General features: G+C 39.4%; 6 protein-coding genes across 8 annotated transcripts in view; 2 read left to right on the top strand and 4 right to left on the bottom strand.

Annotated features, from left to right (window-relative positions):
- Nucleotides 1-217: 217 nt before the first annotated feature.
- On the bottom strand, nucleotides 218-4,993 carry LOC121327370 (E3 ubiquitin-protein ligase RNF170-like). Its single transcript, XM_041271351.1, has 6 exons — nucleotides 4,898-4,993; nucleotides 3,840-3,939; nucleotides 2,997-3,105; nucleotides 1,643-1,716; nucleotides 1,394-1,504; nucleotides 218-837 (listed from the first exon to the last, which is right to left on the bottom strand). Exons 1-6 carry the CDS (start codon nucleotides 4,927-4,929, stop codon nucleotides 529-531), a joined length of 735 nt encoding a protein of 244 aa, XP_041127285.1. The 5' UTR covers nucleotides 4,930-4,993; the 3' UTR covers nucleotides 218-528.
- A 2,656-nt stretch (nucleotides 4,994-7,649) lies between these two features.
- On the top strand, nucleotides 7,650-22,453 carry LOC121327059 (protein Hook homolog 1-like). The gene is made up of 22 exons (XM_041270852.1): nucleotides 7,650-7,812; nucleotides 9,880-9,965; nucleotides 10,372-10,444; nucleotides 10,939-10,989; nucleotides 11,152-11,225; nucleotides 11,341-11,540; nucleotides 11,927-12,066; nucleotides 12,337-12,399; nucleotides 12,874-12,968; nucleotides 14,034-14,174; nucleotides 14,706-14,907; nucleotides 15,000-15,110; nucleotides 15,235-15,322; nucleotides 15,523-15,589; nucleotides 15,893-16,033; nucleotides 16,456-16,543; nucleotides 16,846-16,877; nucleotides 17,664-17,746; nucleotides 18,076-18,176; nucleotides 18,422-18,523; nucleotides 18,886-18,954; nucleotides 19,345-22,453. The coding sequence occupies exons 1-22, from the start codon at nucleotides 7,768-7,770 to the stop codon at nucleotides 19,510-19,512; spliced, it is 2,220 nt and encodes a 739-aa protein (XP_041126786.1). The 5' UTR covers nucleotides 7,650-7,767; the 3' UTR covers nucleotides 19,513-22,453.
- A 1,277-nt stretch (nucleotides 22,454-23,730) lies between these two features.
- LOC121327058 (cytochrome P450 2J2-like) lies at nucleotides 23,731-28,886 on the bottom strand. The gene is made up of 8 exons (XM_041270851.1): nucleotides 28,494-28,886; nucleotides 27,212-27,374; nucleotides 26,562-26,780; nucleotides 25,972-26,257; nucleotides 25,481-25,565; nucleotides 24,681-24,855; nucleotides 24,156-24,299; nucleotides 23,731-24,053 (listed from the first exon to the last, which is right to left on the bottom strand). The coding sequence occupies exons 1-8, from the start codon at nucleotides 28,683-28,685 to the stop codon at nucleotides 23,878-23,880; spliced, it is 1,440 nt and encodes a 479-aa protein (XP_041126785.1). The 5' UTR covers nucleotides 28,686-28,886; the 3' UTR covers nucleotides 23,731-23,877.
- LOC121326991 (cytochrome P450 2J2-like) lies at nucleotides 24,780-25,754 on the bottom strand. The gene is made up of 3 exons (XM_041270705.1): nucleotides 25,481-25,754; nucleotides 24,964-25,105; nucleotides 24,780-24,855 (listed from the first exon to the last, which is right to left on the bottom strand). Exons 1-3 carry the CDS (start codon nucleotides 25,631-25,633, stop codon nucleotides 24,851-24,853), a joined length of 300 nt encoding a protein of 99 aa, XP_041126639.1. The 5' UTR covers nucleotides 25,634-25,754; the 3' UTR covers nucleotides 24,780-24,850.
- A 2,253-nt stretch (nucleotides 28,887-31,139) lies between the features above and the next one.
- Nucleotides 31,140-38,241, bottom strand: LOC121326561 (uncharacterized protein C1orf87). 3 transcript variants are annotated; one of them, XM_041269899.1, is made up of 9 exons: nucleotides 38,106-38,241; nucleotides 36,542-36,688; nucleotides 34,966-35,143; nucleotides 34,373-34,510; nucleotides 33,814-34,086; nucleotides 32,838-32,977; nucleotides 32,578-32,662; nucleotides 32,089-32,251; nucleotides 31,141-31,886 (listed from the first exon to the last, which is right to left on the bottom strand). In XM_041269899.1, the coding sequence occupies exons 2-9, from the start codon at nucleotides 36,640-36,642 to the stop codon at nucleotides 31,726-31,728; spliced, it is 1,239 nt and encodes a 412-aa protein (XP_041125833.1). In that variant the 5' UTR covers nucleotides 36,643-36,688; nucleotides 38,106-38,241; the 3' UTR covers nucleotides 31,141-31,725. The 3 variants fall into 3 exon arrangements, with proteins under 3 accessions (XP_041125834.1, XP_041125833.1, XP_041125835.1); XM_041269900.1 differs by lacking the exon at nucleotides 38,106-38,241 and having other exon boundaries at nucleotides 31,140-31,886; nucleotides 34,966-35,067; nucleotides 36,542-36,629; XM_041269901.1 differs by lacking the exon at nucleotides 33,814-34,086 and having other exon boundaries at nucleotides 38,106-38,240.
- Nucleotides 38,242-60,581: 22,340 nt separating this feature from the next.
- The window catches only part of LOC121326372, a 7,052-nt gene continuing 6,685 nt past the window's right edge, over nucleotides 60,582-60,948 (top strand). The window contains exon 1 of the mRNA XM_041269627.1: nucleotides 60,582-60,948. This exon is cut by the window's right edge and continues 738 nt beyond it. The gene's annotated coding sequence lies outside the window, so the exon portion shown is untranslated.

The raw sequence follows: 60,948 nt of genomic DNA, 5'->3' as shown, positions 1-60,948 counted from the left end.
TTTTTCTGACTTATGTGAACGAAAAGACACGCATTTGCCCGTTTTCCCATTGGAAATAGTGATATTTTGAAATATCACTGTCCTGGTCACAAAAGCAAAGTTTGTGGGGAATAATAGCCATTTTCTATACTTTTGAGGCATAAGCAATTAGGAAATAACACTTACTACCCAGGAACAAAAAAATAATAATAATAATTGTTACACGGTGTAATAATAATAATAATAATAATAATAGTAAAACTTTATTGACATACAGTATCTACATCAATATGACATAAAGCATGAGCCACACTGCTCAGAACAAACATTAATACAAAGTTTATACAATACAGTTACATATATAGGAAACAAAAAACATGTACATACTTACAGCTTTAATGGTACAACAATATCCCATGACAGACACACCAAGCCAGGCCTGTCTCAATAACAGCTATAACATACTGCTTCCATTAGGTCCCTAGTCCAGGTTTGGTCCCGTGACCCTGTCTCTCCCGTCCACAAACACAGTGTCCACAGCTCCGCTCCCTACAGCGAGTCTGACAGCACTCCTTGCGTGGTGCTGTTGGCAATGTTGGCTCTCTCTGGCCCCATCTGCTGGTTGATATTGATCATGCAGATGAGCAGGAGGAACACCACCATCAGATGATCCACGGCCCCCAGGACCCCGCACAGCGGCTCTGGAAAGACGCCGAGCAGGGAGGAGAGTGACACGACGGCCCCGCAGCAGCACACAGCAATCCTCAGGCAGAAGATCCACACCACCCCACCCATGGTGAACAGCCCCCTCAGGGCGAGGCTGAGGAACAGGGGCATGTCGTAGAGGTAATCCGCAACCTGCACAGAACCAGAGGGCAGCGCAGTGAGCCCTGGTGGGCCTGGAGACTGATCCCCGCACGACTCCGCGCTATTTCACAGTCTCAAGCACTGCAGACCTGTGGATAGGTCTAGGGAAGATTACTCCACTGAAATCTGCAGAGTAGTATAGAGACAACTTCCCACAAATCAGCAGACCAGCGTGCTGATATCATAGATTAATATATATATATAGTGCTCCCCTTTTTATTTTACTGTCTGTCTCTGTCTCAAGAAATCATTAAGTTTTGAAAACACTGAACTGGTGAAGGGCCGTTATACAGGACTTACCATGAAGTAACCGAATTTGTTTCTTAATGAACTGTGAAAGGGAACACTCTATATATACAAGCTGAAATCAATCCCACACATGGGTGGGGTGAATATCAGCTTGTATTTTACAGCAGCCTACAATAAAAAAAAAAAAACGTATGTGTGTGTGTGTATGTGTGTGTGTGGGGGGGGGGGGGTGTAGGTGTATGTGGGTGTGTATGTGCGTGTGTGTACGTGTGTGTGTGTGCAGGTAGGCTGTACTTACGGGGCGGGGCTCTCCAGAGAAGCGTTTATTGTAATCCCTGATGTCTAGCAAGACCTGTCTCTGCTGTTGATCTCTCTGGTTTTCATGAAAGAGGTTGCACAGAATACTCACCTGAATAAAGGAAACAGGGTTATGATGCACTGTATCCTTTAGCACTGGACCAACACTATCGGAACTCCATATGTACTCTATGAATATATCTCACGTGTGAGCTCAGAGCAATTCCAGGTTTCGTTTTAATTAACTTACTTGTTGTCTGCAGAGAGGGCAGCTGATCGCTCCAAGCCACGAGCCATGCCTCCAGTATTCAATTAAACAGGGAGCTGAAAGGAGAATCGCTCTTTGAATATGATGTTGCTTTATCTAATATTCAGGATTGTTTTACGCCAATTGAGGAGCCACTGTCAGGTTAGACCTCATAGTCACCAAGCCCTTAAGACGGGGTGGTGTAGCTGCTCCCCGAAAGCAAGGGAACACATTACAGGTTAGGGTTTCTGACAGTCATCTAAACCTATAAAAGGATCAGTGCCACTGCTACTGATGTCATGTGTTCCTCTCTCTTTCTGTAGAACAACCAATTCAACCAAATTAATCTGGGCAGAGGAAAATTTCTCAAATGTGGGAGCTAACTGATTTTTCTTCCAATGCTATTGCCTTCTCGACCCACACCATGTGTTCACCTAAAAAGTCTTTCCCATGACAGAATCTGAAACGAGGTTGAAGAGGATGCTATTAATGCACAAATATCTACTAATGCACAAATGTTGTTGGGAAGTTAACACTGCAGTTGTCTCTTTGAAGTAGTGCTGCCTGCCGGTTAGGTACCTTGCACTGTATATTGTAAATTACATCATCCTTATTTCCTTATTTCTGCATGATGAAATACTGCCGCACTACCTAATGTGAACAGAACTGCACAACAATGTAAACATCCATTGCAAGTAAGAGCTGTAAGGACTGGCTGACACCTCCCCATTGACCTGCATTATCTTGCTCCAGAGCCTTTATCTCTTTGTGGCTAATTAGCACTCGTCTCTGTGTCCTGGTAACCTGCACACCCTTACAGCATGGATCTGTATTGACGTCAGCCAATGTTCAGTCCTGCTAACCTGCACACCCTTACAGCGTGGATCTGCATTGACGTCAGCCAACGTGCAGTCCTGGAAATCCACATGTCACACAGAGAGGTTTGTTGCTTTAAAAACGGGCCACACACAGTAAAAGAATAACCACGGCTTTCACCCAGTGCATCAGGAAGTAGGTCATAAGAGCAGTTAATCATTCATTCACCATCACACGAGAAAGCAGCAGGAGAGGGGTGTGTGTGTGTGTTATCAAACAGTGCTGGTCACAGAGAAGCAGTTATAATGCAGGGATCTCTTCACTATGGCCAGGATATTTACAGTTATTTTTTACAGATATTTACAGTTTACAGTTGCTATTCAAAAACAGACAACAAACAACTTGTATTTGCGTGACCATAACTGAAATGTCTGCGTAGTTTAGTTTCATTGAAAATGGTTTTAGTCCTTTTGTGATAACACTGTGCTAATGCTGATTTGGGGTAAAGGGCTTTGTGAATCTAGGTAATAGATGAGCCTACCACAGAAGAGGTGTCCGCAGTTCGTTTCCACAGGGAAGGTGGCTGTCTGGAGGCACACGGGGCAGTGGGAGTCATTGTGGAAACACAGCCTGCTGTGTGCGTGTGATTCCTAACCAAAGGAAAAAAAGAATGAAAGTGCATGTCAATGCATTGAATCCACTCCCCTATGCATTTGATTTTCAATGACAGTATAAATTCACAGCCACCAAGGGTTCTATTGTAATGATCTAAACCACAGCGATGTAAATACCGAACTATATTAACCCCGCAGAAGTGAATTATTGACCCCCTTATTAAGATCTGCCACTCTTTCAATTCACTTAAACAGACACCTTCCAGAGTTATAGTAGTGAGTTGGTATGCGTGTGTTCTAGCCCCCATTCTTTGCATCATCTCTTTACTGTTGAAGTAAAATGATATCTAGAGTATACTGTCATTGTACAGCTGATTTAAAAGGTTTAATCATTATGGAGCTGATTTTACAGTACCTTAAAAAGAGTAAACCTCACACTACAAGCTATTATCATTAACCTGCTCACCAAAAACTCTGATCATATACCCTACAACTACTCTGTAAAAACTGATTTTGCAAGGTTGGCAACACTGATAATGGTTTCAGTACCAAAGGAGACGAAACCTTTGGGACAACTTAACTTCACCCAATGAACTACAGAGCTGGAAACCTACTGTAATACTGAACTGTACAACCTGTCAAAGTCTTGTGATTCTTAAACACACAGCAGACAGGCTCCTCCCCCCTCCTGAGAAGGTTTTATTAGTGTGGTTTACCTTTCTCTTTATTAATCTGTCATTGTCATGACCGGAGGCAAAGGCTCTACTCACTTTGTAATTAACAGGCAAATAACAGCAGACGTCTCTCGGAAGGACCATGCTCAGGGTGGTTAGACTTTGTGCTCCTGTGGGGTCTTTAATTAGGTCAGATCTGAAGATAAATAAACACAAATCATCATAAACAAATGCAATTCCAGTAAGCTGGTTGCTGACATATCATATCAGAGCACTGACACCTTGCAGGTATTTGAGTGTTCTGTGGGCATCGGGTGGAGCAAGAGTTTTGAGTACTTAATTTTGTATTTGAAAAATTCATTTAAACACATTAAAAATCTAAAAGTTGCTTTTATCTCAGGAATTCTTGTACACAGAAGCATGATTGAAAGGTGTTCAGATCTGAGCTATTCAATGGTTTGGTGGCATTGACCTAAGGTCAAAGGTCACATGGCAAAGCGTACATAGGTAACAAGAGCTATCCTGAATTGACACATTGTCCTAGGTCTAGGGTACCTCCACGATTCTAGCACTGCAGCTGACCACTGAGACGATGATCAGTGTAGCAGCAGTGCCATCATGTGTGTGAGATTCAGTGTTTATTCTCTCATTCTTGGTCCTGTTCACTGTTAATATACTAGCCTAAGTCAATACACTAGCCTTTCATCCCTGGACATGAGAGAAAAGGCAGCTTTACAAATGGTGTCAACTCTGCATCACAAAATGTGGGTACTGCATGCAACCTCCACAAGAGGGGCCAAGTGGATGAGCTGATGAGATGGGAGAAAATCACATTGCACTGCTTGCTGTGCTACCCCTGCTCTCGGCATGGACAAGGGGATGGGGGGACATACAGGACTTCAGTCTCCAGAGGGACTGAAGTGTCTTCTACCAGCTATTGTGACAAATGAACCACAAAAAAATCATAGAAGTAATAATAATAAAATGGTACAGTATTGGATATAAACAGGTCATTATCAAAAGCATTGCATGTTACAATTGCATAATAAAACTACTGTGCTACAGCCAACTTTAAACACACTGCAAGTGGTATTCAACATAATATGAATAAAAGAACCACACTGTGCTGAAGGAAGAGTTTAATCAACGCTTACCTTGTGCTAGGACCTGAGCAGTGAGTACCCATGAGGTGAAGAGTCTGTGTGAAGGGAAAGAAACTGAGCGGACGCTCTTTCTGGAAAATGCTGCAAGGCAACGTCACTATACATAATGCATTGGACAAACCCAGCAATCATTAACCACACTCCTGACTGCCAGAGGCTACTGCTAATGAGGAAACACATCACGATGAAACGTTGGCTACTCCCATTACAAACTACCCACCAACCAGACTGTTTTCTAAACTGTAACTTACAGTAAGTAAATAAATAATTATATGTATTTATTTCTTTTGGTTAATGACTGACAGGCATGCCAGCTCAAACACTAACCTTGGCCTTGAAAGCTGTATTATGATGACATGACCTAGGAGAGGCCACGGTGAGGTCATGAAATGTTTTTGATGAAGCAATCATGTAATTACAGTTACACAATGAAATGTAATGTGGGGTAAATGAGTGAGCCGCTTCCTGAAATGGAGGTCACTATAACGGCACTGTGGCCGGTAACCCAGAGGTGTAGCTATAAGAACAGAAACATGTTAAAGAGAAGTACTTTTCAATGTCATTTATTTCCCTTTTTATCATGTTTGCAACCATTGGGAACAGTTTCGGGTTCTGAAGCGCCAATATATTATTCACTTTATTCTCTATATTGGTCTTTATCTGGCTTTGAGTTTGCCTAGCACTGATCCGCCCTTCCTCATTCTACCCAAACCATGTGACATTTACCTCTTTTCCGCTGTATAACCAAGCTGGGCGGCTTAGGAGGAGCCTGGTTGTTTTTGCACTGCAGAACCCAATCCGTGCATGACATCATGAGCGATGAGTGCGTGGGGTCACGTGCAGATTAAGCTGTATTAAGAGGCACTGTGTTTGAGTTGAGAATGGTGGATCCAGATATGCTTGTTTTTTTATTCATTTTCGTTCTTCATATATTACCGAATACAACTGAAACGCAACGATGGTCTGATTACACAAAGAGAAGAATGCTTTTCGGAGAGAGCAGTGATTTGGATCTGACGAGCAAGATACTCTGCCTTCAATGTCCCAACGTAATGACGAAAATCATGAACCCCACCCCTGGCCATGACTCCGAGTAGATTCAGGTGTGTAGCGAGGCCAGAGTTTCAGGGTTTGTCTTCACTCGGCTCGACAAATAGCCAGTGGAAAACCACCCCTACTGTGGGAGCCCTAGGCCCTCGAAGGTGCCAGTGGAAAAGTGGGTAAATGTGACTTTTGACCCAACTTACATAGGGAGTTGGGACCAGCAAAGTTGAAAGGCCATTTTGTCACCTGGTTTGACTGGAATCCAGAGGTCAGTTCAGTCCTAGGCAGTTAGAATTATCCAGACAAGCTCACAGCAAGTTCAGCGCAGAGCACAGAGCAGGTGTGATATGCTTCCCCCTCCGCAGATCCTCACAATCAGCCATGAGGAGTCGTTCTGTTTTAAAAGCACATTTTAGTAAACTAAACCAAAGAACCATGAGGTTGTGTAACCAGCAAATACAAATCTGGATTGAAATGATGCAATATCCACTTTTATTTCTTCTGTTTACCTTAGATTTTTTTTAAATAGAAAGCACTCAAGGCCGCATTGCCTCTAGGTTATGTACACAGAATTTCTTTGTGGAAGAGAGGTCACAAAACTTTATCTTTCTACCTTTCCCTTGTCCTGAGCTGCTCTGCCAAGTGTTAGAAACTTTTCACTTGAAAACTCAGTTCACTTAGTTAGTATTTACAGGGATCCTTCAATTGAATAAAATTGAAATTTACCTTTAAACCGTTAAGTAGCAAATGTATTTTTCTTTGGAAAAAATCACAACACAAGCTGCATTTATGTCCTTGGATAGATTATAAATCAATATTTATTCACAGAACAAAATGGAAATCCTTCTTCTTGGCTACAAACTGCAGCATCCTATTTTGAGGGCAGGCAAGTTAGATGTGCCTATAAACAGACCAGTTAAATGTTTTCTATAACTGCAGAATTAACAGGTACATTTACACTTAACCTTTGCGGTTGACAAAATTAGAGTAAGTTATCATAATAGTTAAAGAGCACATTGATATATCATCATCATCTTTCTAGAGCGCCTTTCATAGTGGACCACCATCACAAAGTGCTTTACAAGATACAAAACTAGGGTGTGTGAACTATGCATCAGCTGCAGAGTCACTTACAACAACGTCTCATCTAAAAGACAGAGCACAAAGAGGGTCACACAATGAGTCAATAGCTGAGCTGGGATTTGAACTGGGGACCACCTAGTTATAAGGCCTTTTTCTTTAACCACTGGACCACACAGCCTCCCATCAATAAAACACACAGATGCCAGTTAAAAAATGCTCCAAAAAATTACAAAGTAGCCAATCCTCAGTGAGGACAATGGCACTTAATGAGTGAAACCATTAATGACAATTTATAACTTAAATAAGAAGTCAACTGCATGCTGACCTGTGTGGCACTTCAACGGTTAAATGCGTGAGCCCCACCTCCTATACACGTAGCACAACAGTCACCTGGGCTACTTCTACCTATCGCCATATAAAAGCAATATACCGGCCCCAGCACTACCTTATTGGTTAAAAATTAGGAATGCTCGCGTCAATCTATACTAATGTTTATGCATTAGTACAGGGCAGCCAAGTCACAATACACACGCACACATTTGCCCCTAACCAATCCGATTTCACTGGGTAGTCAACGCTAGTTGCGTACACCGTTCATTCACGGTAGGACAAAACATAGGAGGTTACGTAATTTTACAAAAAAAAAAAACACTCTCAGGTGAGGTCAGCAGCGGTGTTGGGGGGTTAAAATTACTGTTGACAGGTGTAGAGGAGAGAACATAAAACAAGAAATAATGGAAGTAAACAAAACGGTGCTATGCGAGAGCCTTATTATTTGGGTAAGTGTACTAAGGTTATGAATTAGAATCGCTGTAAACGCGTATCTATGTGCAAACGGACGTCGATGGTTTGCAGTTTGCTTCGGTTTGTCAAGAATTCTCCTTCCGCAGGTGTTAGCGGTTACACTAGATTACAGTTCCGCTACAGGTAAAGAATACAACCAAAATGCATTGCCTAGAAACTATTATCGTCAATTAATCATTTGAATTGTTAATAAAACGTAGGATATGTTCTCTTTGCGTGTTTTGAACGATGTCACGATCTGGATGGTAAAGATCCAGATTAATAGTAATAAAAATAATTAAAAAAAAATGTGTGTTACCTTAGCAACTGAATACTAAAAAAAAAAAAATCTTTTTTTATGATTAGCGCTGCGTTGTTGCTGTGTGTAGATCGTATTTATTTATTTTTTATTTTATTTTATTTTATTTTTTCCACTTTGACTCTGTAAAACTCGCCTTTCTCCAAACCACCACACTACAGTCACTTCCTGTGCAGAAGGTACGACTCAGAGCTTCCCAGCCGCATTATTGCTGGAGTCCGCAAGGGGATCAGATACGATATACATCATATATTATATTAGTTTAATGGTCTTCGGTTCTGAGTGTACCTGTATGTGCTTTGCAGTGCTGAAACAGTAAAGGGTTACGCGAAATTAGTTAGGGCAGGGGGTGAAATACAGTATCGCAGCCCAAAAAAAAGTAGCCTATTTAAAATGAATTGAAAAATCCATGGCCAGTTCAACAATTCCCAGACTATCTGAACTCCCCAGTTTATAATTTCTAGGTGGTTTATAATTTCTAGGTCAGAAAGCACAAAGACCTTGACGTGCTGTCACTGTTAACTGCTCCAGTCCTGTTAGTACTGGATTCAAGGACACTGTGTTAACAGTTCTTCATTTGATCTACAGGCTGATTGACCTGCAGCTCATATGTATCAATACTATTTTTTTGGGTTGCTACACCTAGTTCAGCATCTGAAGATAACTTGATGGCCATTTAAAATAGGTCAAGTGATCTAGGTTTTATTTAAAATGCTATGGGTTTGTTTTTCAGATTACTTTCTTGTTTGCAGAAAGAGAGGTCAGGTTTCAAGCTCATGTAGGACAATGCGCTGTTACTGTTAGCGTACATAAAGAGAATATCCTGTGCATACTTCCAGATTGTGTGTCAGCTTTGCACCTCCTCAGTTTCCAGATGCAGCAGCAAGCTTATTCTTATCCACAGCAGGAACCCCCATGACCTAGACAACTTGTACCGTGGGCTAAGCTGTCACTAGTCAGTCTTCATTCAGTTAGCCTCTATGCATCTTGCTGTATTCAGATATTAAATAGGTGCAGCCTCTAGCATTCAAGCTGCCGTGGCAAAACGTTTTTTTTTTTTTGCTGAGCTGTAATGTTGGTGTCTAAAAAGAGTTTCAAATGTGTAAGCAAGTAAACAATACAAAGAAGCAAAAAAAAAAACTTGAAAGGAAAATGCATGTATGAACCTGTATATCAGCATGTCAGATGTCATCGCTTGTGTTTACTTTCAGTTTAAGGACGGTCCTTTTTCAGGAGGTTAACACTGTGTATCCCAGTCTCAGGTTTCTGGTTGCCAGGCTGTCTCCTTTTTTTTCTTAAGAATGGTAGTATCAAATGTGATCACAGTAAGCTTTTAATATGGTAATCTGAACCATGCACAACTCAACTGTTTGGTAATATTGGATAATAACAGTAGGACTGGAGGAAGTACATGTGTAAACAGTTTGCACCATCTCTATACTCCAGTGGACAGCCGGATGGGCATTGTGATTCCAGTTTGCTTTTGACAAACTCTGATGCCAACAGTAGGCTGGGTGATATATTGCTATAGCCTACAAGGAGTGTTTGAAAAGTGCAGCTCGTGGATGGAAGTTAGACGCTTATTGCATAGTCGTTAATAGGCATTCCTGGCTATTTCTGTGAACTGACTTGGGCTCCCCTGAGCTTTCCCTGTTTGTGGTTTACCAAATTCAGCTCTTCTGTAACCAATTTTACATTTTTACAAGGGTGAACTTTTGTAACTGCTTCTCGTTCCTTTTTCTAGTTAGAGACCTTCAACACCCCTTCACCATGTAAGACTGTACATGATCTCACCAGTGGAGTGGCAATGGCACAGGCTCTTCATCAAATGTAAGCTCCCTCCATATCTTTTGTGTACAGTATTAGTGCAGGGATGGAAATAAGACTCTTGTTGCATAGCACTCACCATTCCAGTTTTTACTGTGAGCTTGATTAGCCACAGTGTGCAGTATATGTAACCAGCGCAGCTGTGTCCTATTAAGCTCACAGTAAGACCAGAAATGGATCAAACAGCTGTGCAGTGGGTCTTATTTCCAACCTTGGAGTGAGTTCTATATACAGATGATGTGGTAAGCTTAGTTTCTGATCACCCTGTGTGTGTGTGTGTGTGTATGTCTATATATATATATATATATATATATATATATATATATATATATATATATATATATATATATATATATATATATATATATTAAATTTATGTTGCATTCCATGTCAATTTCAACTTTCACAGAGACCCCTCCTGGTTTAATGAAACATGGCTGAGTCGTATTAAAGAGGATGTCGGTGACAACTGGAGACTGAAGGTAGGGTTTCAAATATGGTAGTCAATGTCTTTACACACTCACAAATGCTTTCACAAACACACAATTACCCATTGAGAGCACTGAAGATCTACGGACGGCTTCCGTTCTCGCTGACAAGCCTGTCGGCTCTTTTTACCTGCCGAACATAAGCAACAAATGTACAGCTTCCAAAAAATAGGAGCCCGGCTAGGCTCTGCTACTGCTAAAATTCAAAAACAGGCATATTTCTGTTGCATTATTGTTGTATTCATTTATGTTATTGAGGAAGTCAAAAATTAGACCGGGCTGATGTATGCACTTGTTAATTATATCATTAATGCTGGCCCTGGTAAAAGTAATAATAATAATAATAATAATAATAATAATAATAATAATAATAATAATAATAATAATATTAACTGTAGCATCTCCGCTGTGGTTAAGCCCTCTGAACTGTGAGCTCCAGAGAATGTCAGTGTTTGTCATTGAGGAAACTCTGCTCTGTTTTTGCTTAGGTGAACAACCTCAAGAAGGTCCTGCAGCTGCTCGTGGATTATTACAACGAGGTAACCCCAGGGCCGCCTCTTTACTTTTAAACTTGTATTCTGGAATGCACTGGCACCCTTTGCATTATTGACCCTTTTAAATCCTTACACATTCAGACATCCACCAGCTGTTCTGTTTCAGAGGTTCTTTTCAGATATCATGTCAGAGCTGTCTCCGTACAGGTTCTGGCACAGCAGGTCTCGGAGGTTCTTTTCAGATATCATGTCAGAGCTGTCTCCGTACAGGTTCTGGCACAGCAGGTCTCAGAGGTTCTTTTCAGATATCATGTCAGAGCTGTCTCCGTACAGGTTCTGGCACAGCAGGTCTCAGAGGTTCTTTTCAGATATCATGTCAGAGCTGTCTCCATACAGGTTCTGGCACAGCAGGTCTCAGAGGTTCTTTTCAGATATCATGTCAGAGCTGTCTCCGTACAGGTTCTGGCACAGCAGGTCTCAGAGGTTCTTTTCAGATATCATGTCAGAGCTGTCTCCATACAGGTTCTGGCACAGCAGGTCTCAGAGGTTCTTTTCAGATATTATGTCAGAGCTGTCTCCGTACAGGTTCTGGCACAGCAGGTCTCAGAGGTTCTTTTCAGATATCATGTCAGAGCTGTCTCCATACAGGTTCTGGCACAGCAGGTCTCAGAGGTTCTTTTCAGATATTATGTCAGAGCTGTCTCCGTACAGGTTCTGGCACAGCAGGTCTCAGAGGTTCTTTTGAAAAGAAACACGGTGACTGCTTTTATATAACTGTCCGTTCTGTTTCGCACTTCTCTGTGTGTATTTTCCTTATGCTGGTTGGGATGTGCTGCACTGAAGGTGTGTCAGCATATGCAGATGCCCAGTCAGTCAGTCAGTCAATCCATTCGTCTGCATGTCTTCACGTTTATTCCAGAGAAGTGCTTATTCAGTTGATATGAAGGCATTCTGTAGCTTATTGAGATTATCTGGGGGTAAGTAAAGCACTCTGTTAGCTGCATGGCAGATGTAATGAGATGTTTAAACTCACGCACAGATTTTGTTTTTCCAGAATACATTCAGATTATCATGACCTTGGAGGAATCGGTACAGCATGTTGTTATGACAGCAATTCAAGAGGTAATTGTAATGCTAAAGAGGTCTTCCATAATTATATGGTTTCTTTAAAGCCTTGGTTATGTCACCTTAAGTCCATCTTTTTGATGAAGTAACAACAGGTGATTTAGCTTTTGTCTTAAGTACCACCTATAATATAGCTGCCTCATAACGACTGGAGCTATCTACCTATTGTGTTTTTAGTGTGACACCGTGATTTACATTATATTAAAATAAGGAGGCGTCCGACCCATTCGGTTGTTTCACAGGGAATCTCTTTTGTCTGTTTTTTAGCTGATGAGCAAGGAAGCCATGGCTGCTTTTGGAACTGAAGTATCAGGGGATTGTGAGCAGCAGGTAATAGTCTTGGGATTCAGCAGAGAAGCATGCAGAGGATAGCAGTGTTGTGTGTGTTTTTTTTTTTATTTCATTTGAACAACGCTGAGCTTACTGAGCCAGCCAGCCAGTTCACGGTGATGTCCAAGGGCTCACTGGTGTACAGTGCTCTGTGATCTTTCCGCCAGGCTGCCTGTACCCATCTCTGGCATCTGTAAATGACTCTTTGTAGTTTGATTGGCAATTGAGTAACAATGCCAAGAGCCAGGCTAGCTTTCTCTGTTGCTCTGTAGAGTTCTGCTTTTAATGTATAGCGCTTGAGTCTCTGTTAAATTTTAGAATGAACATGTGAGTTAAACTTTTATTTTTATTCACAACAACAGTCAGGGAACTTGTCATGAATACCACTTCATTTTATTCATAAAAGCATTCTGTGAATAATGCAACAGTACATCGAGCTGTCTAACCTGCTGTTAATGTCCCACAATGTTTCAGCTGAAGAAAGCTCTGGAGGAGCTGGCTGAAGCCTTAGCAGAGAAGGACGAGCTTGCTCAAAGGTGTCAGGAGTTAGACATCCAGGTGGGTTTGCTGTAACATTTTAATTTACTGACAAGCACAGCAAAGTCCATTGTCATTACTGCACTGTTTTCTGACAGTGAATGTCTGAGAGTACAGTATATTAAAACATTTAAAGAAAGGGTTGTTAGCACTACATACTCATGTTTAAAAAGTTAGAATTAAAAGGCAGACCTAGTTTAGAATACAGAAGCAGGTTTAGCACTTGCAAACTGATTTTGGTTTGATTCCATGCTATTTATAGCTTTCAGATTTCACATGCTATTTTGGTGATCAATGAATGGTTCTGAAATAATAGTCCTTTTTATTTATTTATTTCATACAGGGGTGTTGTGGGAATTTGCATAATAATATATATATTTTAGGTTTTTATTTGTTTGTTAATGAAACATAGTTTTGCTGGGACTAATTTCAACAGATTCTGTAAATTGACATTTCCAGGAAGAGACAGAGGGTAAGTTTCCATACCAAAATGTAGCTGCAGCATGAGAATTGTACCTAACAAACAGTTAATCCCAGTATGCTCCAGCTCTATGAGTGCATCTAACATGTTTGGGGGTGGAGGGAAGGGTTGCTAAGTAACTAAAACCACGAGATCTAAAACCACGATACTTACTAACTAACCCCCCCCACCCCACCCCACCACCACACACACACACACACTTGATCAAGCCAGTTCAGAAGATGTATGTCTCTGTATTGCTGTCCTTCTCTATATATGCTCTAATGATACTTACAGTAAAACCCTAGACCCCCCCCACCCCACCCCACCACCACACACACACACACACTTTCTGCTCAACACAGGCTTGGTGTTCTTTCCTATGCATGTTTCCCCTCCAAGGCGGAGTCTTCAAGCACATGACTTGTAGCATTGTCATGTAAGGCTTTATGTCAACTTCATTCAAAGCTGCTGGGGTTTTGGATTCAGAATTTATGATTTTCACTTCTCATATTACATAGCAGTTGTATTTCTTTATAACCTGTAGTATAAAGTACTAATTAAACTTTCAGTAAAACCCTAGAACTGCAGTACTGTCCACAGCCCTGACGCATCATGCCTATCCTTTGTGATGCAGACTCGAAGCAGCGAAGGACGATTACCGAATCCACTGCGAGGAGCTGGAGAAACATTTGATCGAGGTGCAACACCGCAATGATGAGCTGACGAGCCTGGCAGAGGAGTCCCGAGCCCTGAAGGACGAGCTTGACGTTCTGAGGTAAGGAGGCAGGGAGCGGAGGAAGGAACTCATCACGGGCTGCTTTAGATTGTGTGCTGCAGCATGCAAAGTGCAAGCACTGCTCTGAAACAAGTCTGATATTTTGCAAGAGAAACTTCTTTAGATTCCAGACCCACTGGGAATTATGTTTGTAGAAGATGTAAAGAGTGCTTCTCTGCAAAGTGGAATGTGCATTGAGCTTGATGTTTACTGCCGAACTAGCTACATGGAGAAAGTAATCTAAAGAAAAGCAAAAGAAAAATACATTATTAGAAATATGTATGTTTGTGTGTGAAGAAGAAAAGTAAATGATAAACAGATAACTGATAGTATGGTTTTCTGATTTAAGGAATTGATTTAGTCTCTCTCTCTATATACATACTCTATTTAAACTTACATTGAATTACACACTGTTTTATATCCAATGTCTATCTGAAACTAAGAAAAGATATTGCAGCGAACACTTTGCTGTACAACTTGCATGAGGACCACCAAGGCTAACCCTTCAATTTTTTCTGTCTGCCACTCCAGGAGCTGCTCTGACCGGGCAGTGAAGCTGGAGGCATCAGTGGAGGGTTACAGGAAGAAGCTGGAGGATTTGGCCGACCTGCGCAGGCAGGTGAAGTCTCTGGAGGATAAGAACTTGACATACATGCAGAGCTCATTGAGCCTGGAGGAGGAGCTGAGGAAAGCCAACGCAGCGCGGGCACAGCTGGAGACGTACAAGAGACAGGTGAGGGTCAAACGCAATATCATCCCAGATGGCTTTACTGCTGTGTCAACGATGACGTATGCTAACAAGGAAAGTTTTGTTTCTTGTAAAAGGTTCACGAACTACACAAGAAGCTCTCGGACGAATCAAGGCGGGCTGATAATTTGGCATTTGAAATGAAGCAGTTTGAAGAAAAGTATGACACTTTGCTGAAAGAGAAGGAGGTGTGGCTGAGTTTTAATAATTAAATGTAGTTTTGTTATGGTGTTTATTACAGTGTTACACTATCACATAGAGAGTCACATGAACACAAAGTTCATTTTATAATTTTCATGGTTTCACCAACAGAGGCTGATCATTGAGCGAGATTCTCTTAAGGAAACAAACGAGGAGCTGAAATGTGCACAGGTGCAGCAACACCAGTTATTGCAAGCAGGTACAGTGTATCTCTGCAGAAAATGTGGATGTAAAATTCTCCTTAAGTTAAAGCACGATAAAAATAAACAATGTTTACATCAAAGGTGTGTTGAAAAGGAAACTCAATTATGCACGTGTTCCAGTGAATGCAAGAAAAAATAAAATAAAATTACCCACATCCAATGAATATTGCACTGAAATTGACATTTCTAATTGAAGGCATAATTCCTGCTGGGAGTCCCAGTCATGACACCTTTGCAGCTGAGATTCTGCCTATCGAGTACAGGTAAGCGATTTTATCTGGTTTATGTGGTAGTGTATGGGGAGAGTTAGCTCTTCATTACCTGATAGGATGCTTAGTTAACAAGTTAATAAACTCCTATTTTAAAAAAGCAGAAGTTCATTTCAAGACTGGAGTAAACGTTTTGGAAATATGGCCCTTTAAGTCTCAACCTTTGTCATTGAATGAATTGGTTTTCTATTAGTAAGTCCCTGTGATAGGATGTTTTCTGAAACTTGAATAAAGGATACTATTTAAAGGTCCTCTGCACCTGTAGACCATTAGTTTACTATTGCTTTCCCTTTTCAGAGAGAAGTTCATTCGCCTGCAGCATGAGAACAAGATGCTGCGCGTGCAGCAGGAGGGCTCTGAGAACGAGCGCATCACAGCTCTGCAGGGGCAGCTCGAGGAAGCGCACCGCAGGAGGAGCGAGCTGGAAACAGAGAACAGGTCACCTCACTACGAAGTGTGGGACGGGATGCGCACGGATTTCCATTGAGAGTTGAAGCTGGTTCAAATTTAAGTCTTGAGACAGTGGTGCGAGAGCAAGAGCTGAGCAAAATTCAACTCGGAAATGGCGCTCATGGACGGTTGCATGACTGAAGTATGAACCAGCATTTGCCTGGCACTCTCTGCTATTACCAAAAAGTAGCAAGTTCTTCCGGGGTTAAGAAGTGTTGAGGAGTCCTGTGATCTGCTCCAAATAAGAGCTGGAATCTCTTGGGTGTGCGCTTTGTACTGCTTAGCCTTGGCTTGGGATTATAGTTACAGACATTACAAAATCAAATCATATCACAGCCAGTTGTGCAACGTCTGGTGACGCACCTCATTCTTTGAAGGGTGACCAAGCTGTTTCTGTTTTCTGTTTTTAGGTTGAACCAGGAGCGGATCTATGAGTTGCAGCAGCAGGTAGAAGACCTCCAGAAAGCCCTGCAAGGACAAGGAGCTAAAACTGAGGATGTAGGTGAAGTATTGTTGCATATGTACTGTATGGTAAAGGTCAAGGTCTTTTCGCAATTGTGCATTAGTAGCTTTACTTACTAATAAGACATTTTCAAGTAAAATGGAAACATAACTTTTAAATGGAATTCTCTCTTGTCTATCTGTCTGTCTGTCTGTCCTAATTAGTTACTAAGATTAAAAGTGTATCTTGTGTCAGTGGCCCTGGTGATTATTGTACTTGTGACCTTGTTAATTTTTTTCTATTTATCTCTCTTTAAGATTGCATACTGAAGGATTATTATGTCTTTTGTTTTATGCAGTCCAACCTGAAGAGGAAATTGGATGCCCATATGTAAGTAAAAATCAAATTGTACATGCTTTTAAAATAGTAGTACTCTGCAGTGCATGAAAGAAGCTGCATGACTAAAACACTTCATTGAACTTTCTGTGCTTTAATAAAAAATAAAAAAACCTGCTGTCAGTCCATCACATTGAGCAATTGCTGTACGTTATCACTAGAGACTGCATTGAGAAATGGTTTTTTTGTTTGTTTTTAAAATAAATCCCAGATTTCTAACTGTGTTAGTTAGCTGGTAGTTTGCTTATTTCTTGCAGGATAATTCAAACCTTGTCACCCTCTCTAACTGAGATGAATTTGCTGCTTTTTAAGTCATACAAAGCTCTGTGTTTCCTCTGCTTGAGCTGCACTGGGCTCCAAATGTACTAAGCAGCATGAGTGGTGTCGGTGTCCGATTCTAAACATAAAACACTTGCCCTGGTTGCAGCGTAGGACTACACTAAGCTTCCCAGTGAAACTCAGGACTTGGGACTAGATGACCTTATGCTGTCATCATCCCAGAAGATCCCCCTTAGGACCCAGGACACGTCGGAAATAAAAATGAGTTTTGGCTGAGTGTTTGCGCTGACTACGGGCACAGCACAAAAGCTGCCGAACTGTTGGCACTTCCATTTATATATATATATATATATATATATATATATATATATATATATATATATATATATATATATATATGAATAGAATCTGAAAAAGACAAAAGACAAAATCTCTTACCAGCACAGTGATATGTGCAGTGGAGAACGTTCACATTTTTTTTTCTTTTCTTTTTCTTCTTAGGGTACAACTTCACGAAGCAAAGGATGAGATAATGAAGAAAAAAGAACTTATTGAGGACCTTCAGCCTGAAATTATGCAGAGCTGTAGGTTTCAGTCAAGCAAATAAAAAAAACAAATGTGGCTCTACCAGGTGTAACTGGAACAGCTTGCATGAATGGGGCAGCCTAAAACTAGAGAGCTTTGGGCTGACCCTGAATAAACCTTCAATGATCGTAGCAGAATGACATCACGCTGTGCGATTGGACGGGGTGGAGGTGGGGAGTGCTAGGAATGCATTTAAATTCCTGCCATGGGTCAGAACTGGGTATGTGCAAGCAAGTGCCTTTTATTACAAGGGAAACCATCTCTCCAGTACAGCACTGCCCTATTTGGTACAAGATTAAATGGTTTCCCTGTGTTTTTCACCTGCTAGCACTGAAGACTGACGAGCTGCAGGCCGCACTGCAGAAGAAAGATGAAGACATGCGAGCGATGGAGGACAGGTACAAAATGTACCTGGAGAAGGCTCGCAACGTAAGCATGGCTTTTAATAAGATTAACGTTAATGGCATTTGGAGTAGAAAAGTGTCTTAAGAAAAGCACCTCGCTAGTTAAGCACCGGTACATTTAATGCTGGCACAAGATTGCATTTATTTAAATTGCTTTTTGTAATTGCTTTTATTATTATTATTTTCTGCTTTCAGTTGTAGTTGATAATTGTACTACAATAAATAAATAAAAGTACACTTTTGCTGAACAACATTTGTGTCTTTACCCAGATAATACGAGCTCTGGATCCTAAGCTAAATCCAGCTTCGGCAGAGATCCAGTCCCTTAAGAACCAGCTGACGGAGAAAGAGAAGAGGATCCTCACCCTGGAGGTAATTCTCATTTTATTTGCAGCCCCAATTGCATTGTATTGTTCTGTTCTGTTCTGTTTCACAGCCCTGGGTTGATCCAGGCTTGTTACATTTACAGATTGCCACGATGCTCACATTGGTTGAAACTTCAAACACCATCTTCTGTTTCACCTTTCGGTGTAAAACTTGACAAGTGTGCCTGCAGAGTGCATCTCCAATGTATTGAAAGAATACCAAATTAGAGCTGCACAGTGTCACAGACTGTATGAAAGAATCTGTACCTGAGGTAGTTGCAGAACTGCTCTTGTACTGTCTGTTCTTTGAAAATGGATTACTGTTTATTAGAGGCTGAAGCATGACTGTTTGATTCTCGTTCCATGCAGCATGAATGTGAACAAGCGAAACGACGAGAATATGAGGAGAAACTTCTAGTGACTGCTTGGTACAACAAGGTAGGGTATCATTTATTACATCTAAATTGAATCGTATATATATAAAAAATATATAAAAAATAAAATAAAACACCTATTGCACTAGAAAATGATATGCATCTAATGTACGTGTACGGCTAGTATCCTAGACCCTGATTAGTTCTATCCTTGGACTGTCTTAGCTAAGTTAGCATTGCGTAGTCCAATATCAGTGCTAACCTGGGTCTGTAAAACCAGCTCTTGAAGTATATTACTACTGATACCATGGATGCCAAGTTTTATTTTCCTCTCACAAAAATGGGGACTGAGAATGGGGGGCCTTGAAGCAGTCAGATGTGCATTTTTGTTTTTTAAAGCATTAGACAGTCTGCTGAGGAAAGCTGCCCTAACATGTTGCCGTCTGTTTGGTAGAGTGTGAGCTTCCAGAAGCTGGCAGTGGAGTCAAGACTGTCAGGGCGAGGAGGCAATGGCAGTGGCAGTGTTACACCCGCGGGACAGTCTTTCTTAGCTCAGCAGCGGCATGTTACCAGCTCCAGGAGAGCCCTCTCCGTGATCGTGCCTGCAAACACCTCCAAGTAGGGCAGGCCTGGCTCGTGAAACCCATCCACTCAGGTGCCCTTAAATACAGCAAGATCTCTCACGGGGACGGGACTGCATTTACTGCTCCTGCCTGTTGTGTTGTTTGCTTGTGAAACAGAGCTTGACACTTCCTCCTCAAGTCCAGTCGTGGCCAGCATCAGGTATCTCTCAAGTCTGGTCTGTGTTGCTTGATATTTATTTCACACAACTCAATCCAGTGGCTGAGACAGTAACAGTGATGAGCTGCATTTCCTCTCTGCATCTTGTGATCATTAGACTATCGGGGGTAATGTTATGAGCTTGTGCTTTTTATCTGCTTAAATGTTGAATGGTTAACTTAGAAGGTAAACAATACTGGAAATCCAAATTTTATACACAGTTTGCAGTAAAATAAAATTAAAAATTAAAAAAAAAAAAAAAACTGAAACGATATACATTATAATCCTATGTCCCTTTTTGCAAAAATAAAAAAATAACAAAATTAAATATATTCCAATGATATTATTATATCAGCTAAGCTGAATAAGTTGGTTCAATAAAGATGGCTAAAATAATGTTAAATAAATAAAATAATACATTTTAGTATTTGTATACATTGAGTAAAGCTCAATGTATACAAAGTGTTATACAAAAATAAAAATGTTAGCTTTTCTCTTCTCCATTTTATATAAAATTTAAGTTTTCCTCCTTTTATGTAAGCGAATTCAGGTACGTGATTTATTGTTAATAAATGTGAAATCTTTTTTTTTTTTTAGTTTACCACCTTCTAGTTTATAGGTGGAATATGAACTCAACACACATTTCCTATAGCCTTTTAATGGCAGATCTGTACAAAAAAAAATATGAAAAGTTTAACCTTGCGGTTTCATTTTTCTTTTGAATGAAGAAGTGATTCAGTAGCGAACCAGGGGGTGCTAGAGATCTGTTTGTTGACAGTGAGACACTGGTCTGCAGTCTATAATAATATAGCAGTACTTTTTATAATAGGGATATCAATGTGTGTTCATTTCCTATCAGAGTACTGTACACATTGTCTTTATTTTCCAACACTAAGCTAGTAAAATTTGTACAATAGTTTATATTGCAAGCAAAGCACTGCCAAAAAAATATACTCAAAATCACTGAATCACTGAATCACCAGCACCGTTTAAACAAATGGCAGCAAATAACAGTGAGCATGCCGTTTCTACTGTGGAAAACCAAACCAAAAAGCCTGTTTGTTTCTTAAGCAGTGGCGTGTCTTTGCAGTTTATTTAGTGCATATTCAAAGCATTTCAAGTGTCCTAAAAGTTCATTTTGCCTATGTTCTGAGGGCTATTGAAAAGCCACGAGTTGGTGAACAAGTTAACTCTGCGCACGCACACACACACACATTTGTGTCGTTTGGTGCTCAGATGAAGCACCCTGTTTACGTCACGTTTGCACAAGGCTTCTAGAGGTGTTCCTGACTCTTCAATACCACTGTTTACATAATAATAATAATACATTGACATTAAAGTTGACTATGTATTAGCTCGCTGAAATACCTTTCCTGCACACTTGATTTGCAGAAGTTCAAGTCTAGTCATCTGATGTGTTTTGTTTGTTTTTACATATTAGAGCTGTGCATTGTATCTGTGTAAATGATATGTCATACTAAATAAATAAATAAATTCCTGAACAAATAAAAAGATTATTAAATAAATAAATACACAAATATATGAATAAATGAATAGAGTTTTTTCCAAGTGTCCCTCTTGTCCGTGTGGCTGGATATAGGGATCAATACCTTTTTGAAGTTTGATGATTCTGTAGTCTTCCTAGCATGGTTTCATTAGAAAAACAATTGCCTACTGTTTAAAAATAAATAATAATAATAATAATAATAATAATAATAATAATAATAATAATAATAATAATAATAATAATAATACAAATGTGTGTGTGTGTGTGTTGTTTATGCAGGAGTGCAGACTCGATAAAGAAACTCCTATACTGTGAGTTTGGTGATGTGCATTCTTTTTCATATTTTTTTTTTAGTAAGGGAGAACACTAACTGTTCTAAAATAAATGTAAATTGATGATGGTAAAACTGACATTCTGCAGTCCGTCCCCCCGACACACCTTTGTACAGGCATCCTCGCTTTCATATGCTTTTATGAACAGTACAGGCTTGCCACCAGGCTTTGTGTTACCTGTTGTGCAACTTGTTGCATGTGATTTAGTGCGTGGTGGATTATGCACTTTGTACTGCACTGCAGTCTCATTGAATACGCCTTTATTTCTCTGAGGCTGGACTTTCATATCACTTTGAACTGCTCCTCTGAGCACCATGCAGCGATATGTGGATAGGACACTTGATTTCAGGAAGGATTGAGCTTTTGCATTGCTTTAATATGTTGGTAGTGTCTTTTAGAAGGTCAACTTTGAATCTTCTTTGTGTATGTAATGTGTGCAGTTTCTTAATTGTACAGGATTGCACACATGGTGCTGTTTTGTGAATTAATTATGGATAGGAGGATCAGTTTTATTTTTATTATACCTTGAATGATGGGGATTAATAAATTAATTGACTGACACTTAGAAGGCTACTTTGGGATTTTGTTTGTGATGCTGCAGAATACTATGCAAACAATTTTATACATATATAATAGAAAAAATGTGTCTCATACTAAATAAATTCAGGAAAGAAATAAGTACTTAAACTTTAAAATGTCATGGGTTTCGAATTCCCCCATCTTTCAAAACTATTTATATCTGTTATATTAAATGTTTTCTTACTGAATGTTGTATTTCTGCCGTTCATGGATCTACACTTGTCCTTAGGTCTGTGTTTTCTGAATGATTTTGATTGGAGCTGGGGGGGGAAGGAGGGGTTGACACAATTTTGCACTAGTTCTGGATTTTTCAGGGGTTTTTATTATTGTAAATCTGTAAGTCACATTCATTGCAATAAAATTGATTTAAAACAACTGCACTAGTCGTGGTTTGTTTTTTTAATATGGTAACACAGCAACCATTGTACAAAATCAATTATATTTTACCAAGTTAATATACTAAGTTAAAACTTACTTAAGAATCTGTTTAAAAATATATATTTTTGTACAAATGTTTTCTTTGCTCTGTAGCCTGCTCCTTCACTGGCCTCATGAATTTCTTGTCAGCTCGTCCAGTATCCATATGCTCTAAATGTCTTCCAACCTGACAATGCTTTCAGTAGGGTTTGGAGGATAAACTGACCTTCGAACTAATGGTGCAATTTGTACTTGAATACACTTGGATGGCAAGCAAGCCAACCGCATGGCTCTTTAGGACTGATAGCAGATTACATGGTTTTATTTTTAGTTAACCGCATGAATCATTACTATTACATAGGGTTATAATGTTTCAGCTGCAATAAAATGAAATAAATGCCTCTAACATAAAAAACAGAGGTAAGTGGTTATTTTATTTATTTTCAAATGTAAGATGTATCCACCTTCACAACCCAATTATAATCTATTCAAAATATACCACTCACGTTGGCCAGAATGGAAATGTTTGGAAATGAATTACGTGGTTTCCTGTGGGAATCTGTTAACGCACGTAACTTCCTTTTGTGGATCCTGTCTTTTGAACCGGGCCCTACAGAATTTGACCTCAACGCTTTTACAAAACCCACAGTTCATACAAGCTGATTGTAATAAAAAGTGAATTTTTAATTTTATTTATTTTTTTTAATTTAGTCGTCCCGGTTCACCGCTGCAGCCCCCTGGCGACTTGAGAAATGGAGGCTGGAACACGCGTCCCCCGAAACATGCTCCCGGAAGACAATACAGATCCGATGGCTCCACTGCAGAACCGCAGGTGCCCCATTGGCCACAGGGGTCGCGGTGAACCATTCCTCTGCTGACCTAAGCCCTCCCTACCTGGGTGCCGCTCGGCCAGTTGTGCGCCGCCTCCTAGGAACCCTCGGTCATGGTCGGCAGTGACATAGCCTGAATTCAAACCTGCGATCTCCAGGCTATAGGGCGCATCCTGCACTCCACACAGAGTGCCTTTACTGGATGCGCCACTCAGGAGCCCCCAAAAGTGATCCATTTAAGACAAACAAAGAGATGCATACATGCTTGTGCTATAATCTTACATCTTTATAAATGTACCACAATCAGAAAACTTTTGTAAAAACTTTTTTTTTTTTTTTTTTTTTTTTTTAAAGAATACAAGAAATGCATATTTGCATCAGTGTGTAATGGATGATCTATATTAATTTAAATACTGTCAGGTATTAATAAGTTGATTTTGATATGCCAATAATCAGGATAAAACAGGGAACATGCTTAACTTCTGGTAATACTCCATTAAAAATTGATTCTAATGATTCTTGAAGACAGTCACTGTTTTTTTTTAGCGACGGATGGCACAGATCTTGAAATCCTGCGGAGAAAGCGTGTTTCCAACTTGAAACTTGAAACTTGGCTCCACTCCTTCAGGAGAAGAGAAGGTGAACTTCTGCAGAAAGGAAGTGAGGAAGAGGAGCAACTCCATTCGGGCCAGCTGCTCTCCAAGACAGGCCCTCTTACCTGTAAAGAAGAAACAGATGCAACACATTACTGATCATGTGTTTAGAGAACCCTTTAGAAAATGGTGATTTGAAACATTAGATAAATAGATTAGCACATTACCAACAGAGAATGGCAGGAACGCATCCCTCCTCACAAACTGCCCCTCTGCATCCAGGAAGTGCCCTGGATTAAATGTGTCTGGGGTCTGCCACTCATTCTTGTCGAACAGCACCGAGGTTAGATTTGGGATCACATTGTGCCCTTACAAAAAAAATGTAATATTATCAATTTAATCATGTAGTCAGCTCTTAAAAGTTAAAGGTCAGTACTAGTTGGATGAGTGACTGCAAGAAGTGGGCAGGGTAGTTTATTAAGTATGTTACAGCTCTGCTCAATCAATGTTAGCAGAGCTGTATTGAGTAAGTAGTTTGTGTCTCCCTCAAGCATAACTCTTAATATATATATATATATATATATATATATATATATATATATATATATATATATATATATATATAATTTTTTTTTTATAACGTGTTTCTTTCAAAACTGCACATTTGATATATCAAAAGAACAGAGTAGGAAGCGACTGGGTGAAGCTAAAGAGAATCCCACAAAAGCAGGTAAAGCTGTGTACCATTACCTTCGGAATAAAATATCCTCCTAACATGGTATCTTCAGTGGTCATATGAGGCAAACGCAAAGGTGCAACATTGCCCATTCTCTGAACTTCATGAATCACTGCGTCGGTGTACGGCATGTTGCGCTTGCCTTCCATCGAAGGCTGCCGTGCTTGTCCGATCACTCTGTCTATTTCAGCCTGGAAGAGACACACCACAGGATTTTTAGACTGACTGTTGTTCAAGTGCTTTGTGTACAGTTTTGAATCAAACCTACCCTTTATCCAAGCTGCAATCGAACAACCTACCCTGTATTTGCGGATATTTCATTAAGTGGAGGATAGCCCAGCGGAGAGTGGTTGATGAGGTTTCAGTGCCAGCCGCTAACAGATCCAGAGTGGTGTAACACAGATTCCTCTCATGGAATCCTGCCTCAACGTCACCTTTACTCTGTGGGACAGTGGAAGGAAACGTTATACCTAGTTATGCACCTAAAACCTAGAGCTAATTGTTGGAAACACAGACAAACACAGCAACGCAGGGGCAAATTAACCAAGCTTTTGCTCTTGTAAGGCAGTAAGCTCAGAGCTCTTTCAAAGTATCCCAATTTAGGACTTTTTTTTAATTTATTTTTTTTTGGTATAGAAAGGACTACAAGACCAATCTGTAGTTCTAGGCTGATGAAAATACAGCAAAATGTATGTTGTTTTTTAAACATGCAATAGTTGTACTAGTAGTTGTAAATAGGAGTTTACATTGGACAAATAGCTCTCTTTCAGTTTTGTACAATGACCCTGGATTTAAGCATACATTTGTACAGGTTACCTTCTCGATTTCTCCGAGGTAGCAGTCGATGTAATCTCTGGGGGCTGAGGGGTCCCAGTCCCGCCTGTGCTGTTTGATCTCTTCTCTTAAAAAAGCAGTAATTTGTTCATAGTTTGAAATGATTTTCTGGTGACCTCCAGGTAAAAACTCCATTACTGTGGGGAATGCATAGTACAGCTGGATAAAGGGTACACAGAATCAGAGGTTACAACTGCATTTACTGCTTAATTCCACATATGAGACATCTCAATTCAAATTCAATGTGTTTGCAGTAGTTCATTGCAAGTGTTTTGTTTTTTTTTCCCTATAGTTAAGCTGTCACAAAAGCAATGCCAGCTATAACCTTTGATGCTGTGGAACTAACTGCCCATTGTCTTTCCACTAAATTAGCTCCACCTGTTCTCTCAGCACATCATTTCAAAATTCTACTAGCAGAGACATAAAGATATTCTCTTTATTATTGTTTCACATGTTATGCTTTTTCCCCACACCTCTGCTGTTTGTATTGCACACTTGCAATCGGTTCTTTGCTTTTGAAGAGTAGATCTCTTAAGTGTGGAGAGGCAGCGATGTATAACAAACCTAAATAACATTGTATGGAGTATGTATGCAGTACCGTGGCCCATATGCTCCCCTCCAGATACACTGATTCGAATATCATGTGCAGTATCTTCTGAAAGTGTCCGTCACCGTACTCAAACCGGTGACCAAAAACCAGAGAGCAGATAACGTTGGAGACGGCATTGTTAAAAATAAAGTGGGGATCAAAGGGCCTCCCTGGAGAAAAGAAACAAACAAAACCACTTCATTCCCTTAGCACTATGAGCACTGGCTAACTATAGGGGGTTCCCACCACATACCAGCATGGAAACAAAAACCATGCATAGTGCTTATACTGGTACTTTCAATACAGCCAAGACTATTACAATCACTACAAAAAACATGCATCAAAGATTTATTTTTTCTAACAATTACATTTCAATTGTAAAGGTGGTATAAATTCATTAGTAATTGATAAAATGCTGTTCCAGAATCTCTTCTGTCAGCCCTATTGTTTGTAACAAAAGAGAACAGCAAGGTTAATTCAGGGAAAACTGGTCTCTGAAAACAACCAGTGTTGGAGGTACCTGCCCGCCTTCCCCCAACACTTTACCCTGCTCCTTCTCAATGGCCTCCTGAAATCTGATCTCCTCAAGGATCGTGGATTCCAAGGTCTTCTTGCCAACTCCAAAGTTCCTCAGAGTAGTCAGAGCAAATCTTCTCTGCCTTTTCCACATGTGTCCGTTGGTCATTACCAAGCCTGTAAGTTAGAAAAACCGAGCACATTAGAAAGCCATGTAGCCTGCAGTACAGTGTCAGAGGCTCTGCCTCAGGAACTGGACATTGCAAGGGTGATACAGTCAAACGCACCAGAAAAACATCTACCCAAACTCTAGCACCACAGCAATCACACGCTTTTGAAACCAAGGCAGCTAGTTAGTCGCAGTCTAGGATGTTTGAATTTATTTATTTATTTAGTTAGTTACAGTAGGTAGTTATTTTAGTATTTTTTTTAAGGATTCCAGCAGGTTTAAATAAAGCCTGCGCATCTATGTTACTCTGGAAATAAATCAGTTTGCGACATTCATGAAAAAAATTTATATATATATATATATATATATATATATATATATATATATATATATATATTATATATATATATATATATATATCACATACATACCCACCTACCTAGGCCATCCGTGACCCTGCCAACTATAGGACAAAAAGGTCGAGCTGAAAATGTGTGCGCCTGGTTGACCAAAGCTTCCTTGACCATCTTGTAGCTGTTCACGACCACGGTTTCAGACTGTCCCAACCGCAGGCTGTATACATCTCCGTAATGTTCTGCAAGCTGGAAAACGAGTGACATTTCTTGATTCTCCGTCAATCAAAACACGCCAGAAACATGTTTCAAAGTGAAGTGCACTGGTAACAACAGGTGCTGCATAGGCTTGTAATGAATCAAATAGATGCAAGCAGTGAAGTGCACTGGTAACAACAGGTGCTGCATAGGCTTGTAATGAATCAAATAGATGCAAGCACTAGTTCTTTAAAAATTATATATATAGATAACAAAATTTTCAATCAGAATACTTTGCAGTATATCCAGAACACTGTAGCGATCTGCGCTACTGGAGGAAACAGACTCAGGGAGACCGCATGGGATTCGAAATGAACCATTTATAACATCTGACGGTACCATTGCAAGGGCAGCGAGAGGAGAAACTCTTCAGGCTGTCCTGACAAAGGCAACTCGAAATCCTCCTGCCAGAACACTGCACTCCGATTAGTTATCATAGTACGGTTAATAAAGGACTCTAGGATAGCTAACCCTAGGCATCTCTGAATAGAGGGCTAGGATGTGAATTGTAAACATTGCGGATGTGTGTGTGTGTGTCATACAGAATCATACCAATAAGATGGGAGTGAAAAACCTGAACTAGCAATCTAGACAACAGCTAATAACAGATATCAGCAACAGGTTAGAACATATCAGCTCAATTTGTTTAAAAGGGACATCAACCGCTTAAAAAATAAAACCTGAAAACTTCAAGCCCTACTTGTGTGTGTGTGTGTGTGTGTGTGTGTTCGCATTTACTTTTTCCAAAATATGTTGTTGTTTTTAAAACAAACTACAATACATGGCGGGATGCTATCATATTCATTTCTACTGTTCATTGCACTGCTAGTAACTACTTACTATTGCGTTAAGCACGACTAAACACGAAAGGGTACTGTGGATGGAGTCTTTGGGCTGGATTAATTAAAACTTTTCGAGTACGGTAATCGAGATCGGTTATGAAGAGTCGACATGGCCCAAGAAGTAACAGAACCAGTACGGTTCATTCTTCAATAATACACTCTCCAATAACACCATTAAAACTGTTTCAGTAATTCAATATAAATAATACACGAGGGAATGCTATTACAATTGTGGAGCGTTAAAAAAATAACAATAAAAACCACAAACCTTGGTCAAATAAATATGAGGCTGCTTCGAGTCGACGTTGAAAATGTTTCCTAGAAAGGGTAAAGGCCAGGGGCCCGGGGGAAAGTTCCGAGGGATCCAGTTCTTAACAGTATCGCTCATTAACAATAACACAAACACGAATATCAAAACGAAACGAAAATCCAGCGATTCCCAAAGACGGAACAGCGACATGGCGAAGCAAGGAGCCTTTCACCCGCACTTCAGACACACTTCTTGGTGTTACTTATACCTGCAGTAAATCAATCTACTAATAAATTCTGAAGTAGTCAAGATAGGGTATTTCTGCAAGGTGTCTGCTTGCTGGGGGTTGCGTTGTGGGTGCGTTCTTGTAGCACAGATTTCCACAGCTCTGCGAGGGGATGTTACGTGATATCACGAAGCTCCATCCTCCAAAAATCTGTGCAGAACTAGCACTTCGGTGTATATTTTAGGACATCCTCCGACATCCGCGGGGGTCACTCGTTTTTTGTATCAGTCATTCAAATTTCGAGGGAAAATCTCTCAGGTTTCAGACTGCATTTTCCCGGGACTTAATATAACAGCCAATCACATTACACAGTCGTAATCTTGTATGATTTCATTAGCTACCGCGAATGTCAATCATCTACAAAAAAGTGGCACTTGGTTTTTCGTCGCCCACACGTGGATGTGGTCGAGTCGTTGTTGTGGATGGCAGTGAAACGAAACTGACGATGAGTATTTAAAAAATAATAATAATAATTGACTTTTATTTTCCTTCAAATTTGCCCGACCCATTTTCCAATATATTATAGAACATTTGATAAAATGTGTATTATTTCTTTTCAGTGTTAGGGTAAAATTTATGCAGCAAAAGTACGACCAGTTTAGGGAAGAACTACAATGAGTTATTTAGTGTTTGAGAGTAGCTTGTAATGTATATTTTATAATTATGCTATTTTTGTGTATATTAAAGTAAGTATTAATTGTTCAGCAAAAGATTTCTATAACTTAAACCAGCTAGGTTTCTGAATTTCCACTGGAGGGGAAAGTACATTTAAAAAGGGTTTATGGCTTTACCTTTGTTTCAGTGGGTTGTTAACTTGTTCGTAGATTTAAAGAAAAATGCTTTTGATTTCAGTGTAAGTTTAGCCCTTCTTTATGCAGTAGACCTGCCATATTTAATTTTCATTTTCACAAGTTATGTGTAAATACATTTTCCTTAATTTTAACTCCATAATTCTGTGTACTACAGTGTTTTCCAAATAATGTGTATTAGTGAATTAATGAAATATACTGAAGTTTGCACATTGTATTAATTACATTGTAATTTTAAAGGAAACCTGTGTTAGAGGGTCAGTATGAATTAAAAATCTCCTCTCCAAAATGTGGATAATAGTGATTATTTAAAAACTCATTACAATGTAAAATAACTTGTTTCATTTGTAAGCATTGAGAGTTTATATCGTCGTCCCAAAAAGAGAGAATAGTGCATGCTTTAAATTGATTGCATTTGTTAAACTTAGGTCTTTTGACAGAAAAAGGCTTTGAGTCAAAAGTCAGGACCTTACTGCAGGATTTGCCCCAGACTGCTGCGGTTAATGCATGCAGAGGTATTGCTTTCCTGTGTGTATTATTTCACTTTAAAAAGACAACAATGGCAGCTATCAGTTCATATGGAATGCAACAATAACCTTTTTTTTTTTTGTAGCACATTTTTGTCATTATGAAGTTTAATCTAAGGTCTTGAAATTGGATGTTTGAATTTATATTTTCTTTTTTTACATACTATTTTTTGTAAAATAATTCAATGCTAATAGTAATTGGGTTTGTCATAAATCATAAGGTGTCTTTTTGACTTGATTTTTCCCTTGTATTATCTATACAGAAGAGTCGTCAAGCCTAATATCTATTTACAGCATTAGGAAGGAAGAATTTGTAACAGTAATGTTTCAGATATGTCACTAAGTGTAATTACTGAACTTTTTTTAGAGCTTGGCCTAATATCGTGTATTTATACAATGATACATTGTGTCTATTTTAACAGGATGAACCTCATCTGGAAAAAACGGATTCAAAATTCAGGTGTGGCCCCGGCGGTGTGCCCACTTTTTTTCTGAATGTAAGGATGGCATGCATTTCAAATGTATTGTAGCAACATCTCTGTTCTCTTTACTCAATAAATAACTCTGAGCATGTTAGCAGTCTGAATGTGCATTTAATCTATGCTAATTATGATCTCGCTGTTATTTTTTTGAGTTGCTAACCTGGTCTCTGCGATTCTCTTGTTTAGGGAACTCAAGTGTTTCCAACTCTGTCCTCGGTGCTGTTTGACAAGAATGAATGGCAAACCCCAGCCACATTTAATCCAGGGCACTTCCTGGATGCAGAGGGGCAGTTTGTGAGAAAGGATGCGTTCCTGCCGTTCTCTGCTGGTAATTGTTTTAACGCATCACACAAGACAATTTGCCTATAGTACATACAGCAGATTAACATTTATTTACTTATCTGTAATAAAAAAAGGAAATATTTCTTTGATCTGGCTTTTTGCTAGTGAGCAGTTTGGAGCTCTTTTGGCTTGCTGTTTATTTTTGTAGAGCTGTGGGGTGCTTGTGTGTGAAATCAGATAATGTACTATGCTAGGTTGTACTTAAAAAAAAAAACAACAAAAACTAAAAACATATGAGGCAACCTGATGGCTTTTAATCAATAAGCATGTATAAGGATGAGTTAAAACAGAAATAAAAAAAAACAGCTGCTTATCATTCAACAATGTTTAAGGTAAAAAAAGTTATATGAAGCTAAAATCCAGTAAACCAATCTTTAAAATCACAACATCACAACACATTCAAAAAGCCTATACTAATAAATCAGTGAGTCTAGTTATCATTCTGTTTGCTCCATTGGGAAGTTTGCATCTGCTTTTCTGAGAGGGAGATTAAATAATATTTACACTAATTATGATTTTTTGGTAACACTTTACATTGTGTCTGTAATTACTGTGGAGTTACTTGGTAAATCCTTGTTTATTGTGCATAGTTACAATGTAAGTGACATGAACATCTTTTGTGCAGGATATATGCAAGTACACAATTGTATCAGAAAAGGGTTAGGGTTATATCAAGCAAAAAGATTTACACATTTATTACATTGTAACTATGCACAGTGCCATTGTAAAGTACACATGTATTTACTAAGTATGCATGTATTTTACAGGTGTAAGAGGAACAGTATATGGTTTTTATTATTATTATTATAACTCCTTGAGATGCTGCAACACTGAGTCCAAGGTTACTTCCCCGTGCGTCTCAAAGGTGTGCAGCGCCTGCTCAGTTCTCAGGGGACTCAGGTTCAGATTGAAAATTTGGTTGTAGTTATGGATGAGACGTTTTGCTTCCCCCTTCTCCAGCGTGCCTGCAAACAAATAAGATAATCGCATCTCAGACCTTTGAAACCAACATGCAGAAACTTCAGTTCCATATGACATGGTGCTCTGCACATCCTTCAGAGACAGTTCTGTCCCATGCCATTGCCACTGTCACAGTCTGGCGTTTGTCTCCTGGTACAGAGAACAGATTGCACAACACTATAAGCGCATTTGGTTAAGGTGTAGTACCAGTGTTTCTGTGATCGCACATGCGCATGGCTCTCTCTAGCTGGCTGAATCGCTCCAGCCAAGTCTCGGACTCTTGGGTGTAGACAGTTTGCCTAGCCATCCCTGTGGATTTGGAAAATCTCTGAATCTGCGCTCCCAAAGCAGGGCTTCCGTCATCCTCGGTCTGAAAAAATAAATAGCCAGATTTGATCCGTCTGACAGCACAGCAGCCCAACACACTGGAATCATGTATCTGTTTATAACCCGGGAGGATTCTTTAAAGTCTAACAGGTTTAATGCATTAATTTAACATTTAAGAGATGATTAGACTTGTATTCTAATTTAAAGTGATTGTAAGCAGATCTTCTAAAACCAACTATTCACTTGTGAACAGGGCTGATTAGTGATGTAAACCCATTCCGTGTTGCCAAGTTTATTCCATGCTTACTGCCCTCCAGATGCAAAGGACTGTGCACCACGCAATATGAATAGAAATGAATGCGCACTTACTGTGTGTGGCAGCAGCTGCCCTGTGGTTTTGAAGTCAGCTTGATGGAAATTCTGATGAAGCTTTTCCAAGTTCAGCCCTCTTTTGCTAATAATAGATACACGCATGGATGGAATATGTATTGACTGTTGTTTATTAACATCTAACTGCATATCAGCAAATAGTTAATTGCATATTCATGAAATACTTACTTACGACACTCAAAGCGTTTCCAAAAAAATGAAACAGCCCCCTCTCCAATTCAGTGATCACCAACACCTACCCTGCCGTGTTCGTTCCTGAGGTCAGGGCTTCTTTCACTTGCGATTGTTTAAGACTGTTGGATCCCTTCTCATCGCGTGCATCCAGCCTGCCTGTCTGCACTGCTCTCAACAGAAAACCAACCAGCTCCTTGTAATTCACCTGTGAGCAGTTGATGAAAAAGAGGGGAGGGGTGTTGTAGAACGTGACGCTTTCATGAAAGTGTACTAGGCATGGACACGATAGGGCCCTATTATCAAGCCTTTAACCCAGACAGCACACACAACTAGATTCAGGGTTGGCCCGTGGTCAATTCATAGTTGGCCAATAATGTTGGCCCAACCTTGTTACGTTGCCCCAAGGTTATTGTGACATCTGAGAAGGACTATTTTAAAGAATAGTTTTTTGTAAGGACTTTTTTTTTAAAACATTCTCCTAGGTCAAACAGTGGTCTTGGCCTTCGCCCTGTACTGTACATCTTTACTTAAACAGGATCTAAATTCTAAAGGTTCATCATAATAACTTTATACCTGGTTTGGACATGATGTGTCATGTTTGGGTATGTGCCAGCACATGTTTAAATGTGAATTTAATTACATATTGACATATTGATATCATGCAGATAAATTAACCTGCTGATTGCAAAGATGAATATTGCACCATTGCTCTGTGCAATTCATGTAAATAGTGCTATTGCACTTCGCAATGCAAGACTTGCACAGTGCAAGATGCCATGTGATCACTACTGTGTGGCTTATCTCTGCTGATAAACCTTGAATATAATAAACCAGGAAGTAGCAACTCACAAAATTGTTGGTATGATTATGGTTCTACATTTTATTGTACATTCACAGATCTCCTCTGTCTATTTAACTGGACTAACTATAACCATGAAGTTTATTTTAATAGTTGGAAAGAAAGTCTGCAATATATCAGGCTTAAGAGATTTAGATCATTAAAACAGAGCCTATAAAGTATTATTCATATTCTTATTACACCTGGTCTGGGCATGTGGAGTCTGCAAAAGTTTGGAAGAGCCGTCTTAAAGTCGTCAATTTAAGCGGAACTTCGTGTTGTAAGAACGCCAATCCCAGCTGTGATTGATGGATCACACCAGAGTGGGCGGGGTCTAATCTTTGCAGCTCTTCTTCCATGCTCTCCAATGCTCTTGTGCTGCAGCAATGCATCTCCCTACTGACAACTGTAAGCAGGGCAGTGCTGAAGGAGGGAGCAGGGTCTAGGAGCTCTGCGTGAGGAGGCTCTGTGTGATTCTGAACAGGGTGCAAAAAACACCAAAATAAAACAAGGTGCAATGCAATGAAAATCGTTGTAATGAACTAAGTATCAATGCAGTACTACCTTTACCACAGTTACTTTACCCTGTTTTGTGATGATTGGACAAGCTGCTCACTATAAATATGCAAAACATACGCATGTACAGCACATATGTCTCAACTATATACCCCAGTCAGAGATATGCATATAATACATACACGTCCTCTGTCATATACTCTCCATCCATCCCTCTCCCCAACAGTAACACAGTACAGGATTTACCTGCTGAGCTCCAGAGGAAAATGGACTTGCAGTAGTGAAGAGGCTCCTCTGTGATGGCTTCTTTTGGCAATGTATGTAAGAGAGTGTTTGATCTCCTGTAGGTGCTGTGACACAATGAACATCCAAATGTTCTGAAGGCTGTGGAAACAACCACACGTTCTGGCTTAGATATCATACTGTATATCATATCGCCCTTTTCAATGAACTACACAATCATCTGAGATGCATTTGTACTGAGAACAGCACCCAAACAAGCAACACTATACAGTTGAATACAAACATTGAAATAAACGTACATGAACCCAGGTGCTTCATGTTTATCTTTTGTTACTCGTGGAAAAATTCTCGGAAGGTGTGACAAGATTCTGGACTATCAAGATGAGCCATGGTTTTGAGGTTCCTTTTGCTTTGAAGCATTTCCTTTAAAGTAATGTACTTCTTTGAAGTGTTATGTGATGATGAGGATGATAGTGTGACCCCAACATATTTAATCAACTACAAACTGAAACTGCTGTATCAGCATAATGGAAATAGAGATGAGACACCCTGCTAAATACAGCATAACAATAACCTCACAATCTCATTTTTCTTACCAGCTCTGCTGGGGTTTGCTCTGCACTCTCCCCAGGTTGCCTCATCTCCATGTTCCCCTGTGGAGTGCTGGGTTTATCTGGAGGTGCTTCATCCGTCACAGCCTTATTAGAATGCAAAGGGGGAGACAATGCAGGGGGGGAGACAAGGCTCTGTGTTTCAATGCAGACTGCTTTATTCCTAACAATGGGAAAAAACAAGATTTTCAAAGAAGAGTAGAACTTTTGATTAAATTGTGAGGCAGTATTATTAAAAGGATCTGACTCTCCTGTCACCTGATTGACTGTGACTGTGTATATAAGGCCAAGAAAGAAAACTGTTTTAATCAGTTGGCTGTAAAATGCGTAGAAGCAGCACTATAAAAAAAAATGAACCTGAGTGAATCTAAACAACATTAGCTGCTCCTTCGTAGGTGCTGTGAATTGCTAGGGTCATAGTAATACTGGGTACACCTCTGTCAAAGCTCTCTTCTTGTCTTGACCTACCAGCACTTTTCATCCAAAGTCACTCATCCTGAAGTCATTAATCCTATTCTGGTCAGACCCCCTCTCTTGAAAAATATCTAATTTATGGACAACAAATGTCAGGCTGACAAGATATAATCTGTTTTTTCACACACAATACAATTTTAATTCCAGACCTAGCAAAGCATTACCAAACCGCTACTGTCTGCTGGAGCTCTGGTTAGACAGCAGCACAGCGACAGGATTCGAAGGCAGGCTTTGAAATGATTGGGAAGAGGGCTTCGGGCATCCTTGTACTCTGATGGCCCTCTGTGAATACGGTCATTGGACATGTCCCCTGTCATTAGTCAAGCCCGATTATGCCTGAGCACATGTCAGCACATGTTAGAAGGAGAAATCACAAATGTGGGCCAAGCTGCTTATCTCAGGTATTTGTTGTTTGTGCCTCACGATTGCATGGAGATGATTTGTGTGTTACAGCTCCAACGCTCTTCTGAGTCAATGTTTAGTGATCACTGCAAGACATATTGCACTCAGCAATGCAAGACTTGGGTTAGGCAAGGTGGACGGTCATGTGAAAATATGTCTGTGGTTTATCTGATGTCATGAATACAAAGCCAAGCAAAGCCAAGCTTATATAATAATGCCACAAACTACCATTTTTAATCTCATTAAATAATGTCTTATTTCTCTCCTATATGTAACCCTAAAATAACAAAGACTAGAATATCAAAGTGATTTACTCCAAATCAGCACGAGCACAACTTATTTTTATTTATTTTCTGAAAGGAAATAAAATCATTACACTGGTTATTTATGGTTTGGTAAGTTTATCAAGTGCGTTTCTCATTTAAAAACATTTTTAAAAAATGCTAATGACGATTTAGAATAAATAGCTGAAGGAATTTAGACTGTAAAATGTAGGTGAGAAATTCACAAATTTAATAAATAAAAATATAATCATGACATTATTATCTTAGACAAACAGCCCAGTTCACACACTTTATGTAGCTTTTACAGAATTCAGCCTTTTCAAACTGTATGACAAGCAGGGTTGTGTGCAACAGAAATGCCATAATAAAACGTTTAAAAAATGCCCACATAACCAACCTACCTTCTTGGCTTTTCTACAAAAGATTTGACGAGTTTGCTTCCAATTATCTTAACAACTACTTCAGGAGTGGAGTCTGTGCCAAACGGAGCATTTCCCGCCATGGTGGCTCTGTGTGGCTGTCTGTATTTTTTCCAATCGCTGTTATATCTGGAGGGGAAGAAGAGATTAAAATATGGACATTAGGATTAATTAGCTTTAAAAGCAAAATAAAGAATACTTCACAGAAAGCAGCCACATTGGTTCCTGAAATATTAAAAATAACTGCAAAAAGTAGTTTTTGACATCATAATAAATATATTTTAATTCAGTTATTTTCCATTGCTTATATATAGGGAAAAAAATGGCATCCTCATATGAGGTCATCATGCATTTGCATCTTCGTTTCGTGTGTCCACAAAAATATATTTTCAATCCAATTAGGGGTATATATATATATATGAAAGGGTATATAAAACCTATATATAGGATATATATATATATATATATATATATATATAATCAGTCCCCATATGAGGTCGCCATGCATGAAAGGGTTAATAAAACCCTTTAGTTAGGAGGAAGCATGTATTGATCCCAGGTGTATAAACACCTTATTGGGAGGCTCAGACCGTACAACAAAGATAGTTGTTTAATTTTATTTTTTGCATGGTTGACAGTTTCTTTATCAATAGTCTAAGAATCCCACAAAACCCCTAGGACCGTTTTTATAGATAAATATGTATTTTTATAAAATAAAAATATGTTATATAGCAATGGGGGACACTGTGGTGGTGTGCGTTGTAACAATAAGGCATGATTTATCTGAAGAGAGAACATGCCTCTTTAAGCACGCTTTCTGTAATTCCACCTGTTTGTTGCATGTTTCTTTCTGATCTTCAATTACATTTGTTTTCATCTAACATGTCTGTTTAAAAAGGACTTGCATAACTTATTATCATAGGATGCATTTTAGACACAATGGAGAAAGGAAAGTGGAGCATCCAGTGCTAAGTGTCTTTGCTTGCCCCTTGTCTTCATGCAGAAGTGTTGATGTTAACTACAGGCTACTGTACAGGCTACCTGTAATGAGAGCTTTCAGACACCAGGGGGAACCACCACCGGGGATTAGTAACTAACAGAAACAAAGGTGTGGTATTTTACAGAACCCAGTGCGCTGCTGGGCTTTCTGGAGTACTTGAAAAGAAGCACTGACCTGAACAGGAGGGAATAGCAGAGTGTACTGCAGAGGGGTGCAGCCTCTTACAACCATTGCAATTATATTTATGTCAACTGCTGTACACCGAGAACAATAAATAACACTTACCTCAGTAATTAAAATGGCTATTCGTTAAGTTGCAGCACTTAAGATTTCTGATATATGTAGCCAACCACTCCGGTAATTATTAAACTATTAGATAAGTTTCTATGCCCATTAAAATGGTATTCTCTAGTAAATAGTCTTGCATCTTAATAGTCCAATGGTATAAGTGCAAACCTCATAAAAATATACATACATACATACCTACATACATACATACTCTCCATTTGATATCTGCAATAGTTCTCTGTGCCTTTCAATTCTTACCTGCAGAGGTGATGGTTATTGTGGTCGGACTGAAAGAACAGCAGAAAACTAGGACTGCTGAAGGCTGTCTGGTTTCACAGAGATGGTGCCTGTGGCGATGCAGGCTGAGAAACACTCCTAGCATGCCAATGGGAACACTGCCAGTCCTCTGTGTTCCCTGCTCCATGGCTACCCTGTGCAAACCTGCCCTACTGACCTAGTGCAGTCGTGATGGAATGCTGTGTACACAGGAGTCTATTCAGAAAGAGAACACCTCTAGTTCAAAGTGCAAGTTCTAGTTTCACCACAACATTTTGGAACAAAACATACGTTAAAGAGTGAGGCTGTACCTACTGTACTGGGATAAAGAATCCATAGGATTTAATTCACACAAAAATACCATACGATCAAGATAAAACATTATGAACGTCAAAAAAGTTTTAAAAAATGAACAGTAATTCATGTCAAATTAATATTTGAAACATGTTTTATTTTTTCTTGAGCATGAATATGAAAATGACCTCTTTCATACTTCAAACCACACTGTGTACTGTAAGTATATGTATCCTCTAGTTTTATAACAAAGTTCGTTTCAAGGTAGTAACTCTTTAGTGTTCAAATAGAAATGGAACCCTCTGTTCAAAACATCACCCTCCCTTCCACGATCTCATTGGATGCCACACACACAATGTACAGCATCTCCAGGCCAATTCAATTTAGCTCTATTCAATTTGGGAAACTAGACGGGAAAAATTGCAGTGACTTTTCAGCCTCCACATAATACATCCTGAAAGACACTCATTCATTTCTCTTCATGTGCTGAGCTTCACTGCCAGCGTCTAATAGAAGGCAGATATGAAGAGGTGCAGTGCAAACAAAGTTTGAATTTCAATTCACATTATAATAGACTGTGGGCCCCGTTTCACAAAGCATAACTCATGAGTTATTTTAAATAACGTCTGTATTGAATGATTGCATCAGTGTTGTATTCATGTGTTATATACTTGGTTGAGAAACGCACCATTAACAGTCTAGAATAGTTTTATCACAGAAAAGAAAGATAATCATAATTTATGAACAGGGACTTAGATTTCAAAACCGATTTGGTATTGATAGTATAGTTTACTCCCCTTATTTGAGTCATTCAATAATATTGTGTATTTCCTTCCATTGCCTTGTAGGTACTCTCAATCCATTAGTTGTTCTTATACTTTGCTCGTCCCGTTACCCACTCTGACAAGAAAATGCATTGGGATTTTGATTTTAATTTTAGATACAATGGCAACGTCTATCCATTAGATGGCAGTATAGAGCTCTTTTTTTTGATGCAGCGTAAAACACAAAGGAACTGGGATCCATGCAATATGTGCAGGTACATCAACTATTCTGCACTGTCTGCAGGAATATGTCTTTCCCTACCATATACTGCAGTTCATAATTTACAGTGCAGTTAACACATAATCGTCATTTGACGATGGAACTCCATACATTAGCAACATGCATCTAATAAAGTTATTTTTAACCGTCTGTATAATTTTGTAAGTATTAAATAGCAAACAACGTCTGCATAGCGCAGTTAATGTACCTGCATTTTGAAGTCACTGAAACGGCTGTTTATTGCTGTACAGTGTGATGCATTATGTGATTGCAGATCTAGATGTCGTTATTTCTATGTACTGTTGAAGTAGTCTTTCCAGTCCCTTGAGGGTGGCAGATGTACTGTTTGTATTTAGAAATGTCACTGGGGTCAGGGTACTTGTGAAAACCCTGGGAACTGGGTTGTTTCAATTTTCAAAGGCTCTATGTAGACTTTTGTTTTCCAGCTCAAAATGAAATAATAGTCAAATATTTGTTTAAACTTAAAAAAGAATAGTACAAGCATGAAAAGCACATGCTAGTCTAGCACTGTAATACTAATATTGTGATGAATCAGTGCATGCTCAGCGTTTGGCTGTTCCTAGGAGTCGTCTAAAATCAAGAGAGCCAAGGGCTTTCAGTTGTTTTCCTCGCTGCCTTTGGAACTCCATCCTGAGTCCTGTCAGGAATGCTGGCACAGTCAAGTATTTTAAATCACATTAAAAAACAGATTTCTTTGTGTTGGCTCTGTGGTTATACTGAGATAGTTGCATACCAAACCTTTTCAGCTCATAACAAACCATTCAACTAACCATTCTAAAGCCATTCGAATTTGCTGAGGTGGGACCGGAGTTGCCAGGCCTCCAAGGAGGGGAAGTGAGCTTCGCTTACCCCTAGAGGGAGAGCCGCTGCAAAGGTGGTGTGACATAAAGGACGGGGATTGGGGGAAGGACGAACGAAAAGAAAAAGTGAAAAAAGGGCATGTAATGGGGATTAAATAGGGAGATAGATTGGGAGCAGACAAGTCGAGGGGGGATAGCTCCTTCCCCCTGAAGAGGCTTCTATCCACACCTTCTATTCTGTGGTTGTGTCCTATTTTACCAAGAAAAAAAAACATGTTAAGAATAGACACGTTTCACTCTGGTTCTTGTGATTATTCAGCTGGTGTGTGTAATTTAGCACTAGGTATACAATACACTGCAGCAGTGCATCAAAACTGACGATACGCCTTATTACCCCAGAATAAAACAGTTGGGCTTGAGACAGTTCGATTTGAAAATTCAGCTGAAGTGTTCAGTGAGCAGATACCCTGATTATAAATTGCATTTGCTTTTATGCAAATGTCAAAAGGGACATTTTATCCTAATGATCAAAGAAATTAATATGGTGAAAAATCAGCTCTTCCGCGCCTGAACAACTTGAGCCCTTGGCATAGTTTTGATTACAGCTTCCAAATCCTCGAAGCTTAGCGCAGAAGAGAAGAGTGAAATGAGATGCATGTCCTGTGATTTGTAATCTGTCTTCCAAGCAGATGTGATCCAAATGAAAATGCACGGCAAAGTCGTCACGCAGGAAAACATTGCCATTGACGGGGCGCTGATGAATCATGCCTTAATCCCTGCAGTCAGTGTTCTCAGTTGCAATTCCAGAAACAATCGCAGGATCTCTTATCAGCTGCAGACGTTCTTCACTCCATTCTCTCTGCTTCACACTTAGTCTGGGCTCAGGGAAGATCCATTTCATTCAAGCTTAGGAGGATTTGCCCAGCATCCATACACTAGGTTCAAAGCAACCATCATTTTACATCAGTGGAGCTAATGAAGGTCAAACTCTTATAAAGGTGCCTGACATTAACATGCCCTGCTTACTGTGTATATGATTATGCTGCTATATTCCTTACCTCCGGTTTACTGCTTTTGTGAAGATGCTTGTTAAATATTACAAAGCTAATGATCAATCAATAAATATCTTGTATTATAAAAACTAACACTCTATAAGATACCATATCATTACCGTGTAACACACATAGAATATATGGATAAGTACAAGGTTATAATGGCATTCAGGGGTTCTGGTGAGCTTTGCTGTCTTGGTTTATGATGTTATCAGATCTATTTGATGCAATTATGACCTTGTGATTGACTGCATTCCATTATTCCAAATGTAATGTTTCATTAACATTGTATTGTCACAAACTGCTTGATGTTCATTGTTTATAATTGGCAACACACTTAATAATATTTTATAGATGTTTCATAAGGATCTCAATGCTAAAGTATGCTCTATATTAATGCATGGCACACTTCATTGTGCAGATGAACCAAGCATGCTTTGGTTAACTCAGTTGCTTTAATGGCCTAATGAATTGCAGCTAAAGAAATCCATTTGAAACCAGGATAGATCAGTCACAATTATATATCCTGGAACAAAGATCCAAAGTGGTTTCAGTTGACAGGCACCAGGTCAAGGGGCATGTCTTCTGTTGCCCTCCTCTATGGTATCTGCTATGTGCCCAGTTCTGTGGAGGCTCTGTCTGGGACATTGTAAATCAAAGGGCTTTAACTCTCACTCCAGGGGTATTTCAAGGGCCAGGTTTCTGCAGCAGATGTCTGGGGGCAGGAAGCACAGCCACTGTGCTGTTTTATTTTGTTCTGCAGTGCAATGGCCTTGTCCTGTCACTGCCATGGACCCCCACTTATTATTATATATTGCATATCCCTGGTGATGGGACATAGCGGAGATGGCTCTCCGTAAATGCGTTGGACTTATATATAGAGAATGACATGTCCAATGGTGATTAAACTTGCTTGGGAAGTTATTGAGTGTAGCATGAACATAAAAATACATCCTTAATCAGAAGCTGGGTTGCAGTCTGACTGCCACACACCTTCCACTGGGCTACAAACCACAAAAAGGAATACAAGCAAACCCACACTGCACAGACTACCACACGCAATCACAGGGCAGATGCAAGGAAAGTTTGATGCACAAGTACAGGTGCACCAAAGTTGTGTAGGTGCAAGGCTAACAGCACCAAGAAATTGCATTAAAATATAAAGCACATAAAACAGGAAATAACACAATGCATTTTCTTGCAAGTCTATGTAGCTTTTAGTATGAATTTTGTTGTGTGTTGAAATGTCATCACCCTTGTTGAATCTTTTGAAGTAGTCGCAAGTAATTTAGGAAAAAAAATTTGATTAGTTTTTTTTTTTTTCTCATTGGAAAAAGGGATCAGCATTTATGCTTTTTTCCAAATGACTTTATCACCTTTGTTTTCTTTGAAGGGAAAAAAAGAATAATCAGCCAGCAGACATAAATCCAGCTTGTAAGACGACTGCTTCTGTACAAACAGTGCATTTCTATCAAACAAGTGTCATTGCCCTGCAATAAATCATTGTCCTTCAGAGAATCCCTGAGCCAGAACACAACAAACACCTTTCAGACAAGCTGCTTTCTCAAAAGCCCTCTCTTAAATTGCAAACCTCTTTCTCTGACCCTCACTGGGAAAGCCAGACCAAGAGCACTCAAAGTGACCTCTGTTTTAAAAAGAACAGCTAATACAGAGAGTCAGTGATAGCATCTCCCATTATCTGCAACAACAACAAGCAAGAAGAGCCAACGAGCAGGACAGTAATGAATCACTCTGATCACAAGGGGCAAAGAGCAGCTGCTTTAAATGCATTAGCTGCATCTTTTTCAGCTGACTTCACATAAAACCAGCCTATTAAATTTGCTTCATTAAACCAACGCAGTCAGATCTGTAAAATACATCTTTCAAAAATGATTTGGTCTTTTTCCTCCTTAAATAGGCAAAATGTGTTTTTCATGACTGCTTGTAGTGGGGGTGTTATTATAATATATCTTTAACAGTCATTGCTGCCACTGCAGCATACAGGATTATTATTAGACCTCTTTATTAATTGTTTATTTAGCAGACACCTTTATCCAAGGTGACTTACATTACAGTGTGTGAGTGAGGCATCTGCTGCAGAGTCACTTACAACAACATCTCACCTGAAAGACCCACAAGGAGTTTAAGTGACTTGCTCAGGGTCACACAGTTAGTCAGTGGCTGGGATTTGAACTGGGGACTTCCTGGTTATAAGCGCTTTTCTTTAACCACTGGACCACACTGCCTCCAGGATTGCTGATGGCTCCTGTTAGATGCCTATGCTTTAGGTCAATTGGAATGGTCATGTATGACCAGCAAATCTCATTAACATGCCTTTCAGCTCCGGGGGCTGGGTCCCAGTCGGGCTTGAATCATTTAGACCACACGATTAGTCACGATTGTCATCCTTAAGATAATTAGGTAACACTTTATATGAAGAGTCTCTAATTACTGTGTATTTATGTAGTATCTACTTAGTAAATACATGTGTGCTTACACATCAACACAATGTTATTATGCATAGTTGCAATGCACTTAATGTGTAAATCTTAGGGTTAGGGTTAGGGAGATTAGGGTTAGGGTTAGGAGGTTAAAGATGTACATTGTAACTATGCACAATAAAATTGTGATGATGTGTAAGTACACCTTCATTTATTAAGTAACTGCTATGCAAATACACAGTACTTAAAAACACTTCATGTAAAGTGTTACCATTAAAATCACACTGTCAGAAGCATTAGCAAGTTTAAAAAAAAATCATCCCTGTGTCATTGTAGCACACAGAATACAAAATTTCAGTTCAACAAGAAGATAAACCAGCTTCAAGCACGCGCTTCTCTGCTCCGAGCCGTTTATATAACTATCCCGATTCATTCCTACTCAACCGCTTTGGCTCCAGTATGAGGCACTGTGTTACAGTACAGCCTAATCCGAGTCGATTTTAATGATTTTAATGATAACACAGATTTCACAGATTTATACACTGTGTGCATCAAACAGAAGCTCTGTTATTCTTTAACAAGCATATTTTTCCACTGTTCCTCTTCGTCTGAATTTATGCAAATAGATTCAGAAATGTAATCTCGTAAAACCACTTCAGCTGTTATAACACTGAATGGCTTTTTTGTTTTTATTTTAAAAGTTCATACTTTTGGAAACTGACAGTTACTTTATGCTTACTCTTCTCTCCCTACTGTATTTACCATGAAGAAAATCAACAGGAAGCAGGTGAAGGGATTTGCTGCTCTAATGTAAATGCAGTAAAATGACAAATGCATTCCTAAACGCCAGGCTTCAACTGCAGCCTGCAGCATGCTGATCTTGCCTCCACCTGCCAGGCTGTTACCAGCCGACCGGGCCAAGCAAAAGGTTAATGAGATTCTTACTTTTGTGGAAAAGATTGACTTTGTACTTGAGATGTTTCGTGAGGGGTTTTCCTTAACAGATCTTAGCTGCATATGGTAGAGAGGAATATTGTGGAATATTAAGTATGTGTTTAGTATGCAGCTGTCATACAGCTTTTATTAGGATTCCATCTGCCGATGCTCTGTGAAAGTCCCAGATATTAATTTCTCCAATCTCACACGCACACTAGATCTCTTACACCAGATCTATTGATATTAGTAAGATAACAAAAACAAACTAGTCACATATGTCTCCTTTAGTATAAATACCAGGCATTGAGGCATTCACACACAGAGGAGCTCCATCCCTCCTGGATCATAGTGGACCATCGATGTAGTCTCTGCAGGGGTTAAGGTAACTTGACAATTGCCTACATGAGTGGCATGTATTGTATCTGAGCAATAACGTTCGATGTAGATTGTCATGTTTGGTATTTGAAACTAATAAATGGTAAACCTTTTTAAGATTTGAACCATGGTCTGGTCTCATCCTTATAGGGCACCATAGCAGTGCAGTTAATCCCATATTTACCTTCATTCATAAACCTTACAAGCATGTGTCACAGATGAGGCAAACTCAAGGTTTATTGCACTGGCAGCTATTTTCTTGCTAATGAACGAATGTGGTAGTTTCCTCCTAGTTCTATACCATTAAAAATATTGTATTTCTCTCTCAAAATTTGCTTTTTCTACTTGCTTACAAAACCGTCCATTGTGATAGTTTTTTGGGTTTTTTTTAATGTCTGTTTTCGTGCAATATAGACAACTCTTTATAAGTTAAACACCGCCAGGTCTACATTTAAATATGCACACACTTTATACGCAGCACTAGGTCTTACAGAAGCAAAGCATAAGCATTGCATGTATTCTTCTCTCCCAGGCTTTTCCATCAGCCGCTCCTGCAGTATGTAATCTGGATCTTTGTCCAATTCATCTGCTTTTTTCTGCTACTTTGATGGCTGCTTTTATTTCCGTACTGGAAATAGAAAGGAGCTGTCATTCACGGATCGGCCTGAAATTGGTGATAAGGCAGCTATCAGATACTCTTGTGGTTATTTAATAACTCTTTTCTGTGTGTTATAGCCAGCTTGCTCTCAGTGCTGTCAGACAGCTGCTGGCTTGAGGCCAGAGGAAATGAAATGCAGACAATGCCAGCGTGGGACCCCAAGCAGGGCCAGCAGTCTTTTCAAGTGCACTGTTCTTCACAGTCATTTGTTCATGACTTATATACAAATCTACCTCCATTCAATCAAAGGTGAATACTTCAGCCTTTTTTATGATATCGTGGGAGCCGATTCATCATGTTTCTAGAATTGGTTTTTCAGTAAAAAATAAACAAACCAGAAGGTAATTTTGAATATTATTTTTGCAACTTTAAGCGGCTGCCATAGTTTCATTTAATAAGACTGGTTATAAGAACATTGAATATGGAATTAAATGAATGATTACATTTGCATCCTCTTAACATAAAACAAATGATTGACACAATCTTCAAAGCAGGTTTTTAATCAAGTTTATGAGGCAACAGCTACATGATTATTTCAGCTTTGCTCAGCTTTAAAAATGTGACATTTTGTGATGAGAGTCAGTGCTGTTTGGCATCCCGTTCAGGCAACCAGACATGCCATTACCCTTTTTAAACATAAAAAAGGTAACACTTTATGTTAAGTGTCTCTAATGACTGTGTATTTACATAGTAGTAAGTCCATGTGTATCTCGAACACATGAAACGTGTTGAAAGTGTGTATTATGTCTAGTTATAGTTATATGTAAGTACACAATTGTATAAGAAAAGGGTTAGGGTTTGGGATAGGGTTAGGTTGCTGTTCCTTTTTATTGATTTGAAATGGCCAGCTCGAAATTACAATACACAGAAGTTACCTGGCATCTGTATTGTGAAAAAGAAAAAAAATACTGTACATTTCCCTTCCCTTTTCATGGATGTTGAGGCATTTTCCTCTGGTCAGGTGCTACAGTAAAGTTTATGTGTTGTGCTAGGGAAACGTCATTAGAGGCTATTTCACTGTAGTGTCGTAAACGATAACCTACTGGCACCACTCCTGGTCTCCTTGCAGTCAAATAGGATTCACGTTTCAAACAGTGTGACTTGCAGTGCAGGGTGTATCGGAAGATTTTTATTGGGCATATCACCTGTCAAATGGGTTGCATATATGCGTAATGAATATATGCTATAGACTGTATTCGTCTTGTTTAACTCATATAGAATTGTCTCTCATACATCCAGTGGTTGATAATATTGTATATGCTATATGCAACATCTATTACAACTTATAAATGAGGCACATGTAGTAGCACTCTGTACTGTAGTTTCCACAGAAGGATTAGTTTCAGTGTTATCAGCATTATTATTTATTCCAAACGATATGTGTGTGTGTGTGTGTGTGTGTGTGTGTGTGTGTGTGTGTGTGTGTGTGTGTGTGTGTGTGTGCACATTTTAAAGAGACAGGTTAAAGCATGGCATGGCACTGACGTGAAAATCCAACTAAATCTAATAGTCAAAGAGAACTACTCACAATGCCACGTTAATCCTGTCTTCCTGCCGAGGCCTAATCAAAGCTGATCTGGGGAGATTGTTTTTTGCACAAACAGTTCTGCTCGTGACCAGCGAATCCCAGGCACCTTCCTGCTTGCTCAAATTAAATTAAGAGCACTAATCTCTCTCCATGCATTTATACTTAAATAACCCCTCATCTGTGTCAGGCAAAGTAAAGCACACAAGGCCTGGGTCATAGCATGGGACTGAGAGAGAAGCACACAAGGCCTGGGTCATAGCATGGGACTGAGAGAGAAGCACAAGAGGCCTGGGTCATAGCATGGGACTGAGAGAGAAGCACACGAGGCCTGGGTCATAGCATGGGACTGAGAGAGAAGCACACGAGGCCTGGGTCATAGCATGGGACTGAGAGAGAAGCACACGAGGCCTGAGTCATAGCATGGGACTGAGCGAGGTAGAGGTAGAGGTAACTGGCAGTGCATACAGTTTACTGCAATTGCCCCTCTACATGTGCATCTTAATTGCACTTGCCCTTGTGCACTGTGGTGTTATTTGCAGGAGGGTCCCAAATGTCTGCTATTGAAAGTTTTACAAAAGTTGATAAAGTAGCCCTTTTCCTTTTTTTTAAATGACTCTGATACAGTCATACAATCCCAACATCAAGCACCAGCTCCATTGTTACATATACTTTGTAGCTGCTACTATTTCTATAAAACGTTTAGGACAATTCCACCTTGACAAGGTCAGAAAGGTGAACAGAGATATGGGAGGAGACATACAATATCGACACACTATTGAGACATGACATTGAAGGGGGAAGTTATTCAAAAGAGCACCTAATTACATGAATTGCCATGTAATTACAGTGGAATAACTGGGAATTACCATTAGTTCCTGTGCCACTATAATGTTATGCCCTTGATAACAGCATTTAGTTAAATGATGTAATTACATGGTAAGTCACAGTTGATTTCCATGTAATTACACATTTATTCTACTAGTAAGAACCATTGTTAGTTGTAACAAAGTTATTACACAGTTATGCATTCTGTAATTTAAAGTGCTACCAAAATATCTCATATATATATATATACCAGTATAGACTATTCATGCATATACTAACTTCATCTTTGTTTAATAATGATTGAAACCAAATAATAAAGGCAGCATTCACATTTCATCTTACATGATCTTAATAAGACCTGCTTGTTTATGGTGTGTGGGGACTTCCATCCATCCATGCAGTGCAGCTCAGTTTATCAGTAGGAAACCTGGGAGAGCAGATCTGAGATAATCTATCCTGACAAACACCAGAGCTGCAGAAAGCTGCCTCCTTTTCCCTCCCAGTGGCACTGCTGCCAGGCTCAGACCGCCAGTGCATGCAAACTGAGTTCCTTTACACCAGATAATGAATATGCAGCATGGCACCCTCTCCAGAGAGACTGAGCTACTCAGATCCCCCATATGCTGAAAATATTCAGAAGCCTGGAGCGACCATTCTTGAGCTTGGAATTAAAAACCAGTCACAGCGTGACGAGGCTGTAGTTGAGTGTCGCTGTAAGGAAATTGAATCGTTATTACCTTGAGAAAGTGTTTTGTATCTCTTTGACTAGACATCATCCTGTGCTTGCTAATTAACACCTACAAATAAAAAGCGTCTTTTATTTTACTTGCAAGAGTCTTTAGAAGAAGATTTATTATTTTCAGCAGTGACGATTGCACCCTACATAGAGATCTACTCAGATCTGAACCTGCAGCAGTTAACTGTCTCTCTTTCCCTGATAAGCCTTGTGCAGACTTGAGTCCCTGGTCTAGGTCTTCATACAGGAATTACAGACCATTTCATATTATTGCCGAGGGCCTTCACTTGTAACATAACTATAGTCTAATGGAATTAGGATAAGAGATTAGCAATAGGGAGACTGTGTGTGTTTACAGTCCATTTGACACGATTGAGAGACAAAAAAGCAGAGTCCTCCAAACTCAAGTCAGTGATAAATTGCTTCATTATAGAAAATAAATTGGATTCAGTTTCAAAAGGAAGAAACTTGTTCAGAGTTCGATATTTCTGTATTTATTTTTTAATTTAAAAATGGACTACTGTTACTGGTAATAATGAATGCTGGTTATTCATTATATACACATATTTTACAGTTCATCGCTGCCTAAATGTAAAATTCTTGTTACAGAGCTCATTAACTTGGACAACAATTAATTAATAGAAGTAAGCTGCTGTTTATATTCAGTCCTGGCTACAGTAGGATATGGTAAATGTGGGAGATAAGCACAATCGATATCAAATCCAATTTGCCGGAAGTCACTATGTCTAAGGATTGCTGTTAAACCCTGATCTGTTGCATAAGGTTACTGTACATTGCCTCACACTCTTACTGTAAATAGACTTAATCTTATACACAGTGAGAGCTTGACATCTGTGCAATAGTTTGTGCTTAACCTTTTCTAAATCAGATCGGTTCTGTATTTATAAAAGAAATATGCAAACATATAAAATACATGTTGTTCCTGATCCGATCATTATCTGCTATACTTTTTTGATATTCTTTTTTTTGTATTAATAATTGAGTTGAAAATAAGGTGAGTGTCTTGCTTTTTTATTATGAATAAATGGGTACTTCCCATAGTTGAACATTCAATGCATCTTAAAAAGTAAAACAAACTTTAGGAAAATGGATTTTAAAAAATGGCAGAATATTCAATGTCCACAGTCAGTACTGGGTCTTGAATGGATAGTGTCTGGAGAATGGTTGGAGAATGTCACAGGTGGAGTCTGATCCCCACGTAAAGTTTTTTTTTTGTTTTGCAAAAGGTCTCGCCATCATATTTCACATCACACAGATAAAGATAAATAAGTAACTCCTGCGATCGAGCCTCAGATCGAGACCCCAGGACCAGGCCACTGCCTCTGCAGGCCTACCATCACAGAAGCTGTGGAGCATTCAATCAGCTGTGAACTCATCCAGCAGCTGCATAGTCATGCCAGGCTGCCTGAGAACTGATTGTATACCCACAAGCCACGTTCAGCTGCAGGGATCAGTACTGGGGACCCCTATACTAATCCTGCATGACTTTACATTACAACCTTGTTAGCAATTGTCAAAACACATGTACATATTGATCCTTAAACTAAAGTGCGAGAGTTTCAAGTACCTCTAGTTGTAACTTTCAATGTACTGTACAGCTGTACTGGAATGCACACATTGGCTCCCTTGCCAAACACATGCACACATACAAGACTTTGAATGCTTTGTAATCAAGCAAGCCCACACTGGTTTATAATTTCACAGAACCCCTTGCACAGTATCTCTCAGGCCTCTTTTGTTGTGCTTGCTCTGCAGTGCCTAATATCCATGAACAATGTTCTCGCACTCACATTTATTACCCTGTGTAAAACGTGATCAGGCGTTTAATCATTCATGACAACAAAGGCTTACAAAATGAAATGACTTTGCCATGACAACAAAACGCTGTACCCTTGAAACAAGGCCACAGGGCTGCAAGGAGAATGCATTTGTAAAGTAATAATCAGCTTGGCAATACTATCAGCTGCATAAAGTGGAAAGGTCATTGTGTTTATGGTTTGTGTCTGCCTCCGCTACTCTGCTATGAAACTGTGCAGAGCGAAGGGCAACATCGGTAGCACTAAACAAAACAACTTGCATCTGTTGAGGACGAAATCTGCAGACAAACAGCCTGGGTAACAATGCTTAAACAGAGCTTTGGAGACCTGGATTTAAATGTTGCTGTCAGTGTCACTGCAGCTGTAGCAAAAATCGGTAACACTTTTCATTAAGTGTCTATAATTACCTACACATGGTTGCAATGTTATTAAGCAGTTACAATGTGCTTAACGTGTACATCTTTGTGCATGATATAACCCTAATCCTAACCCTGACTCTAAATCTAACCCCACTAACCCTGAATTTAAATTGAACCCTAATCCTAAGCCTTTTCTGACAACTGTGTACTTACACATATCATGCAAAAAGGTTTACACGTTAACTACGTTGTAACTATACAGTAATAACATTGCAATTATATGCAAGTGCATTTACTATGTAACTACAAAGTAAATGCACTGTAACGAGAGACACCTAATGTAATGTGTTACCTAAAAATCAAATGTCATATATTGTTTACCTAGATTAGAAGTAAAGCATTTGCTCCCTTTTAAAAAGTTGACCATACTAAAAATCACAAACTCTAAACTTCTCAGAAAGAACAGAGCTGTTTGCAACACACTGGGCCTGGACATGGGTAGAACAACATGTATTCAAAGCAATGTTTTTTCAGCTTTCAGCGTTCACACTCTCTGTATTGCCAAATGTGCTTGCCTGGCAGAGCGCAAGCATGCCTTCTGAATTTATTAGAAAAACAACACCCAGCCAAGCTTCAAGCTGTGGTGCTCCTGTGTGTAATATCCCACTCACAGCTCAGTAATAAGTGATAGTCCCAGGATTTAGCAGGACTGAACCCTGGCCCCGGCATCAGTGAGAGAGGTGCCAGCAGGACCCAGCAGGGGAGGCATCACAGCGCTCTGATTACCTGATTAGATAACAGATTCACCCTTGGGGTCAGGATGCTTTTACACGACCTCTTTTAATGAGCTCCTCTGAAGCTCAATTTGCTGGAGGCCAAACACTTGAACAGTCTGAACCTGCCAGACTGTCTCCACCACATATCAATCCCAAGAAATGAGGAATGCATTTCCACATCACGAAAAAGGAGTAAACATTGTGGGAAAAAAAACGTACATTGTCAGTCTACATGATCAGAGTCAATATTACAACAGTCTTGCTAAGTCTTGAAGTCCTGGAAAAGTTCACCATAGGCTGGGGTTGCCTTTGCTGCATAGTAATAATAATAATAATAATAATAATAATAATAATAATAATAATAATAATAATAATAATAATAATAATAATCTTCCTCCCACCAATTAAACAGGTCACTTCTCTCTCTTACAGAAATTGAAATCACTTTGTGTCTTTACCTGCACCTGGTGGCATTTCCAAGTTGGTTATATTGGCTACAAAACATTACTGCTACTAAGTGTCCCAGTCTGGATGCAATGTATTCAAACAATCCAACAGCAAGACATATTCCTTAAAGGGGGCTACATCCTTCATCTTCCATCAGGAGAGGGTTTTAAATCACAGGGATGAGTGAACAGGAACAAAAAAAAATAGTTTATGTTTGCTCTTGACCAATCACAGCTAACTCTTTTCCCCAGTTATATCTAATACTCTCAGAATGTTTTATGTTCAATTTAAGCCTTTGGCATTTTCCAGTACTAACTTACCAAAGACATAAAGTGTGGGAGGGAGGGAGAGAAGGAGGGAGGGAGGGAGAGAAGGAGGGAGGTTGAGGTGATATTAAAAAGTAGAGTAGATGAAAGAGCTGCTATATATGGCTGACCATCTTCTTGACATCTTTTCTGTATTTATGAAGACTCTGGGTGTAAGCTGAAATATATCCATAGACACTATCTGCGCATCTCAGCAGTTCTTTTGTACAGAAAATATCTGCCTTCTGACAGGGAGCCTTCATCACTGGAGCACACCAGTCCTCATGAGTAATGGGATGCATTTTCCTTTCCTGAGCGTTTTCTGTAGACGCAGGGCTGATGACAATTTTAGCCCAAGATGTATGATTATGACACTTGCAGGGGCTTTTCATTACATCGTGTTCTTTGCTGGAGGAGAAGCTGCTGGTGATAATAGTTCTGTAATCAGCTCTTTGTTCCCAAGTCGCTTGTGTGAGGCTACGGGATTGAATTTCAAATTTAAGAAACGTAATGTGAGATGAAAGGCAGCTGGGTGGCCCAGCCAGTGAGCTACATATTGTGAATGCGTTGTCCTGTCACTGGATTTCAGTCACAGACTGGTTCTGATTGAAATTGCTCTGCTGTGCACAGTGAGGGTCTGTGTCTGGAGTAGAAACATCACAGCTGACTGGGCTTATTTCTTATCTTTGTCTTCTTTGTGGGTATCCTGTGCTGTATTGTGGGTAATCTATGAACCAGGGGCCATATGACCACCCTAGCCATAGGCAAATAACGTTGTCCATCAACTGACAAAAAGTACACTACACAAACACAACAGAAACTGTATAATACAAACAGAACTGGAATTGTGTTTCCCCTTTTGAAGTGGCAGTTTGCCATTTTCTTCCATATTATAATGTTATTATGCATAGTTACAATGTACTTAATGTGTAAATCTTTCTGCACAATATATGTAAATACACAATTGTACCAAACAAGAGTTAAGGATAGGGTTATATCATGCACAACAGGTGTACACATCGTTACAATACAGAGTAACATTGTAATTACATGTATTTGTAAAATAACTGTTATGTAAATACACAGTAATTAGGGACACTTCATGTAAAGTGTTACAAACCTATTTAACTAAACTCTTCAGGTAAGGTAAGGTATGAAATTATTTCATCGGAAATCTCTAAGACTAAATGATTTCCCAAACAAAAAGGAAATAATAATGCAGGTAAAATTGAAGTGATGGTTTATAAGCTTTCTCCAAAGCAAACTTGCTTCATCATACAGAAATAATTGACTTGGTACACCTATATTCCAGCTCCCTAAAGAACAAAGAGATCTGAAAATGGCTGGCCAGTATTTGTGCACACTGCAATTGTTAAATCATGCGTGGGCAGCACATTTCTGGCCTCATTAACCAGTGGCTGACTAATGCATTGGATCTCTAGAGGGGTGTGTTGGAGAACCGAAGCAGTTTATCACAGAACCCCCCCCCCCCCCCCCCCCGCGCATCCCAGCAAGTCATAAAAATGACACACATAATATTTCCAAGTTCAGGGCCTCTACCCTGCCACATGGAAATCCAGTTCATAGCTTATTTCTTTTTTTCGCTAGAAAAAAAACCTTCATGGAAAAAACTTGTGGCAAATGGATCTCTGGTTGATTTCTCCTTGTGATTTGCCCACCTTGATTCACAATCCAAAACCACTTTGTCATGAATAGCACCTTTCATAGTGGAGCACCATCACAAAGCTCTTTACAAGATGCAGTAACAACAAGAAAATCCACAATACTTCAAACACAGAGAAACGCATAATACAGTAAAAATAAAAAATAAAAAAAATATATGTATCAATGCATAATGCGTTAAATACCATGGAAAGTGCATAATACATGATAGTAACATAATACATGAAATAGTACATTAAATACAATGGAAAGTGCGCGACCGAGAAACGCGATTATATATATATATAGATATTCTATTATATACTATATAGATATATATAGTATATATATATATATATATATATATATATATATATAGCCATTCCTTACCCGTAATAACGTACAGAGCAATATTCACTCAAGCCTGGATGCTTTCTTTGTTTTCTGCACTGTGATACATACGTTCACTATGACTTCAAAGCATATTTCAAAAGATATCTGTGCAGGTCCATGGTGCTTAAATGAGTTTCATTTAAATTGAATGTAGTGTAAGATGTACATTTCTAAGGATACAGAGAAGACAAACACACACAGACAGGAGAACACTGTTTCTCTAAAGCATGCTCTCGTCACAGTGCAATGTTTGATGCAGTGTATTTTACTGTCATCCTGAAAATCTTCAAGATGAATTTATTTCATGATGGAGCTCAAGAGGAGACCATTAAATTACACTAACTGATCTTCAAATGAGCTTGCAGCTCATAGATCTGAATAGAAAGAAATGAGTGTGGTTACCATGGAATCAAAAGCCTATCATTACTTCCACGGTTAGTTTTCAAACACACTTCAACAAATGTATGTTAAACATACCAAAATGTTGGGATGTTGGTTCTTTTGAGCACAAACATGTATATATAAACAGAAAACAAATATTGGGTTTCATCCACTGTTCAGATCCTTGTAATTAAAACAAGTGTTATCAATGTGCTGGCTCACTCCAGGTGGTTTGCTATTTCATCCACACTGTGGTGCAGCCGACTCTGTCGCTCAGGGTTAATGTGATTGTCAAGAGGAATAACAAGGTGCCTCAAAACTGTGACCCCTCAGGACCACTGTCTGTCTCTCTGCTCACCATTCATCGAGAGGGTCACACTGAGCAATTACAGAGCCACTGGAACTCTTAACCACTGCAATTTGATGTGCAGGAAAAAAAACAATTGCCACACAGAGCCTTAGAAAGACCTGGAGCATTTAAACACTCAGCTATCTGTCTGCAGAGGGCACTTTGAACAGAAGGAGGCTCTAACGTTGGGCACTCGAGTCGCTGCGCTGCTCTCTTTGCCACCTGTTTGCTGTCTGATTTATAAACCTTTGTTAATGCTGCTAAACATACTTTCATTTTGTCATTGGCACACAAGCAGCAATAATTTCTTGCACAGTTGTTTTAGATGCCTGCAGAAAGTGATCTAACATTTCTACACATGAATGTCTATTATTTTTATATCACTGATTACTGAACGGAACTTTAAATTCTCACTCCCAGAGGTTTTCATGCGGGTAGGTATATAAAGGATATCAATGACAATTGCACACTACTGTAAATATCACAGGAGTCTCTGGGCTCAGCTAGTAGAGTGAATTTGCTCATCTGGTGACATCAGAGCTGGTGATGCAGTGCTCCACTTCAGTTTGAAACCCCAACAGCATATCAATCACGTTTGACAACCCACACTGTCTGCATACAGTGCCTGGGAAATGTAATTCTCTGTTGCTATGGTGTCCATGTGGTCTGACCATTTGACTAAATGACTCGTCACTTCATCCTTTTTGAGTTCAGTAAGCACACAAAATGTGCATTCTAGATTGATTTGAGGAAAAAATGAAACATGATGCCTTATCTCTATGGAAAAAGAAAAAATATATATTTTTCCGGTCTGTTTTCTCACGTTCCACCAGCTTCCCATGCAGTTAGTCGTGTATAATTATTACGGCCTGCTCCCTAAAGCAATGCAAAGTGTCAGGCAGGTGTCTGTGCCATGCTGTTGAGATTATACCTTCTTCCCAAGCCTCCTCACGTTCAGCCTCACCACGGGGGGTGACAATCAAGCTACCGCCTTGTCTATCTCTCAGCTCTAATCTACACCAACATTACAAGCTCCAAAGCATCACTGAGAATACCAAATAATGCATTACAAGCTAATGCTACATGTTTATCATGTCTGTAATTAAATATTGTTTTTAAATCACAAGTTATCCTGAATACTGAATGAAATGTACTGCACCGAATTTTGTAAAGTAGCCACATTTGGAATGAACATAGACTAATAACAGCACTCCAACAATCATAGAATATTGTGCTAAATGCAACATTGTATTTTGAAGTTTATCTTATGTTTCCATCTGTACCCTGAAAATTGAATATTGGTATCTACAAAATAGGGCAAAAAAAAAAAAATTGAAATTGAGCTCAGAGATTCTCATTACTAAGTTGTCTCCAACACCTGATCCTTACAGACCACAGGTTCTCTGATCAATCTGGAGATTAGGTGCAGCTGGAGAGATCCTTAACTCTGTAACTTTGGAATAAAATGCCTGCCATTCATTGTGGCAGAGTGAGCCTGAGAGATGCAAAAAGGGTACTGTACACCTCATGTGTAAAGGGTATTGTACTCCTCATGTGTAAAGGGTATTGTACACCTCATGTGTAAAGGGTATTGTACACCTCATGTGTAAAGGGTATTGTACTCCTCATGTGTAAAGGGTATTGTACTCCTCATGTGTAAAGGGTATTGTACACCTCATGTGTAAAGGATATTGTACTCCTCATGTGTAAAGGGTATTGTACTCCTCATGTGTAAAAGGTATTGTACACCTCATGTGTAAAGGGTATTGTACTCCTCATGTGTAAAGGGTATTGTACTCCTCATGTGTAAAAGGTATTGTACACCTCATGTGTAAAGGGTATTGTACACCTCATGTGTAAAGGGTATTGTACACCTCATGTGTAAAGGGTATTGTACTCCTCATGTGTAAAGGGTATTGTACTCCTCATGTGTAAAGGGTATTGTACACCTCATGTGTAAAGGATATTGTACTCCTCATGTGTAAAGGGTATTGTACTCCTCATGTGTAAAGGGTATTGTACGCCTGGGTCAGTCAGCATCTCCAGTCCTCGTCACATGAGCACATCAAGCCCAGGCTTCAGTCATTATCAGAGTGTAATCAAGATAGAATAGCAGGCGATTCCCAGCAAGAACAGCGCTTGGCTGCTGTAATTGCTTTCTGTTCTGTTTTGGGTGTTTTTTGTTATCAAAGCCTCAGTTTGATTTCAGAAATGTTTCTGATTCGCTCTGAGTACACACACATCTCTGCTATCGTTACCTTTTTTCTTTCTCTTTTTACAAATCCACAATTTCCCCCTCATCGTTAATCACGTGTTAAATCTATGCATAAGCTATAGCTTAATTATAAGAAATGCAAATCAGAGGGCTCTAGTACAGTGTTTGTAATTAGAGTGCATTGATTACAGGTGTGTGAGAGTGTGGAAAGCTGGTGAAGCGAATCTGTATCACTGCAGTACTATGGATATTAAATGGTCTAGTATTGACTGGTTACTGTTTAACCTGTTTATTATGTGCTACCACATGGAAAGTCATGGATTTTCTTCTGTGATCTGCAATAGCTCTACAAACAAAATCTGAACAGACACATGCCAGCCCAGCTTGCAGGGCTTCAGCAGAGTCCAGAGACTGACAGCTCTCAGCACTCACTTCAAAAGGGCAGTGATTCAAGAAAGACAGCCAGTTCTTATCATGGAGCTTCCCTGGGCTGGTCAAACAGCAGCATTGTATTACTATATAGACATTGCACTCTGTATTATATTGTCAGGTACCCCAGAGGCAATGCTTACCTCCAGCAAAGCTAACAGCAGTGTGCACACTCATGTTCAAACCTACACTCAAATATAGCATCCATGTATTACATTTTTCCACAGGAGGTTTTAAATGCTATGTTCAGGTTTGAGTACAGCCCTGGAAATAAAACAAAAGCTTTCAAATAGTAATGCTATTCATGCACAATAAGAATACAAGCTGTTGTTTTAAATGCAGATTTTAATTATTTGAGATAGATAGAGGCCAGGCTTTAATGGGATTCATAACTTAAGATGCTAATGAAAAACACTTCCGGAAAATTAAAAAGCAGCTTGGAGCGTCTTCTGGTAAGTCAAGTGGTAAATAGGGTTTTGTTTTTGAGATTTAGCACATGTTTTTTTTTTTTATTAGCTTGTACAGGTTGTTGTTTATCAGCATTTATAGGGTGTTGTTTATGAACAGATTTAAAGGGACTGTTTTTTCTAAACAAACCGAATTGAGTTCACTCAGAAACAAACTGGAGGAAAAGAACTCTGCTCCTTTTGTATTCACATGTGCACATCAGTGTAAGAGGACTCGGGTCACTTCAAAATGACTCGGTTCTTTTTGCTGGTCCACTTCAACATTTTTCCGAGCTGACTGTGCTTTCACATTGCACTGAAACAAACAAACCAAACTCAGTCCTTTTGCCCAAAAGTAACCTAACCACACTCAGTTTGAAAAATATCCGTCCAAATAAACCCAGTGTGAATGCACTCTTAGATCTCAATCGTTTTCTGTGTCTTCAATGCTGAAACTCATATCACTGGATAATATAGCATGTAAAGGATCTCTTAACGGTCCCATTAAGAGGAATGTGTGTGTGTGTGTGTGTGTGTGTGTGTGTGTGTGTGTGTGTGTGTGTGTGTGTGTGTGTGTGTGTGTGTGTGTGTGTGCATTGCACTGGGGAGGGGGGGCAGTGATGGAGTGCCATGTCCCAGAGTGTTGGCAGCCTCCTCAGCTCTCACTGGCTAAATGGAATGGACACAGAAACAGTGAAGAAGACGGAGATTAATCATGTGACAGAAATGAATAGGAAACATTTCTTCTTGTTCCTTCAATTCATTTTGCAGCTATGATTGCGTTATTACACAACTAGGGGAACACTAGAAAATTCCATTTGACATCTACAACTTGTGAACACTGGGACTTTTATTTACAGCATGAGTATTGATCCCTAATGAATGCTGTGTAGGGTGTATATATCTACCTGCATAGGAATGCATATATCAGTGTAGCACAGTGAAAGCATGGCAACATGTAATAAAGCACAGTCAAATCATAGGAAAGGTAAGCATTGTAAAGAATGAGAGAAATTGAGTATTGAAGCACAGGGTAAGATGGGTCATACAAGACTCCAGTAGTGTATATGAGGTAATGAATACAAAGGGATATGCAGCAGCTCTGTACCCACTCCCCCAAGAGAGACTGGCCATTTGTGCAGTGGTTAAGATCTAGCGCTGCACAGCACAAGGCAACAGGGTTTGCACCTAGCCTCAGTCTGTATTTTGTGTTGCCACTCCTCACCTCGCTTCACCATCCTGATTTCTCACTAAATCTGTTTAGGCACCCAATGGAAAGCTAGCTAAACTATGGTGCAAAAATGTAAAAGATTCACTTAAAAAAAAACCTGCATAAAAAAATATTTTTAAAGTAACTTAATGCGTTTATTCGTTTGATAACAGAGGAAGATCAGAAAATACATGAATTTTTCATTACTTCTTGGCTGGATCTTCAGCAAACAGAAAATGTAAAACAGCATTAAGAATCACAAACCAAAATGAAACCCTTGAAGACTCAGAGACATGTTTCTTATCTCAGTGGAGTGGATGTAAGCAGAAGGTCATTCAGAAATTAGTATGCTCTAACGAAGCTGCATATCTGGAACATCTTCAGAAAGATATTCCAATTTATAAAGTAATCATCTTTACCTTAATTGGAAAGAATGCTGGTTCCCTGTAAGAATATAAAAGTATATTTATTTATTTATTTATTTATTACAATCTTCATTTTTTTTTCTAGTGGTAAATTACCATAACACATGCATAAGCAATACAATGCTGTATTAACATAATACTAATAAATAAAATAAAAATAAAATAATAAAAATACTTTTGCAATTGTAACAGGAAGAGGTTTTCAGACACCCAGACTTCAACACTTTGAGACCACTTATTAATTCATTTTAGTCTTCAACCCTTTTGACCACTTATTAATTCATTTTAGTCTTCAGCCCTTTTGACATAGTGGGTTTGGTGTGCATGCAGTCTAATTGAACTGGTATACACTGTTGACATGGAAGGATTTATTGTGTTCATATTAAATCCTCAATCCATCGTCTAATCCTGCTAATTTCGATTCAGCACTGGACAGCTCCTCTCGCACTCAGCACTGGACAGCTCCTCTCGCACTTAGCACTGGACAGCTCCTCTCGCAGTCAGCACTGGACAGCTCCTCTCGCAGTCAGCACTGGGAACTGGAGCTGAGGATTCGCACCAACACACGGAGAGCTCAGCCAATATTGACAGAGAGCTGCTTTCCGTGCATCAAATATCACAGCGCAGGGAAACCATTTCCGACCTAAATACGAACGCGAGAACCGAAGAGTGAGGAACCAGCTCTGGGACTTCAGAAATAATAAGCACAGGCACATTTGTTGAATTGTGAGTGCGGGGAATCATAGTTTTACCTTGTGTGTAGACCGGATCAAAAGAAACTATTGCTTTGGAATTCATTGCGGTTTTTTAATTTGAAAAAGTTTCGTCCTTTTTCTTTTTTGATTTTCCAGACAATGTCGTCTTTAAACTGGATTAACGA

This window comes from Polyodon spathula, chromosome 14 (genome assembly GCF_017654505.1).
Source record: "Polyodon spathula isolate WHYD16114869_AA chromosome 14, ASM1765450v1, whole genome shotgun sequence".
NCBI classification, from domain to species: Eukaryota; Metazoa; Chordata; class Actinopteri; order Acipenseriformes; family Polyodontidae; genus Polyodon; species Polyodon spathula.
Note: the sequence above shows the minus strand (reverse complement) of the source record. Positions and strands in the feature narration are given on the sequence as shown.

Bases quoted from the DNA above. Each gene is read 5' to 3' on its own strand.
- LOC121327370 (XM_041271351.1), bottom strand. From the start codon at position 4,929: ATGGGTACTCACTGCTCAGGTCCTAGCACAAG. The intron at 3,106-3,839 runs GTGAGTAGAGCC...TCCTTTGGTTAG, and splicing joins ATTTGCCTGTTAATTACAAA to GAATCACACGCACACAGCAG. The intron at 1,505-1,642 runs GTAAGTTAATTA...TCCTTTATTCAG, and splicing joins GCCCTCTCTGCAGACAACAA to GTGAGTATTCTGTGCAACCT.
- LOC121327059 (XM_041270852.1), top strand. From the start codon at position 7,768: ATGGAAGTAAACAAAACGGTGCTATGCGAGAGCCTTATTATTTGG. The intron at 7,813-9,879 runs GTAAGTGTACTA...TCCTTTTTCTAG, and splicing joins GCGAGAGCCTTATTATTTGG to TTAGAGACCTTCAACACCCC. The intron at 14,908-14,999 runs GTGAGGGTCAAA...TTCTTGTAAAAG, and splicing joins TGGAGACGTACAAGAGACAG to GTTCACGAACTACACAAGAA.
- LOC121326991 (XM_041270705.1), bottom strand. From the start codon at position 25,633: ATGGAGTTTTTACCTGGAGGTCACCAGAAAATCATTTCAAACTATGAA. The intron at 25,106-25,480 runs GTAACCTGTACA...ACTGTCCCACAG, and splicing joins ACCTCGGAGAAATCGAGAAG to AGTAAAGGTGACGTTGAGGC.
- LOC121327058 (XM_041270851.1), bottom strand. From the start codon at position 28,685: ATGTCGCTGTTCCGTCTTTGGGAATCGCTGGATTTTCGTTTCGTTTTG. The intron at 27,375-28,493 runs GTTTGTGGTTTT...CTCGTTTTCCAG, and splicing joins CTCATATTTATTTGACCAAG to CTTGCAGAACATTACGGAGA. The intron at 26,258-26,561 runs AACCTTGCTGTT...TCTTTTCTCCAG, and splicing joins AGACCAGTTTTCCCTGAATT to GGAGGCCCTTTGATCCCCAC.
- LOC121326561 (XM_041269899.1), bottom strand. From the start codon at position 36,642: ATGGCGGGAAATGCTCCGTTTGGCACAGACTCCACTCCTGAAGTAGTT. The intron at 35,144-36,541 runs GTAGGTTGGTTA...TCCCATTGTTAG, and splicing joins TTTGTAGAAAAGCCAAGAAG to GAATAAAGCAGTCTGCATTG. The intron at 34,087-34,372 runs GTAAATCCTGTA...CACCCTGTTCAG, and splicing joins TTTCCTCTGGAGCTCAGCAG to AATCACACAGAGCCTCCTCA.